The sequence below is a fragment of the Eleutherodactylus coqui genome, chromosome 2 (genome assembly GCF_035609145.1).
Source record: "Eleutherodactylus coqui strain aEleCoq1 chromosome 2, aEleCoq1.hap1, whole genome shotgun sequence".
Classification (NCBI taxonomy): domain Eukaryota; kingdom Metazoa; phylum Chordata; class Amphibia; order Anura; family Eleutherodactylidae; genus Eleutherodactylus; species Eleutherodactylus coqui.
The window spans coordinates 48,095,984-48,161,482 of NC_089838.1; the positions used below are offsets into that span (position 1 = coordinate 48,095,984).

Below are 65,499 nucleotides of genomic sequence, written 5' to 3' on the forward strand. Positions count from 1 at the left end.
CCACAGACCCCCTTCCCAAATCCAGTGACATAATCAACCCCCACAGACCCCCCTCCCCCATCCAGTCACATCATTGTCCCCAGAGCACCCCTCTCTCCCCCCCCCCCCCCCCCTCCCCCTATACTGCTACATGACATTTATCACATCTGTCCCGATTGATGCAAACATTTATCTTCAGCTGCGGCTTGAACATTGCTAGTAACATTTTTTACAAAATAAATCTGAGGACAAATTTCACAAATTACAAGTCTTTTTATTCCCTTTTATTTTAACCTCCTCATCACTGAAGGGATTAATCTCACTCACGTAGATGCTCCTCTGTATCATGATGTGCCGACACTTGGGATTACTTTCATTTCTAAAAACCTTAAAAAACAAGCAAAAATAAAATAAAATAAAAAATAAAAACCAGTGACGAGCTGGATGACCCTTCACCCTGCCGCTAAGGGGTTAAAACAGAAAGCCATACGAACGGTGATTATTACAGGTTTTTAGTCTTTCGCACAGTTGCGACTAATACTGGACTGACCTCGGGCGGACACACACAAAAGAGGGAGGGTCTGTTCGGCAACATGGGTGGGGGAGGGGTGACTGACCAACAACCGACCTAACGGGAAGGGGGGGGGGGGGGGGGGCAATGATGTTAGAGAAACGACGAGGACCAGACATGTTCAGCAGTTTGTAAGGCACTAGGAGCGGAGGACATAAAATGGCGGGAAGCGCGTACATACACGCACAACGTCACATGCCGGTAATTTTACGTTTAGTGTCTCGGACTACGGAAAAAAACCAAACAAACAAAAAAAAAAAGTTAAAAGTTCGAGTTCTATTGTGCAACCTGAAAGTAAAAACAAATTGTATATATATATATTCATAGATGTATCGGAGAGGGCGTAGAAAACCGAATGCGTCAGGCTGTGCTCCAACGCAGCGCAGGGGGAGGAGCTGTCCCATTCTGAAAGACATTAAAGTGACTTGGAATAGAAAGAGATTAGCAGCGGTGTCCTTTTCAAGTCCTTCTGATCATTTTCATGCGGTTTCCCATCATTCCTCTTGGTAGACATGGTCTTTACTTGCCGGCTTCTTGCTCTACGTAGCCACGGTCGTCCCTGCTCGCGCCCCTTCACGACATCCTGGAACCCTCTTCACAAAGTTAAACCTTTTTTTTGCCCCTTTAATAATTATTATCCTTGTCCAATTTTTTTTCCTTATTTTCTTTTTTTTAAATTTTTTTTTTGGTATTTTTAGAAATTGCAACCGCCGTCCTTCCGTAAAATGTTAAAAATGGCAACCTTTCTAAAATGGTATCACAAACACCACCTAAGGGGGAGGGGTTGTAAAACTAAAAAGCGGTGCAAAAATGTTGTATCAGAGGTATCCAGAGTGACCCCCTCCCCCTTTATTATAAAAACAGGGGGAGGAGTGTAGGGTGGGGGGGAGGAGAAATAAAAACAAAACTAAGTGGAGTCTCCCTTTGGTGCAGAGTGTGAATACACCTCAACCGCTCTGCCGATATTGAAAGTAAAACTGAAAATTAAAAACTAGAGAGTCACAGAACGTTCGAGAACCCTAACTCTATAGACTCTTTATAAGCTTCTAGGTCTCTACGGCAACCGGATCCTGGCAAGGATCTGATAAGTCTAAGATCAATAAATACAACTTCTCCAGGCGCGCCGCCGGCAACGTCTGCCCTCCCCAACAGTCCAGGGGAGAGAGAAAAGACCTCTCTGTTGTAGGCAAGGTCCAAACCCCATGGATGGTGGGAGAGTTCAGGGGTCCGAGGTGCCCAGAGGTGCAGTTCTCTGCCTGTATGGTGCCCCCTCTCCTCCTGTCGGGATGGCATCATCACGCCAGATGTCCACAAATGAAGAGGAAGAAATGTTAGTCGACTTTAACCTTAAAGTGTAAAATTTGCCAGCGGGTGCCTCCACCTTTCTAATAGTCTGTGCCTTCCTTCAGTCCCATCTCCTCCACCAAGATCTAGATGTAGGGGTACTGATTCACTTTTGGTGGACTCAGGGGGTATCCAGTGTAGACCGTAGAGGAGGGAGATGCCGGGATATAAGTCTGATGGGCGAACTGCGCTTGGTATTGACTGTGGTGAAGACTTGGAGATGGAAGTAACCGGGGTGCCAGGCTCACAGGGACAATGCTGGCAGGGTACGCGGTGTGGCGTGCAGATCCTTGAGATGCCACTAGGTGAGCCACAGTGCCGGTAGAGCCCAAAGCAGCTGGTGCGGTGTAGGTGTACAGATGTGGCTGGCTGGGGAGGTGGGCTGTAGCCGCCAAGTGAGGGTGGACCGCCCCGTGGCTGGGACTGTTGTGGGGGAAGGAGTATGGAGCTTGAGCTAGGGTGGGGGTTATATACGCCTGCTGCCTCCGGTGGCTTCCAGATCGTTCTGTGCTAATGTGGTGAGAGACCTGCGAAGGAAAATATGAGAGAGAGAGACATCCATTATCTGATGTGACCATCCACAGTGTGTAGACGAGACCCACAAGAAGTATGAAAGTCACAATTAAATGGACCAATAAGACCTAAATCAAAAACAATCGGCTGCAGGAACCGGGCTAACAAAAAGCAACCTATGAACAGGACAGCGGGGACCCGAGGCAACAAAAACGCAACCAGCGGACAGCAGGGACCCAAGGCGACAAAAACGCAACCAGCGGACAGCAGGGACCCAAGGCGACAAAAACGCAACCAGCGGACAGCAGGGACCCAAGGCGACAAAAATGCAACCAGCGGACAGCAGGGACCCAAGGCGACAAAAAAGCAACCAGCGGACAGCAGGGACCCAAGGCGACAAAAATGCAACCAGCGGACAGCAGGGACCCAAGGCGACAAAAAAGCAACCAGCGGACAGCAGGGACCCAAGGCGACAAAAAAGCAACCAGCGGACAGCAGGGACCCAAGGCGACAAAAACGCAACCAGCGGACAGCAGGGACCCAAGGCGACAAAAATGCAACCAGCGGACAGCAGGGACCCAAGGCGACAAAAACGCAACCAGCGGACAGCAGGGACCCAAGGCGACAAAAAAGCAACCAGCGGACAGCAGGGACCCAAGGCGACAAAAAAGCAACCAGCGGACAGCAGGGACCCAAGGCGACAAAAAAGCAACCAGCGGACAGCAGGGACCCAAGGCAACAAAAAAAGCAACCAGCGGACAGCAGGGACCCGAGGCAACATAAAACCAACCAGCAGACAGCAGAGACTCAGGCAACAAATAAATGAGCTGTGGACAACAAGACCCATGAAAAAAAAGCAAAATATGGACCTGAGGGGCCTAAACCCCAAAAGCAACCAGCGGACAGCAGGGACTTGAGGCAACAAAAAGCAACCTGTGGACAGCAAAATCCGTGGAGGAAAAAAAAATATATATATATGGACCACTGGGGCCTGGACCACAAAAAACAACCCTTTGCACTGCAGGGATCCGAGGTACAAAAAGCAACCAGCGGACAGCAGGAAACCAAACAGCAAAAATAAGCGCTGGACACTTGAACCTGAGCAACAGACTACTGGCCCCCAGGGCCCCGGACAGCACAAACCACCAGTGCCTGACAGCCATGCTTTTCACGACTAGTATGCAGCCCCTGGCCCACCCTTTACCTGGCTGAGGTTGAGCGGCTGCTGTTGGAAGGCATGACCCGCGGCTCTGGGCTGGCGATACGTGGCTGACGTGGTAGAGCTGCTGGAGGAATGCGTAGTGGAAGCTGCTGTGGAGGATGAGGATTTGGGTTTGTAGGAGTGGTGACTTGTTGTATCTGCAGGCAAAAGTTATACGCTTAGTACGGACTTGTACACGATGGTGAGCACCAGCAACATCCCCCTCAACCCCAGACTTACCCGGCTGCCTCCGCTCACATTCCAGGCGCCCCTCACTGGGTTGGGTCTTCAGCGGTGGTACAATGATGGTGCGAGCGTTTGTAGGGCAGGAGATCTCCGGCTGGCATTTGGTCTCGTGGGTGGTGGCGTTGGATACACGTCTTTGCCGAGTGGCAGCATAGGAGCTGGTTTTGCTTGAAGAATCGGAGATGGGAGAATCGTGCACCGTGACGCAGCTGATAACGTTTCGGCGTTGCTTGGGGAGGCTGCAGGGTAAGGAGTCAGCATTTGGGGTTAGTGAAATAAACACAAGACCTTTCAAAACCTCCAGGGGGCGCTGTGAGCAAACCTTCAGTCATTCATTCTGACACAAATTAAAGGAAACTTGCTCATTAAAAACAAAATCCCAAATAATTATATTTTTACCAGAGGAGCATGCATGACATAAGTTTCCTCACTCACCTCCTAGGTGTTTTCACACACCTTCTAGGTGCTCTCCTAAGGCCGCCTGCAGACGGCTGGGCGGATCCGGCTGCGAGAAGTCTCGCAGCGGAACCCGACCTGAGCGTCTGCAGAGAGCAGCGTGACACTCACCTGCTCCCGCGGCCCCGACTCTTTCATGTGCTGGCTGCCGGCGCATGCGCATAGCGGAGCCGGAGGCCGGTGAGTGAAGTTTCTGTGTGGGGTAGACCATGTCGCCATTTGTTTGCCGTGCGGCCAAATCGCGGCCGTCTGCATAGGTTTGTTAACGCAATCCTATGGCAGCTACCAGGGGCAGAAATTCCGCGGGAAATCCCGCCGCGGAATTTCTGCCCATCTGCAGGCGGCCTAAGGCCCCCTGTCCACGGCCGAGGTGGAATATAGTTAGCGATTTTCCGCCGCAGGGGAGGAGGGCGAAGCGCTGACAGGCTCACTGCAGAGAATTGCGGCAATCGCAGCATGCGGCGATTTAAATCCCGCTAGTGGAAAATCGCTATGATTCTCCGCTCGTGTACGCCGGCGCTGCGCTTTCCATAGCAACCTTAAGGAAAGCTTCACAAAGTGTGATCTGTGATCATCGCCCGTGGACAGGCAGCCTTAACCCCTTAACGACCGGGCCATAGTGTTTTTACGTCCTGCAGCTGCAGGACGTGTATGGAGGGAGGTAGCGCCGCTATCTCCCTCCATACAGCGCGGGCGTCAGCTGTTTATTACAGCTGACACCCGCGGGCAATAGCCGCGCTCGGCCGTTCGCGGCTATTAACCCTTTAAATGCCGCTGTCAGTTCTGACAGCGGCATTTAAATCCCCCGAACGCTGTTCGGGGGTCCCGCACGGCCCCCCCCCCCCGCGGTGAGATCGGGGGAGCCGTGCAGGTGTCATGGCAGCCGGGGGCCTAATGAATGGCCCCAGGGCTGCCTTAGCAGACTGCCTATCAAGCCATCCACACAGGGTGGTTTGAAAGACTGCCTGTAAAAAAGCAGTATGATGTAATGCTATAGCAGAAGTCCAGTGCGGAATGCCGCAGTGTGGAATAAACCACGGCATGTTCTAAATACAATGGGAATACTGAGAATTGCAGTCAATGGAAGCCGGCTGTCACACTATACTTCCGCTGTAGTACAGCGGAAGTATCGCGTGAATACGCGGCCGAGCCCACAGCGTCATGCGTTGTACGGGGGGGGGGGAAGGGGGCGCTGTGACAGACTCCGCTGCAATATTCTGCTTGCGGAGTCTGTCACGGCCATGGGCACGAGCCCTTAGTCTCAACTCTGGCCTGGCAAAACTTAACCATTGTCTCTCATGCAGGACCCGGGAAGGCAGAGCACAATAGGGAGACGCGCTCCTCAGTTCTTTGTCATTTGCTCTGCCCCTCCGGTCATGCATTGAGAACAGCATAAGTGCATATATTGACTGATGGTTTCCTCTTTAAACACAGACACATTAAGTTTGGAGACAATATGTTGGGGCTGACCTGGGGGCGACGTGTTTCTGCTCTTCTTCTTCATCAGTGTCACTGCTGATGGTGATGACGCTTACAGCCGGGCTGGGAGTGTCGGGGATGACGATTGTTTGCCGCTGATGGTCAACACAGGAAGTACCTACAGAACTTTCTCCCCAGCCGCAGGTAATGGAGGGGCCACAAGCAGCTGAGTTCTGGGGTGCGTTACAGCGAGGGGGAGTGTTCTCCTTCACCCGCTTGGAACGCTGGGGTGAGCTGTGTGATTGGCTTGACGACACCTCGTAGAAGGAGTTATTCCTGCAGGGATAGAGCCGGCGTTAGGAAAGAAAAAAAACAGACAATGTGTGAAAAAGTGAGAAGATGATTAGAAGATTTACAAATCTATAATATAAATAGCAGATTGTAAGTGAAGCAAGACGTTTAAACCCCCCCGAATAATAACAAGGAGCTGCATCTAGGGGTTTCCACTCCTCACTTCAGAGATAACAGTATGAAGGAAATCTATATGTATGTGTATTATACTCCAGAGCTGCGCTCATTGCTCTGCTGGTGTCACTGTGTGCATACATTACTGATCCTGAGTTACATCCAGTATTATACTCCAGAGCTGCACTCACTATTCTGCTGGTGAAGTCACTGTGTACCTACATTACTTATCCTGCACCAATCCAGAGTTACATCCTGTATTATACCCCTGAGCTGAACTCACTAATCTGCTGGTGGAGTCACTGTGTACATACATTACTTCTCCTGTACTGATCCTGAGTTACATCCTGTATTATACTCCAGAGCTGTACTCACTATTCTGCTGGTGGAGTCACTGTGTACATAACATTACTTCTCCTGTGCTGATCCTGAGTTACATCTTGTATTATACCCCTGAGCTGCACCGACTATTCTGCTGGTGGAGTCACTGTGTACATACATTACTTCTCCTGTACTGATCCTGAGTTACATCCTGTATTATACCCCAGAGCTGCGCTCACTGCTCTTACCTTACTGCAGAGTGATGCTGCTTTTTGCGTGAAGAGGAGCTGCTGGTTGGCTGCTGTCTCATGACGTGAGCCACACCCACATTCAGAGGTTGGGCAGAGGGTAAGGTCATGTGACCTGCGAGGAGCGCTGGTTGCTGCATGATTGGATTATAGTGGCCGCCGTGGGCGTGGGAGTTCCTGCAGGTGTTACAAACATCATACTCATACATACATAAACAATTGTATACTACGCAAAAGTCCACAGAATTCAAGTAATTTGGAGAAAATCTGTTGCACAAGCCATATACAAAGGAAGGCTCACCGCCAGTCTGCCAGCTGCTGGGTGCCCGTCATGCTCTCTGGGATGACTGCAGTGTGCTGGACTGATGTATGAGCCGCCACTCCTGCCAGTTGCTGCCAGGCCGGGGGTAGAAGTATCTGCTGGGTGCCGCTGGGCCATGCCTGCTGCAGAGATAAGACGTGATACTTTGCGATTCTTGTGCACATGTAGACGTAACAGCGCCCCTTGGAGGCCACAGCAGCAATGGCAACATGCATTTAAAGCTGCACAATGAGCCCTAGTGGTTTTTCTCCCCGTATACCTGAGTCAGCAGCCCGGGCTGGATCTGCAGAGCTTGAGCGCTGGCGGTTTGTGTTACCAGAGGCACCGTGTTATCCATTCGCACAGAGTAGCCGCCATGTTTGGAAGGAGAGGTCTGCAGCCCTGAAGGGTTAAAAGAAACAGCACATTAGAAAGGGAGCTTAAGACGGTCTGGGAATAAATGGGCCGCCATGTTGCCGGAGTGCGATGTGGCCTTCACAACTGCGTCCTAAAAGCCCGCTAGGAAGACAGCTACAGAGCAGCTCCATCTAACTGAATAAGTCCAGCTCCTATTCCCTGCACAGCCAGGAAAGCTGGGGGCGCTACTGTGCAAGAAACAACCTAGAAACCCATCACTTTGGCCCCTTACATTCTCAGGATTGTGTGGGGTCCTTAAAGCAACCCACCAGACCTGGAACAACAAAGATGGCTGCACCACTTCTTTTGACTACCTGATGCTACATGCTGCTGACTGGTTGGCACGGCTCACAGGGACAGCACTGGCCAATCACAGCAGGTGTAATGTCTTATGCTAATGATGTATATAGTGTTCATCAGGCACTCAGAGAAACGCTACCACCATCTTTGATTCTCTTGGCCCCGAAGGTTGCTTTAACTTCTTTTTCCTCCTTCCTTCCCATTCCCTCCGTATTTCATTACCAAAAACCCCTGTTTAAGCCTTTGGTGACGCTGCCTAAAGATGCAACAATTTTCATCTCCACTTTTCAAAATTCATAACTATTATTTTTCGTCGACATAGCCGTGCAAACGATGAGAATTGTGGTGATTGGGTGAAGGTCTTGTCACCGGAGGCCCCAAAAGTGCCCCCCCCCCCCCTCAGCCTATAAAAGGCTCTCGGAGGCTCCTTATGTGTAGTGACCTCTTCTTCTGCTTGTTGACCACTAGACTCCTCTCTGATGCAGAGGAGAGATTTCACCCCGTTACCAGAGTTTGAAAGGGGCTCATTATACGGGTGTTAGAAGCTGAATGGTCGTATCAATGAATTGTCCCCCACCGGGCCGTTCTGTCCAAACTATTAGGAGGTGTTGGGACTAGCGGATGTGTGAGGGCACACAAAGTGACCGGGCTCAGGATGCCCCCTGCAGACCACCAGTAGAGAGGAGCATCTGACCAGACTGTTGGGGGGTGTTGGGACCAGTGGATGGCGGCACACAAGGTGACTGGGCTCAGGACACCCCCTGCAGACCACCAATAGAGAGGAGCGCCTGACCAGACTGTTAGGAGGTGTTGGGACCAGTGGATGGGGACACACAAGGTGACTGGGCTCAGGACATCCCTACAGACCACCAGTAGAGAGGAGCGTCTGACCAGACTGTTAGGGGGTGTTGGGACCAGTGGATGGGGGCACACAAGGTGACTAGGCTCAGGCTGCGCCCTACAGACCACCAATAGAGAGCAGCGCCTGACCAGACTGTTAGGGGGTGTTGGGACCCGTGGATGGGGACACACAAGGTGACTGGGCTCAGGACACCCCTACAGACCACCAATAGAGAGGAGCGCCTGACCAGACTGTTAGGAGGTGTTGGGACCAGTGGATGTGTGAGGGCACACAAGCTATTGGGCTCAGGACATCCCCACAGACCATCAGTAGAGAGGAGCATCTGATCGTCCGACAAGCACCAGCAGCTCCAACTGTTCCATTGTCCGCCATCCAGAGACAGGGGGCGCCCTTGTTACACTCCTGTGTCTCTCCGAACCATTTGCAGGCACTTGGCTGAAGAACCTTTGGTCTCATGGCCCCCATTACATGTACAGGCTCTGGCCCCCACCGTCGTCTCCGTTTGCAGTGATGACTGAACGATGAAACTGGACACTATGGAGGGGAACCGGGTTGTCTTCAGTGATGAATCCAGGTTTAGTTAGGGCACTGACAACGGCCGTATTCATGTCTGGAGACCTCGGGGTGAGTGCCTCAATCCTGCTTTTGTTGTGGAGCAGCACACTGCCCCCTGCTGGTGTGATGGTCAGGGGGCCATCACATTCGACAGTCAGTCCCCCCTAGTAGTGGTACAAGGGACAATGATGTTCAGGACATCCTGCACACACGTGTGCCTCTTATGGCGGCTTTCAGCCCACACACACACAAGGGGGTCATAGGAGCCCCTACAACATTGTCACACTTCCGTGGCTGCACCGTCGCCAGATTTATCACTAATAGAACATATATCGGACACCAACTTCCACAGCCTACGAGATTACACGATCTAGAGGCTCAGTTACAGCAAATGTGGTCTGATATGCTGCAGGATACCATACAGAACCTGTATGCCTCCATGCCCACCTGTATCACATCTTTTATCCAAGCTAGAGGCGCCCAACAGGGTAGTAGAGCCTCCATGCCCGCTTGTATTACATCTTCTATACAATCTAGAGGCAGTGCAACAGGATACTAGAGCCTCCATGCCCACCCGTATCACATCTTGTATCCAGCTAAAGGCAGAACAACAGGATACTAGAGCCTCCATGCCTGTCCATATCAGATCTTGTATCCAAGCTAGAGGTAGTACAACAGGGTACTAGAGCCTCCATGCTCCCCGTATCACATCTTGTATCCGAGCTAGAGGCGGTACAACAGGGTACTAGAGCCTCCATGCCCGCCCTTATCACATCTTGTATCCAAGCTAGAGGTAGTACAACAGGGTACTAGAGCCTCGATGCTCCCCGTATCACATCTTGTATCCAAGCTAGAGGCGGTACAACAGGGTACTAGAGCCTTCATGCCCGACTATATTTAATGAGGTGTGAGCTGCAATACCAGATGCAACCTGTTAACAGGTGTGGTGCTGTTTTGGATGAAAGTAGACAAGTTGTTATAATCCTGGATAACCCCTTTAAGTCTCTCCATTGCTGTGATGTAAAGTGCTGCACAATGTACAAGTGCTACATAAATAAAATAGATTATCATTTCTCATACACTTTTTGGCAAAACCTGACTCTCAGGGCCCTGTGCGCCCTCAACCACGAGCTGCAGCACTCTTACCTTGGAAAGCTGGAGGACAGACGATCAGAGCCTGCTGGAAGGGGTCAGGCCGGGCACAGATCTGCGTCGCTCCTGTCTGGAGGGGCATGCTTCTTTGGGCGACGGCTGCCATAGAGGCCGCAGAGGGCTGAGACAAGCGAAGAGCTGATTAGAGAGGTATAGACAAAGATGGCCAGTGCAGAGGGCGGGGCAGGGGGCACTTACCTGGCTGTGCACAGTATTCAGCTGGTTGCTGAACGTCATGGTGAGGTTGGTGGAGGTGCTGGGGGCCACATGGGTGATAAAGGGGGTCTTGCTGTGGTTCACAGTGTCGTACATATTCACCCGTCTCTTGCAGATCTCCATATTCTGGAAGCAAGACTTTACGCTGCATAGAGAAAGAGCGGGGTGGAAGAAGCCGGAGGGGGCAAAAAGATGCAGTAAAGGGCGAATGGAGAAGACCAAAGGGCGAGGGGGGAGAGAGACGAAAAAGAGGCAGCATTACTGAATGAACTCAAAAATCACATGATGAAGAAGAGCATTAGGCCAGTTTCACATGGGCAAGCGCGATATCTCACCCATCAATGAGTGTTTTACCCGCAAATGCGAGGCGATTTTCTGCAAAAACACCTTGCATTGCTTCTGTGACATTCCATTCCTCTCGCATGTTTCACGCGTAATAGAGGATCGGAAGAGTTTCCCATTAATTTCAATGGAAAACCCCGCATTGCACGGCGTGCGACAACCATGCAATGTATTTAACGTCCCATAGAAATCAATGGGCGAAAAAAACAAGGATATGCTGCGTTTTGTTTCCTCGCAGCATCGCTCATGTGTATGACTTCATTTAAAAGGATGGAGTTCTTGTTCACGCGAGTTTTGTGTGTCTCGCAACTCACAAGATTTGCGTGAAAGTCTCGCCCGTGTGAAACCGACGCTGCCAGAGACGCTCACAGACGCTGCCCACCCTATGACATATTACATAAGGAAAACGTTCCATCCCCGATCATAGAGATGACGCTTCCCAACCCAACTTGCCTCATGGCATAAGAGTCTCAAGTACTCAGACTGGTGTTAACCCCCACCCCCCTCGCGGCCATCTGACAACCCACAGAGAAAGGCTTAGGAAGAACACCGAGAAACGAAAAATATATTCAATGCACCTCGTTTCCTGCAGGGGGCGATAGAACATTAGAGAATGGCTGGAAGTTCACATTTCTCAACTGAATCGTTTTACTTATGAACCCGTCCGTATTCTTGTGTGCCCATCAGCCCCCCCTTCCCCACCAAGGTACCAGGAAGACACCGTACTGTGAGCTATGCGGGAAATCCAGGAGATGCGTCATTGTGACGAACGGATGGTTCAGCGTCTCGATGGGGGTTATTCTCTTATCAGCGTCGATGGTCAGCATTTTCTTGAGAAGGTCGATGAATTCTCTTCTGTCCGCCTTCTCTACCAGCATGTCGCTGCCTTCCAAATCCGAGGTCATATTCACCTGCATTAAGGAAATACGGCAGCAAAAACCATCAGTAAGTCCGGTCCAGATCACAGAACTATTCCCAAGCCGCCCAACAACAGCGGAGTCCAAAATAACGGAGCAGGCGGTTATAACGTCATGTCAGCCCGAAGCGCAGAACTTGCGCTAAAGCGGGTCTCCAGTTCTATGTGAATTAGATGAAGGGGATCTGAAGTAGAAATCCCCTGCTAAACCTCATATAAGGGTACGTTCACACGCCATATTTTGTGCGCCAAACTACTTGAGTGTCTCATCGATTTAAAATGGGAAACAGTGTCAATGTCTTGACGACACATTTTTTTTCCAGCGACCTCTATTTAAAATGCGCATTGGGAAAAAACATATAGTCAAAACATGGACACAGTTTTCCATTACAAATCAATGGAAGGATACGTGGAGACGGTGAAATTCACTGCAGCGAATTCTGCATTAAAAATCATGTCAAAATCCATGGCATTCTGCTATGGTTTTTGGCACGAATCCACATGCGGCATTTGCCCCGTCAATGGGCTAAATCCGCGTACGGAATGCGGATACTGAAACAATGCGGAAAGTAAAGAAAACTGGCATGTCACTTTATAGTTTCAGCTTCGCAATTCCATTGACAGAGCAAATTCTGTGTGTAAATCCGTGCCAAAGCCTTCTGCCGTGGGATTGTACCCTACCAGTCAAATCCACATGCCGCGAAAAAAATCCAGCGTAAATTGTCCGGCGCTCGGAATCTGCGTCAAGAAGAGATGAGTCAACGTTTTTACTGCAATGCCATTTAAAATCTGTGCAATGTAAGCAATGGCGCAGACTCCCTTTAAAATTAAAGGGCGTTGTCGTTCCCATCTCGGTCATACATGGCGGAAACGGCAACACCATTGATCATAAAATGAGCAGGTGAGTGGGAGGATGGAAATAGCTGAGCTGCGCCGTTTCTGTAACACCTATAGAAGTCAATGAGAGTTACGCAAACAACATTGAATTGTAAAGCGGTTAGGGAAGCAATAGAGCACGTTGCGTGGCACGTTTTGCGTAACTATCATTGGCTTCAATGATAGATAGGGAAATGGCGCAGCGCAGGGTGCTCAGCTATTTATATCCTCGCAGCAGGATATAACTCCAGGTAGGTGCGGGGCTCGGAGGTGGCAGATTCTGTGGATGGGACCGCCAAAAATCTATTTTGTAAAAAGTAAATATTTTGACCAGACCTGTTTTTTTTTTACTTTTTCAAGATCTCCACTTGCTGTCAGTGAACAAAACACCCTTGCTATCATCCAGCGATAGCTCCAATACACTGTAACAGCTATACAGCTGTGTCAGGGGGTCAGGACAAGTCTTCAGCCTCCAAATGTAAATCACAAATGCTTCCATTCACTGACAGGAAGCAGAAAGTTACGGCACTTCATACTACATAATCTTATAGAAGACACACAGAACAGGAAGGGTTGTCATGGCCCTCATACAGCCCCCCCTCCGAGCGTTCTTGCACGTGGACGTACCTGCGCCATATCATCCAAGCAGTTGAAGATGTACTTTCTGGCTTCCTTGGACTTGATGCCGGTCTCAGACTCGTGATCATCGGGCGTCTGCAGGAGAAAAGCGAGAGCAAACCCGTTATGCGCCATTTCATTGCCCTGTGCAAGTGTACAAATAATGGCGAAAATTTATGAAGCTGTCTAAAAGGAAACCTGTCTGTTGCCATAGCAACCAATCGCGGCAAAGCTTTCATTATACCACAGTAGTTTGAGAAATGCAAGCTGCGCTCTGACTGGTTGCTAAGGGCAACAAAGGCAGTTTTCCTTTCAGGGATTAGAGGCGGCATTCATGTGCAATTTTTCCACGGCAAAAGTCCACAACAAAATCTGCGTCTTTAAACTGCGGCTTTTGGTGCAGATCCGCCTGGGAATCTGATGTGAAAAATTCGCTTTCCATGCATTTCTGCGTCAAGAAGTGATAGGCCACTTAGTGCGGAATTCGACACATTTTTTCACCGCAGGTTTCGCCCTTTCAGTTGAAGGAGTGTGTTCTACTGCGGATCCGCACCAAAGTCCGTGTTAATATCTGCACAAATGATGCGGATTCTGAGGCGCATTTTATGCAGATTTCCCGTTGCACCAAATCTGTTAACCCTTTCAATGTCACCATCAAATCTGACAGTGGCATTTCAATGCCCCATTGGAGTTTGGTGGTTCCGAACGTCCCCCCGGTAGAAGATGGTAGCCGCCTGAATGTATTGCATTATACAGGTGAGCGATTATACAACTGCAATTTGTAAAAATGTTAAAAAAAAATAAGGAAAAAATAAAGTAAAAGATTTATTATTAAAAAAAAATAAAAGGTAATCAAAGTTAAAAAATCCCTCCTGTTCCCATAGATGTAATTTAAAATATCAAAATAAAGAAATCCCCCAAACAAATTTGGTATTACCGTATCCGTAAAAGTCCGATCGATAAAGTAATGCATTATTTACCTGCACGGTGAACGTCGGCAGGAAAAATAAAAATAAAAACACAACTTGACAATTGCGCTTTTTTGGCTCCAATAAAAAAGGTTTACTAAAATGCAATCAAAAAGTCATATTTACTCCAAAATAGTACCAGAAGAAGCTACAGGTCATCCCGCGAGAAACGAGCCGCGCACAACTGTGCCGGCGGAAAAAAAAAAAAAAAAAGTTATGGTGGTCAGAAAACGTCATTGGGAAAAAAATGGATTTACTTTTGCAATAATACAGAAAAAAAACAAACTATAAATTTTGTATTGCGGTAAATGTACCAACCTTCAGAATAAAGTTATAGGGTCATTTTTGCCCCATCTATACGCCGTAAAAACAAGACCCCCTCAAAGAAGGCAGTATTTCGTTTTTTTTACCCATTTCACACCATTTTTGAAAAAAAAGTTTTTTAGTACATTAAGTATTCCCAGTGAAAAATACAAGTTGTCCCGCCTCGAGCAAGTAGTCCTCAGGCAGCGACAGAAAAGTAAATGCGCTTTCTGCCTGTGAGGCGTCAGGCTGGTCATGTAACCCTGGTGGTCTTGGTACTCATCATATAGTCAAAACTCCTCCCACCTTCAGTCTCCACAGCGGATACGGGGAGTCGCCATCACGATTAAAGAACCTGGTTGTCTTCGTCCCGGAGCTGAGGAGATATTCGGCAGGCAAACCCTGAGTCTGGGAGATGTACCGGATCTGTCAGGAGAGATGGAACATAATGATAGATCCTTAAAGGGCCACTGATCCTAACAGTGCAGGTGAAAGTCAAGTCAAGTAGTGACCAGGGAGGACTCTACACATCCTGTCATTTATCTCCCCCACCTGGACTGGCGGATAACAGGGAGCAACAGACTAATTAATTGCACAACACATATGCAGAACCTCAGTGTACACAGGACCTGCTAAAGACAACTCACCTGATCATATTCAGAGGCCCCAGGATACAGAGGCCACCCCAAAAACAGCTCAGCAATCACACATCCTAAAGACCACATGTCGATGGCTTCACAAAAGGGTAACCCCAGTATAATCTCCGGAGCCCTGCGGGAGAGAGAATGCAGTGATCAGACTGTAATCACCAATCGTTATAATGACAGAGAGGGACACACAAAGGGTTAATGCAACCCAAGTGGGCATGCTCCTTGGGGGGCATCAGATCTCTACAAAGGGTTAATCCCCCTTAACTAGTAAATGAGATTTCAATCTTGCAAATCTCAGCTCTGCATCATCTGGAGGTCAGGGTGAAGGAACATCAGATATGCCGAGTGAGAACATCCCAGTAATATCATACATGGCGCTGCTCTACAACATCACTAATATGTACCAGGCTGCTCCAGAACATCCTTATATAACTATATACTGGGCTGCTCTAGAACATCCCAATGTCATGATGTAGCAGGCCGGACCAGAACATCCCTATATCATCATGTAGCAGGCCGGACCAGAACATCCCTATATCATCATGTAGCAGGCTGAACCAGAACATCCCTATATCATCATGTAGTAGGCCGGACCAGAACATCCCTATATCATCATGTAGCAGGCCGGACCAGAACATCCCTATATCATCATGTAGCAGGCTGGACCAGAACATCCCTATATCATCATGTAGCAGGCTGGACCACAACATCCCTATATCATCATGTAGCAGGCTGGACCAGAACATCCCTATATCATCATGTAGCAGGCTGAACCAGAACATCCCTATATCATCATGTACCAGGCTGAACGAGAACATCCCTATATCATCATGTACCAGGCTGAGCCAGAACATCCCTATATTATTATATACCAGGCTGATCCAGAACATCCCTATATCACAATATACCAGGCTGAACCAGAAAATCCCTATATCATCATGTAGCAGGCTAAACTAGAACATGCCTAGATCATCATGTAGCAGGCTGAACCATAACATCCCTATATCATTATATACCAGGCTGCTCCAGAACGTCGCTATATCACAATGTACCAGGCTGAACCAGAAAATCCCTATATCATTATATACCAGGCTGCTCCAGAACAACCCTATACCATCATGTACCAGGCTGAACCAGAACATCCCTATATCATCATGTACCAGGCTGAACCAGAACATCCCTATATCATCATGTACCAGGCTGAACAAGAACATCCCTATAGCATCATGTACCAGGCTGCATCAAAACATCCCTATATCATTATATACCAGTCTGATCCAGATTATCCCTAATATCATAAACCAGGCTAAACCAGAACATCCCTATATCATCATGTACCAGGCTGAACGAGAATATCCCTATATCATTATATACGAGGCTGCTCTAAAAAACATCCCTATAGCATCATGTACTAGGCTGAACCAGAACATCCCTATATCATCATGTACCAGGCTAAACCAGAACATCCCTATATCATCATGTACCAGGCTGAACGAGAACATCCCTATATCATCATATACCAGGCTGCTCCAGAACAACCCTATATCATCATGTACCAGGCTGAACGAGAACATCCCTATATCATCATATACCAGGCTGCTCCAGAACAACCCTATATCATCATGTACCAGGCTGAACGAGAACATCCCTATATCATCATATACCAGGCTGCTCCAGAACATCCCTATATCACAATGTACCAGGCTGAACCAGAACATCCCTATATCATCATGTACCAGGCTGAACCAGAACATCCCTATATCATCATGTACTAGGCTGCTCTAAAACATCCCTATAGCATCATGTACTAGGCTAAACTAAAACATCCCTAAATGATCGTGTAGCAGGCTGAACTAGAACATCCCTAAGTCATCACGTAGCAGGCTGAACCAGAACATCCCTAAATCATCATGTAGCAGGCCGGACCAGAACATCCCTATATCATCATGTAGCAGGCTGAACCAGAACATCCCTATATCATCATATAGCAGGCTGAACCAGAACATCCCTATATCATGTAGCAGGCTGAACCAGAACATCGCTATATTATCATGTAGCAGGCTGAAGCAGAACATCCTTATAGCATCATATACCAGGCTGAACCAGAACATCCCTATATCACAATGTACCAGGCTGCTCCAGAACATTCCTATATCACAATGTACCAGGCTAAACCAGAACATCCCTATATCATCATGTACCAGGCTTAACCAGAACATCCCTATATCATCATGTACCAGGCTGAACCAGAACATCCCTATAGCATCGTGTACCAGGCTGCATCAAAACATCCCTATATCATTATATACCAGTCTGATCCAGATCATCCCTAATATCATAAACCAGACTGATCCAGTACATCCCTATATCATCATATACCAGGTTGATCTAGAACATCCCTATAATACATACTACCATTACCACTTCTCCTGGTGCTCCCTGGACGGGCCCTCCCATGACTTCTGGTACCACCAGGACTTTCGGGTTTATCCTCCAGCCTGACTGATGAAGGGGTCTACCCCAAATGCGTATCTGCCGGTTTTAATTAATAAAAGAGAAGTTGGATAATTTTATCCCAGGATCTGTCGAAATTCACCATCTGTTTCTGCACTCACTATAATACCTACCAGGCTGCTCCAGAACATCCCTGTACTAGCATACCTGGCGCTGATCCAGAACATCTCTGTACTATCACACGCTACTCTGGAACATCCCTAATAACATATACCGGGCTGCTCTAGAAAATCTCAGTATTATCATTTGCCAGGCCGATCCAGAAGATCCCTGCAACATAACAGTCTCTGCTCTAGAACATCCTTATATCATCATATACCAGGCTAACCCAGAATATTCCTGTAATATTATATAGCAGGCTGATTCAGAACATCCCTGTAATATCATATAGCAGGCTGATCCAGAACATCCCTGTAATATCATATAGCAGGCTGATCCAGAACATCCCTGTAATATCATATAGCAGGCTGATCCAGAACATCCCTGTAATATCATATAGCAGGCTGATCCAGAACATCCCTGTAATATCATACTTGGCACTGATTCAGAACATCCCTGTAATATCATACAAGGCTGTTCCAGAGCATCCCTGTAATATCATACAAGGCTGTTCCAGAGCATCCCTGTAATATCATACAAGGCTGTCACAGATGGCATGATCAAGAACATTCCTGTAACAGGAGTAACATTGATCTGGAATGCTTAAATATAAATAATGCTGATCCAGAATGGCCCTTTAATATAAATCATCCATATTTGGCTGTTTATTATTAAATTCTTGGCTGACAACCAGTACTGGTGGAACTACAGCTCCAATAATGGCAGACATTCCGCTTACAGTGAGGATTTGTACACCACAGAAGCATGTGAAGGGCCAGGCAGCACATGTGGTGGCAGCGGCAGACATGAAGACTTTCTACAGGTACAGAACGTAAATCTCAAAACTCTCGGAATAGTAGATGTCTCTGGAGGAATCGCACTGCAATGCAGGTGTATCCGAGCCGTGTCATCACCAGTGCGACCATCTAGACAGAATAGCAGAGCCGACTATGCGACTACTCACCGTAGGGAGAAAAAAAACGTATACCCAATAGTACATTTACAGCGAGTAATGAATCTGTATTGACTTTCTGTCATTAAAAATAGCGCATAATTTTCTGGATGAGCAATAAGTTCTGTAAAGATGGGGGGGCTGGAATGCCAAAAAAAAAAAAAAAAAGAAAACCCGCCTATTTTCCGAGGGGAGTGACTCAATTTTTGTTTTCATTTTTACTATTCACACATGCGATTTTCATGTAGGTGAAAAATGCACATAAATAATAGCCTGTGCACATATCGTGCATTATTTAAAAAAAAATAAAACGCCAACATGCTTCCACTGATTCCAACGGGCAAATAAGTTAATTTACTTTAAAATAGAACATGCTGTATATTTCTTTGCACGAATGAAATGCGCGTGAAAAATACGCTCACAGCAACAAACCCGCTGAAATCAATAGGTTCTATTCACAGCTAGCTACTTTTGCGTGCGCAATACGCTGTACAAATGTGTTCATGTGTATAAGCCCTTGGAGTGAGATATCGGTTTCAGACCAATCGTGCACCCATCCGTGAAAGTCGAGCCTTATGCCGTATTATTTACAAGGGCGAGTTTAAAAAAACATGCAAATTCCATCCGAGTGAAAATCGTACGTTTAGCAATACAATTTTCTCATAAATTGTTTCGTACTCGCATAGAAAAATCAAAATTTTACAAGAGTGATATTCGAGTTTCTCAGACCGATATCACACATTTGCCTGTTTAAATACAGCCATTCATACGAGCGTAATTAGCTGCATGCCGCTGAACGCCATGCATCATCTTGACATGTGTGTGCATGCCATAAGCGCCAAGATAGAACATACAGTGATTTTTATTGCGAACGTATGTGCAAGCGGCAACAATAATTGGTGCAGCATATCACGAGCGCAAAACCCACACTACACTGTAACCATACGTTCCTGTGAAGGAGACCTTATTTTGGCTGGTGGGCCTTACACCAATGTTTTGTACCGCAAAAAATGTTGCACGCTTAGAAGTTTGGTGTATTTTACGAGTCCTCTTAGTTACGTCCCTTTTTCTAGACACTTTTAAAAACCGCGAGGACGGAGCCCAAAGTGTGTAAAACATAAAACATATTTTTCTTCCGATGTGGAGAACGCCGTTTTGGTGAATTGTGCCAAATAGTCACTACGTATTTTATTTCAATGGGCTCTTATGGTTCGTAATACGAAGCAAAACAGGAAATGCAGCGTTTATTGTCATGCGGCCGAAGATCTGATGCAAAATTTACACATGTGAATAAACCTCTGAAATCAATGCGTTCTACTCACCCTGTGTTACGTGCGTAAAAAATCCGCACATGATGTGGCGCTAAAATACGCCTCATACACACGGGCGAATTTGTGCTCCGTATTATGCACATATTTCTTACACGCAGAAGACGGAGAGCTCGAGTCCCACTGATATGTATTGGGGTATTCAGACGTGGTTTTTTTACCTGTGTGAAAAACCCGCCCCAAAACAGCGTTTCCTATGTCGGTCCGTATTATTGACCAAAATTGCCCAAGCAGTCAAATGTGGCTGCACAAATACGCACAACATATGTGGATTAGTACATAAAAAATGTGACCTGTAGGAAAGCGTTGCTTTTTGGGTTTTTTTTTGCGCGAGTGAAAAACGCAGTTAACATGCGCACAAAAAACCTTTCCAGGGTCATATGTGCAGGGAATACGCCACATGTTCATGGACTGAAAACTGCATGCGCCCGTGAGAATAAGCCCTTAAAGTCAGTGGGATTGCATACAATCGCCGTGAATAAGCGCGGTACGCCTACTTGAAGGCTGAAATCAAAATCAATAGGACCTTCCTGCATTTTTTTTTGCGAACATAAAAAACACAATGAATGCATGTGCAAAAATAAATAAAACGCCATCAGGTCCCAATATGCGCTGAAAATGCGGCAGATTTCAGGGACGAATATTGCATCTGCGTGAATGATCTCTTACAGCGAGCAGCGGTAGGATGCAGAGCTGGGCACTAGCCGTACGTGGCAGGTCTGACTGTGGGAAGCAATCAGAGTGGTTGGGAGGACTCTCCGCTGTCACCTCCATCCTTCTTCTCCAGGCGCCACAGCAGCTGCCAGCAGGGGGGGAGCCGCCGCCATCCGCACTGTGCTGCAGAATCCCAGTATTAGGCGACAGTCGTGAGCGGCGTGCACAAACAGCGCCGGCAATGAGGGAGCCGGGAAAAAAGGCGCTGATTAACTTCATTAATCTCGAAGAGCACAACAGCACATGAAGGGTTACAGCATATATAATCTATATCAAGTCAGCTTCACAGTCTGCTGCAGTATCACTGTATCTAATCCTATCCCGTGTGATACTGTATGCAGGGCTGTGTATCTAAAACCATCCCGCGTGATACTGTCTGCAGGGCTGTGTATCTAATCCTATCCTGCATGAGACTGTCTACAGGGATGTGTATCTAATCCCATCACGTTACTATCCACTGAGCTACGTAGTCAAGCCTCTCATGTGTGATCCAGCCTCAGAGACCCCCAGAACACTAGATACTGAACCATGTAATGGTGAATTTCCTTAGAAGGACTCGGGGCCACCTGCGGACGGCTCTCGGGGCCACCTGCGGACGGCTCTCGGGGCATCTCCTGAAGATTGGCAGTGATAGCTCTCGTGTTGCCCGGGCAAAGCAGATGGCTACGTGGGCACACTACAGACGCGCTGTACGGTGGCATTATCTCGCGGTTTGCGTGCCTCTCACGATTACAGTCTATTTTTGCCAGCAGCGCACCTAGAAGGATTAGCGGTGACATTAATGCAAGTGGAGATCCAGCAGATTAGATCCCAGCAGGTGATCCTCTTAAAGGGGAACGCCGCCCTTCTTCCCCGCAAGTATTTACAGACTCTGGCAGAATCTGGACCTACTTCTCCGAGTCTTAGAAATCCTAATAGTTGCTTAGCAACTGATGACAACTTCCTGTCTGGGTGACCATCAATTCAGGAGACAGGAGTAGTCCCAGGAAGTTGTATCCGCTTCCTGCTACTCATGGACGCCTGCGGAGAAGCGTACACAAATTACTTGTAGGATCCCCTCTTAACCTCTTTATGACCACAATATGCCTTTTTACTGACCTCAGTAACAAGCTTTAAACCTGCACATACATTTTTTTTTAAGGCGTTGCTTGGCGGACTAGTGACAGCCCAGCTCCTGCTCTAACAGCCAGGAACAGAGAAATCTCAGATCCTGGCAGTTTAAACCTTTACATGCAACAATCAATAGAAACTGCAGCATGTACGCAAACAGGGGAAGGGGGCTTTTTTTGCCACCCATCAGCACCCCACAGTGTGATCACAAGGTACCAATGGGTTTCCACTGGTAGCCTGACAAAGTCCTCCAAGTCTGCCATGTAACTCAGCCTATAAGGCCCTTCCTCCGTCAAAGCCTAATAGGGCGATATCATAGGCATAGTAGAATGCACTAACATAAGTGATGCAGTGTACTATTTTAGCAATCAAAGTCATCTTGAGGGACTAAAAAAAAAATTGTCAAAAAAGTTCAATCAAGTTTAACTGACAGAAAAAAATCCAGTTAAAAAAAAACAAAACATTTTAAATAGATAAAATACCACTTTTTTTCTTTTTAAAAGGAGGTACATAACGAGTATTGCCACGTTTGTAACAAGCCAGACACAAAAATACTTTATAGCTCTCACTTGGTCAATGTGTTAAAAATAATTTTAAAAAAGAAATTCCAGAATTGCTGTTTTTCTTAGAATGCTGCGGTGTTTACAACTTTGTTTGTCTTTTAAAAAAATTATTTTTATTGTACAAACAGTAAAAAATAAAAATTATAGATAGATTTAGTATTACAATAATCGTACTGATAGATAAGAAAATCATCTTGATATTATTACCAAATGGTGAACGCTGTAAAAACAGAACTCCAAAACAATGGTGGAATCTCTGGGGGTATAATAAAAGTTCTCTAACACATTACATGGACCCCAGAGAGCGGCCATTAAAATATACAACCCCTCCCCCCCAAAAAAACCCCACAAGCCCTCATACAGTTATATCAACGAAAAAAAAAATCGCTTGGTCCTTAAGGAACAAAATAGGCAAGTCACTAAAGGGTTAAGTAAATTCCAATCACATGATCAGGTCTCACCTGTAATATCTGGACTGCAGGTAGGTGGAACACACAGCCTTAGACACATGACTTGCCGAGCCGAAATCGATAACTTTGACCCGATACGGCTGCCTGGAAGGATCAACCAGCATGATGTTCTCCGGCTTGAGGTCAGCATGGATGAGGCCGAGGCTCTTCAGCTTCATAAGCGCCGTGCCCACCTGTTGCAGGACCGGTCGGATGTACTTGAGTGGCAGCGGGCTGAACTTGTTCTGCTTGAGGAAGTCGTAGAGATTTTGCTCCAGCATCTCGAAGACGAGGCAAGTGTGGTTCTTGTGTTGGAAACACTCGTAGGCCCGGACAAAGTTGTAGTCGTCGGCGCTCTCCGTGCTCAGCCGTGCCAATATACTGACTTCGATCTGTCCTTGCCTGGCATAGGACGGGTGATTCTTCAAGATTTTGATAGCTACAATCTCATTGGTGCCTCTTTTCCAGCATTTGACCACTTGCCCGAAGGTGCCTCGCCCTAGGAACTCCAGCACTTCATAGGTATTGGTCATGGAGCAGAGAACCTCGTGTTGTACCAGCTGGTAGTCACCTTCGCTGTTAGAGCCACTGTTCTTGGAGGTGGCGGTGGAGGTGGTTGCAGCCGTGGCCCCGCTTGCATTGTTTTGGGTCATGGGAAGATGTTCGTCTACGATCTGCACGCTACCGTTGTCCAGCTCCTCGCACTTCCTCTTCAAGCCGCACTTCTGGTAGGTGTCCAGAAGGCTGACCGTGCTGCGACGCATCAGGTTGGTCTGAGGGCCGCTGAGCGTTTGACCGCCCGCTGGTGCCGCTGCTGAAGAACCGCTACTGGAAGACGAGGTCACCCCAATGTGACCAGCGCTGGTCGGGAAGATGACCGCCTGCTCGTAAGGTGCTTGAAGGAGGGAAGCGTGGGAGAGCACCGGCTGCCCGGACGTAGAGCTGCTCTTGCCTGGGTTGTAGACCTTGCTGTGGCAGCCGTATCCGGTCATATCCCAGGTGGAGCTCACTTCCAACTTTGGCTTCTTCACGCTACAGAAGGACGACAACGGGAGGACGTGGGAGGAGAACGTGTACAAGGAAGAGGCCATACCTGTAGAGGAAACAGCAAAACAACTGTAGCTGAAGGACAAGTCTTAAAAAAACCATCAATGTGATTTCATCATTACATTGAGTGCACATTACAAAGATACACCCCCGCCATCCGCTATCATCATTGGGGGAAGACGATGTAAGGCTAGGATGAATTAGGTTTGCCAGGGCGGGAATTCTCTCAGTATGTAGGGTTGCCACCTTCGTCTCAAAATAATACCAGTCAAGGTAAAAGGCGGCGTGTTTGGGGTGTGGCTCATCACAGCAGTAGCGACAGGGATTCCCCCGCAGTGGCCCCGGGTAGCGACAGGAATGCCCCCGCAGTGGCCCCGGGTAGCGACAGGGATGCCCCCGCAGTGGCCCCGGGTAGCGACAGGGATGCCCTCGCAGTAGCCCCAGTAGTAATCTTAGCCCCCACTGTGGCCATAATACTAATAGTGGCCTCCTATAGAGCCCTCAGTACTAATAGTGACCCCCATAGCAGGAGCTGCAGCCATGCAGCAGCCAGGCAGGCCAGTACATTCATTTAAAGGGGTTGTCCAGTTGTTAACTCTTAATGGTTTATCCTCAGGTTAAGTCTTCAGTAGTAGATCAGCAGGGGTTTGTAATCCAGGATCCCTGCTGACCAGCTTTTTGCAGGTTCGGTGGACTTATGCACGGAGCTAATTTTGGTAGGAAGCAGACAGCTCTGTTCTTACTGCAGTGGCCAGGTTTGGTATTACAGGTAAAATTTCTATTGCAGTGAATGGCAACTTGGCCCGCAATACCAAGCCTGGCCACTGCAGTAAGAATGGAGCTATCTGCAGGAATCAGCTCAGTGCACAAGTGTGCTGGCCCTTAGCGAACAGCTGTTTGGTAGGGGTCTTGCACAACTGACCCCTGCCAATCTACTACGGATAAACTGTAGACAACTGGACAACCCTTTTAACTAAAGCTCTGTTGAAGACTCTGCCACTGTACTCACACAGGGACTTGGACTCCCATCGGTTGTGTATATTGTATGCAGTACAGACACAAGGGGGAGCAGTCCAGAATTCTGTGCGAGTACATCTCGCGGTATCCGGATTGGAACCTCGATTAAGTGCATACGCTGTCAGGTTTGGCTGCCACCCGGCGGGGCTGCCCGGGGCAGGTAATTATTTTACTCCAGTCTTCAACAGGGTCGGTACAAAAAAAATACCTTCATGGGCCTTCTGGACAAATTACTGGCCGGGTCGATGGTTTACTAGCCGGGTGGCAACCCTATCAATATGGGATGATTGGGCAAGACTTTTATTATCTATTAGGTTTCATGATTTAATAAGGGACACATATCAAAACAATGTAGCAACTAGATTTCAGCTATGGATCCCCTTTAACACCCCCACTTCTCTATATAATAGATAATAGAAGTGAACTGGCTGATAACAAGGAGTAATAGATGGTATTCCTCTGCTCTATAGTCAACCTCTCTGAAATGGCTGATAACCGTGAGTAATAGATTGTGTAAACTTGAGCAGGAAGCATAGGACTGCAGGTTTACATCTATTCTTAATGATCTGTCCACTGGGGGCACTACAGATAAGTCTCCTATACGTCTCTTCTTGCACACCACAACACCTCTCGACTTTGGGGCCCTGCGCACCACCTGCCCCATGCTACCAGCTGCTCTGCCCAACACTACAGATATATGTGACCAGAGGAGTGAGTGCTTTACTTTTCCCCTCTATAGTTCTTCCATAAACATTTCCATGCTGACCAGACGTCTCATTATGTTCAAAGTGACAACCCAAAAAGTGGAGCAAGACGGTGGCCGGGTAGCAAGATGCCAGTCTGTGCTGGAGTCACTTTGGTGAGGCGATGTTTACTGGGTGGATTCCTGCCCTCTGCAGCGCTTCTTTGTGTGAGAACAAAGGCTCACATCTCCCGGCTCGCTGGATCCCGAGCTACAAAGCTGCCTCTCACAGCGATATTTATATCAGAGCGCGGCGCACATGACAACGGTGGCCTCGCTGTCTCCCCGGGAACTGAGAAAACTCAACCACCTCATAATAATACTGCACCCGGGGACAAAGGAAGATAGGAAACAGCAGGGTTATGAAACTCTTATTATAGAACAAAAGAGAGAAAGAAGGGGGGGGGGCACACGGAAAGAGCGAGAGAAGGGTGGGCCACACGGAAAGAGCGAGAGAAGGGTGGGCCACACGGAAAGAGCGAGAGAAGGGTGGGCCACACGGAAAAAGCGAGAGAAGGGGGAGGCGCCACACGGAAAAAGCGAGAGAAGGGGGAGGCGCCACACGGAAAGAGCGAGAGAAGGGGGGGAGGCCACACGCAAAGAGCGAGAGAAGGGGGGGGGGGGCACACGGAAAGAGCGAGAGAAGGGGGGGGGGGAGGCCACACGGAAAGAGCGAGAGAAGGGGGGGAGGCCACACGGAAAGAGCGAGAGAAGGGGGGGAGGAGGCCACACGGAAAGAGCGAGAGAAGGGGGGGGAGGCCACACGGAAAGAGCGAGAGAAGGGGGGGGAGGCCACACGGAAAGAGCGAGAGAAGGGGGGGGGGGGAGGCTACACGGAAAGAGCGAGAGAAGGGGGGGGAGGCCACACGGAAAGAGCGAGAGAAGGGGGGGGAGGCCACACGGAAAGAGCGAGAGAAGGGGGGGGGAGGCCACACGGAAAGAGAGAGAGAAGGGGGGGACACACGGAAAGAGAGAGAAAAGGGGGGGACACACGGAAAGAGAGAGAGAAGGGGGGGACACACGGAAAGAGAGAGAGAAGGGGGGGACACACGGAAAGAGAGAGAGAAGGGGGGGACACACGGAAAGAGAGAGAGAAGGGGGGGACACGGAAAGAGAGAGAGAAGGGGGGGGACACACGGAAAGAGAGAGAGAAGGGGGGGGACACACGGAAAGAGAGAGAGAAGGGGGGACACACGGAAAGAGAGAGAGAAGGGGGGGACACACGGAAAGAGAGAGAGAACGGGGGACACACGGAAAGAGAGAGAGAACGGGGGACACACGGAAAGAGAGAGAGAACGGGGGACACACGGAAAGAGAGAGAGAACGGGGGACACACGGAAAGAGAGAGAGAACGGGGGACACACGGAAAGAGAGAGAGAACGGGGGACACACGGAAAGAGAGAGAGAACGGGGGACACACGGAAAGAGAGAGAGAAGGGGGGGACACACACGGAAAGAGAGAGAGAAGGGGGGGACACACACGGAAAGAGAGAGAGAAGGGGGGGACACACACGGAAAGAGAGAGAGAAGGGGGGGACACACACGGAAAGAGAGAGAGAAGGGGGGGACACACACGGAAAGAGAGAGAAGGGGGGGACACACGGAAAGAGAGAGAAGGGGGGGACACACGGAAAGAGAGAGAGAAGGGGGGACACACGGAAAGAGAGAGAGAAGGGGGGACACACGGAAAGAGAGAGAGAAGGGGGGACACACGGAAAGAGAGAGAGAAGGGGGGGACACACGGAAAGAGAGAGAGAGAAGGGGGGGACACACGGAAAGAGAGAGAGGGAAGGGGGGGACACACGGAAAGAGAGAGAGGGAAGGGGGGGACACACGGAAAGAGAGAGGGAAGGGGGGGACACACGGAAAGAGAGAGAGGGAAGGGGGGGACACACGGAAAGAGAGAGAGGGAAGGGGGGGACACACGGAAAGAGAGAGAGAGAAGGGGGGGACACACGGAAAGAGAGAGAGAGAAGGGGGGGACACACGGAAAGAGAGAGAGAGAAGGGGGGGACACACGGAAAGAGAGAGAGAGAAGGGGGGGACACACGGAAAGAGAGAGAGAGAAGGGGGGGACACACGGAAAGAGAGAGAGAGAAGGGGGGGACACACGGAAAGAGAGAGAGAAGGGGGGGACACACGGAAAGAGAGAGAGAGAAGGGGGGGACACACGGAAAGAGAGAGAGAACGGGGGACACACGGAAAGAGAGAGAGAACGGGGGACACACGGAAAGAGAGAGAGAACGGGGGACACACGGAAAGAGAGAGAGAACGGGGGACACACGGAAAGAGAGAGAGAACGGGGGACACACGGAAAGAGAGAGAGAACGGGGGACACACGGAAAGAGAGAGAGAACGGGGGACACACGGAAAGAGAGAGAGAACGGGGGACACAGGGAAAGAGAGAGAGAACGGGGGACACAGGGAAAGAGAGAGAGAACGGGGGACACACGGAAAGAGAGAGAGAACGGGGGACACACGGAAAGAGAGAGAACGGGGGACACACGGAAAGAGAGAGAACGGGGGACACACGGAAAGAGAGAGAGAACGGGGGACACACGGAAAGAGAGAGAGAACGGGGGACACACGGAAAGAGAGAGAGAACGGGGGACACACGGAAAGAGAGAGAGAACGGGGGACACACGGAAAGAGAGAGAGAACGGGGGACACACGGAAAGAGAGAGAGAACGGGGGACACACGGAAAGAGAGAGAGAACGGGGGACACACGGAAAGAGAGAGAGAACGGGGGACACACGGAAAGAGAGAGAACGGGGGACACACGGAAAGAGAGAGAACGGGGGACACACGGAAAGAGAGAGAGAACGGGGGACACACGGAAAGAGAGAGAGAACGGGGGACACACGGAAAGAGAAAGAAGGGGAGACACACGGAAAGAGAGAAAGAAGGGGAGACACACGGAAAGAGAGAAAGAAGGGGAGACACACGGAAAGAGAGAGAGAAGGGGGGACACACGGAAAGAGAGAGAGAAGGGGGGACACGGAAAGAGAAAGAGAAGGGGGGACACGGAAAGAGAAAGAGAAGGGGGGACACACGGAAAGAGAGAGAGAAGGGGGGACACACGGAAAGAGAGAGAGAAGGGGGGACACACGGAAAGAGGCTCTCTACCCTGATAGAAGCCGGATTTCAGGATGTGATAATAGTGACAGCTACGCAAACAATAATTTTACATTTTCTTCCTGCTGAATCATGTCTACCACGCTCAGCAGGTGGGAGATGAGTTCTATTTAGCATGACTGAGAGCAATTATCCAGCACATGAAGTCTGGTGATGTCACAGTGATGTCATATGAGTCAGTCGGTGACTCACGGAGACATCAGGACCTTGCTGTCCATTAACCCTTCATGTTTCATCCACAGAACCACACACCTCCTTGTAGGATAGAAAGAAGACCTCAACCGGAGGCGCATCTGGAATCTTCAACATTATCAACTTCTACAAATTATTGCTCCTGTTTACACATAGTATCATAGTATGTACCCTATCACCCCCAATGTTGATCCAGAGGAAGGCAAGAAAAAAACCCTAATAAAAAGGTAGTAGCCAATTTTCCCATTTAAGGGGAAAAAAAATCCTGACTCCAATCCAGCAATCGAGAATCAATGACCCTCCTGAAGTTAATAATGATAACATAAAATATTGTATCGCTCAAGAAAGGCGTTCAGGTCCCTCTTGAACTATTTTATCGAATCTGTCATCACCATGTCCTGAGACAGAGTTCCCTAGTCTCACTGCTCTTACAGTAAAGAACCCTCTTCTAGGTCATGTAGAACCTTCTTTCCTCTAGAGGTACAGAGCGCCCCCTTGTTACAATCCTGGGTATAATAGATGATGGGGGAGATCTCTGTACCAATCCTTGATATATCTACTCAGTTATTAGAGCGCCCCCTTGTTATAGTCCTGAGTATAATAGAGGATGGAAGATATCTCTGTGTTGACCCCTGATATATTATACATAGTCGTTAGTCATAGTCTTTTTGTAAACTTAAAGGAGATGTCTCGAGGAAGCAGTTAATTTTTTTTTTTGCCCAGTCCCCCCCATTAAACACACATTACTAAGCCCCCCTGTAAATGACATTTCTAGCTGGTTCGTACTTACCGTTCCAGCAACTTATAAAAGTTTCCTCAAGATGGCCGCCGGCTCTTTCCCCGTCGCTCGCTGCAGCCCGACGTGCGCGCTCCCGAGACGCCGCCAGCTGTGTCTCCATGGCAACACGACGCCCCGCAGCCGCCGACCAGACGCCCACCGCCAGGCAGCAGGTAAGCGGCGCTAGCCCCCGGCTCCCCAGCGCTAGACCCTCAGCCCAGGTGAAGGCCCCGGAGCCCAGCGCTAGTTCCCCCCGGCCTAGCGGCAGCCCCCCCCGGCGCAGCGACAGCCCCCCCCCCCCCGGCCTAGCGACAGCCCCCCCCATCGCAGCGACAGCCCCCCCCATCGCAGCGACAGCCCCCCCCATCGCAGCGACAGCCCCCCCGGCGCAGCGGCAGCCCCCCCCGGCCTAGCGACAGCCCCTCCGGCGCAGCCCGGCGCAGCGGCAGCCCCCCCCGGCCTAGCGACAGCCCCCCCCGGCGCAGCGGCAGCCCCCCCCGGCGCAGCGGCAGCCCCCCCCGGCCTAGCCACAGCCCCCCCGGCGCAGCGGCAGCCCCCCCCGGCCTAGCGACAGCTCCCCCGGCCTAGCGACAGCCCCCCCGGCGCAGCGGCAGCCCCCCCCGGCCTAGCGACAGCCCCCCCGGCGCAGCGGCAGCCCCCCCCGGCCTAGCGACAGCCCCCCCGGCCTAGCGACAGCCCCCCCGGCCTAGCGACAGCCCCCCCGGCGCAGCGGCAGCCCCCCCCCGGCCTAGCGACAGCCCCCCCGGCCTAGCGACAGCCCCCCCGGCGCAGCCCGGCGCAGCGGCAGCCCCCCCCGGCCTAGCGACAGCCCCCCCGGCCTAGCGACAGCCCCCCCGGCGCAGCGGCAGCCCCCCCCGGCCTAGCGACAGCCCCCCCGGCCTAGCGACAGCCCCCCCGGCGCAGCCCGGCGCAGCGGCAGCCCCCCCCGGCGCAGCGGCAGCCCCCCGACCCCCGACCCATCACTTACCTGGGAGGCTTCTCGGGGCGGCTGGGCTGGGCTTCTCCGCTGGGCAGCTCCAGTTTCTGCACCTTCCTCTAACAGAGGATGGTGCAGAATGGCCGCTTCAGCGCGCTCCCGATCAGTGACAGCTCGTCTGCGCATGCGCAGAAGAGCTGTAGCGGGGAGCACACTGAAGCGGCTCGTGCTGAATGGAGAAGACCGGACTGCGCAAGCGCGTCTAAAAAAGCAAGCTGCCAGCGAATTTAGACGGAACCATGGAGACGAGGACGCTAGCAACGGAGCAGGTAAGTGGAATAACTTCTGTATGGCTCATATTTAATGCACAATGTACATTACAAAGTGCATTAATATGGCCATACGGAAGTGTATAACCCCACTTGGTTTCGCGAGACCACCCCTTTAATAACCCCAGTTTTGATAACCTCTAGGTATTGTAAGCCACGCATTCCATTTATTATTTTAGTTGCTTGACTTTATACCCGCTCAAGCTATGATATGTCCTTCTTGAGTACCAGTGCCCAAAATTGTCCACAATATTCCATGTGTGGTCTGACCAGTGACTTGTAAAAGAAGAAGAACAATGTGCTCATCATGTGCCCCTAGACCTCTTTTGATGCACCCCATGATCCTATTTGCCTTGGCAGCAGCTGCCTGACACTGGTTGATCCAGTTAAGCTTACAGTAATAAAACTCCCAAGTCCTTTTCCATGTCAGTGTTTCCCATTTAGTGTATAATGGTGACATGTATTTCCTCTGCCCATGTGCAGAACCTTACATTTACTATTGTTAAATCTTATTTGGCACTTCCCTTCCCTGATCCTCTTACAATCTCCTTGTGTCCTCTCTTGTGTGATTTTCCTTACATATTTTGTATCAGCAAATATTGATATTTTACTGCACAAACCTTCTACCAGGTCATTAATAAATATATTAAAAAGAATAGGACCCAAAACCGGCCCCTGTAGTACCCCACTAGTAACCCCTACAATACTGCCCCTGTGGTACCCCACTAGTAACGGTGAGCCAATCAGAGTATCATTTATAATAACCCTCCGCTTTCTACCACTTCGGCAGTTACTTGCCCGCTTACACATATTCTTGCCCAGACCAAGCATTCTCATTTTATATACCAACAGAGTGTCGGACATCATTTGCCCAAAACTCGTTCCGTGTAAAAGGACCTTAAGAAACCCTTCAAACATTTTACCCACAATAGAAGTAAGACTTACCAGCCTGTAGTTTCCAGGTTCACTTTTTGACCACCGTTTTAAATATCAGCACCACACTGGCTATGCGCCAATCTAGTGGAACAGACCCCATCACTATAGCGTCCTTAAAGTATAAGAAACAAGGCTCTATAACATTACTTAATTCCCTTAGAACCCGGGAGTTTACGCCAGTGGGACCTGGGGATCTCTATATTATTCTTTTTAAGACGTCTCTGCACTTCTTCCTTGGTTAGACTGGTGACATTTAGGCCCAATGTCCACTGGTAGATCTGATTTGCGGAATCCGCACGGAAGATCAGAAAATCAAGCCGCTCATAGGGATACATTGACGTCCACAAGTGAAATAAAGCATGCAGATTTGATTTGTGGACCTTTTGTTCCGGAAAAGAAATCGCAGCCTGCTCCATTTCACTACGGATACCGCATGGACGGCTTCTGTTAAAGTCGATGGAAGCCATCCGATCCACGGCCCGTCTGTAATTGAATTGCTGACGGGCCGCAGATTCCATGGGAAAGCAGGAATTTAAAAAAGAAAGACAACAAACTTCACTGCACATGTGCGGCAGGCAGTGCGCCGGCCGATTCTTCCGCACACATCCTCAGTGAAGAAGAGAGAAGACCTGCAGAAGACCCGGATGGGTAAGTAGAAGCCCCGCAGTGTCCTCTGCCATGGGCAGGGTTGAATTCCGCTGTGGGCTCCACCATGCGGGATCCGATACGCCCGTGGACATGAGGCCTTAGTGGAGAGTTAACTTTAGCACTGGGAAAAAAAGCTATTTCATAGATTTGTTTTCTCCTCATCACCCACTATAATTTCTTCTACATTATTTATAAAAGGACCAATACTTTCAGTATCAATCTTTTTACTATATCTATAGTTGAAGAACAGTTTACGGTTAGTTTTCCCATCGTTGGCAATAAGTGTCTCTGAATCTTTGCTGCTTTTATCTGATTTTTACATAATTTATTTTTTTCAGTGCTTCTTCGCTGCCTTCTTGTTTTAGTAGTTTAACACTTTTTTTTTGCTGTTTGTCTCCTTTACATCTTTATTATGCCATAATGGTTTTCCCCTATTACTAACCCTTTCATTCCTGTAAGGTATAAACCTCTCCCAGTAAGTATTTAGAATATTTTTAAACGTTTCCCATTCTTTATTTGTACTCTTATTTTTGAGGATATTAACCCAGTCAATAAGGTTAAGAGCAGTTTAGTATTTTTGTAGCTCCCCTACAAAACGCTCTCTCTTGAAAGACAAGTTGAAATGTAATATATTATGGTCACTATTTTCCAGGTGTCCCACAGCCTGCACCCCTGTTCTTCCGTCAGGTCTATTGGTTAGTATTAAAGGGGTTGTCCCGCGCCGAAACGTTTTTTGTTTTTTTTCAGTAGCCCCCCGTTTGGCGCGAGACAAACCCGATGCAGGAATAAAAAAATAAAAAAAACGGCCAGTACTTACCCGAATCCCCGCCCTCCGGCGACTTCTTACTTACCTAAGTAAGATGGCCGCCGGGATCTTCACCCACAGTGTACCATGCGGTGCACCGTGCGGTCCATTGCCGATTCCAGCCTCCTGATTGGCTGGAATCGGCACACGTGACGGGGCAGAGCTACGAGGAGCCGCTCTCCGGCACGAGCGGCCCCATTCAGAAAGGAAGAAGACCGGACTGCGCAAGCGCGTCTAATCGGGCGATTAGACGCTGAAAATTAGACGGCACCATGGAGACGAGGACGCTAGCAACGGAACAGGTAAGTGAATAACTTCTGTATGGCTCATAATTAATGCACAATGTACATTACAAAGTGCATTAATATGGCCATACAGAAGTGTATACCCCCACTTTGTTTCGCGGGACAACCCCTTTAAGTTCACAATGGCCGTCCCTCTAGTTGGGTCCTCTTCAAGTTGGATAAGGTAATTATCTTTAGTAATTGACAGAAAATGGTTACTATTCTATTCATGAACCAGAAAACCCAGGGTAAACAGAGCTAAAAGGTCCTTACTGGATAGAGTAGTATGAATAAAGGCTATATTTACACATCCGATAACATTGCATACATTCTGTGCAACGCACAGAATTTGTGTGATGTAATAACCCATTGTTTGCAATGGGTTAATTTACACTGGCGTTTTTCCTCTCATACTGACAGTACGAGAAACATTGGAGCAGTCCCCATTTTCATGCGATTTACGTGCAAGAATAAGACTTGCAATGCTTTGCACATTTCAGAGCAGACGGATGGGGTGTCCGCGTGCTAAGTGATGCTAGTTGCACCTAATAACCTCAGGCACAACTTGCTATTGGCCATGTAAATGTGGCTGAAGTAGCAAAGGTGTAATGTGCAGTTCCAGGGCAAAAAGAGTTTGTGCTTCGAGGGGGGTGGGCGGAGAGGGAGAGCGCTTGCGCTCCGAGGGGGGCGGGCAGAGAGGGAGAGCGCCTGCGCTCCGAGGGGGGCGGGCAGAGAGGGAGAGCGCCTGCGCTCCGAGGGGGGCGGGAGGAGAGGGAGAGCGCCTGGAGGGTGGGAGGAGAGGGAGAGCGCCTGGAGGGTGTAGGAAGAGAAAGAGTACGCTCAGAGCAAATAGGAAGAGAGAAGCTAAGTATCTGTGAAGCGAAACATTCAAGAGAACGGGCCCCATTACGGTTGTAAACAAAAAAGTTAACCCTTTGGAATGCCCTGGCTCTCTGCACTAACACAATGGGGTCTGATTGTATCTAAGTCACAATTATAGACAAACACAATGCAGCTAATAACACAGACAGTTGTAGCATTCATCATCCACAACTTAGGGAGGAAAAGTAAGTGACTTTTTTAAGAGCTAATTGGCAAAAGGTTAAGGAGAGGCGATAGCAGTCTAGGGGTCACAGGGGCTTTGCTCATTAAATAAATGCACACAGGGTTTGGTTACTGTCACATCTGTTCCTCTCAGCGATTGGTCAGTGTGAGCCACTCCTTGATGTAAGTGACTTTCAGAAGACACGTTATAGAGACACTTGAAGCTGAAAATCTGAAGACCCAGGTGTCCATCAAGCCCTGGTTATATCTACAGATAGAGGACAGTCAGGACTGTTCTATTCCCCCCCAGGAGCATCCTATTATATCATTCCAAGAGCACAACGGGCGTTCTGAAAGAGAAGAAATGCAAAAGGAACATCAGAGAACGTACAAAAGACCCTACAGACTGCGAAAAGGTCTGTTCATGTGTCCTCTATTAGAAAAGCACTGACCAAGAACGGTGATCGTCAAAGGACACCATGAAGGAAGCCACTGCTGGTTAAAAATAAAAGCATGGCCCATCTGATGTCTGCCAGAGACCACATGGATGTTCCACAACACTTCTGGGAAATGTTCTCTGGATGGAGGAGATAAAAGTGGAACACTGCAGAACAACACTTTAAAGAAATGTGAAGATGGTGGAGGGGCAACATGTTTTGGGGCAGCGCATGGTGAAGATGATGAACCATCATGATTTTGGAGCTGTGGCAGAGGGGGCATCATGGTTTGGGGCAGCTTTGCTTCCTCAGGGTCCAGATGCCTTGTAATCATTGAGGGAACAGTGAATTCTAAGGCTGATCAGGACATATTACAGGAGGATGTAAGGGCAGCTAACCAAGACCTCAAGACGAAGAGATGTTGGGTGATGGAACAAGACTAAGACTCAAAGCACAAACGTAATCAACTAAAGAATGGTAGAAAAGCAAAGTTGTCTTAGAATGGTCAAGTCAGAGGCCTGACCTTCACCCTATGAAGATGCTGTACCATAACCTGAGGAGGACTGTTGTCACGTTCAATGCAGGACTTATCTAGGTACGCCTACATAGATGTGCATATGGCGTCCAAAATGCCACCTATTTGGGCCACGCAAAAAATCTGCATTGAAGCAACCCATAATGTTCAAACAGGATGGTAAGTGTCTGGACATAAATAGAGAAAACCCAGATATACAAAACCACGATCATTTTATTAGACAAGACAAGAATTCAATCTACCAATACATCGTCATACAAATATCAAGGAGACCTTGGACGCTGGTCTTACCTGCCTATAAGCGGCGTAATCGCCCCAAAAAGGACAGCTCCACATCAGGAACTGATGGCCAGACTGACGCTCCCTAAAAGGCAGCAGGAAGCAGCAATACAGATGACACATGAGGTAAACTCCAGCTAAGGTCAGCTTCACACAAACAGATTTTTGCTGTGGAATCTGCACGGAGGATCTGCAGCAAACACCGTTCAAAGCGTGCCATGTAAAATCGCTTTTTCCTTCACACATGCAGCATGCATGCTCTATTTTTGTGTGGACAGCTTCCATTGAAGTCAATGGAAGCCATCCGACCTCTAGCCCATCCGCAATTGACATTGCGGATAGCCCGTGGGTACCCTCCTCATCACCCAGCAAAGGTGCGGGAAAAAGAAACATTAAAAAACAAATTCTGCACTGCACATGATTAACGGTGAACATCCGCGGTCATCCGCAATACAAAGAAACAGGTACGAGGGGTTGCCGGCCGCAGTCAGAGTCGGAATCTACTTTGGGAACCCGCATGCGGAATCCGGCTCTGCCATGTGCAGCCGGCCTAACAGTTCAACATGAACTAGAAACAGACAAAACCCCAAGACCAGGGAACAGATCAGACAGGACACAGTTCAGACAAGACAGATACAAACGGTACTGAAATCTGTGCAGATTGGACATAATTCAAACAGGACTAATACCTCAGATACGGACAAGACTGAAACCTCCACAATCTGGCCACCAACAGACAGAGGACACAGATGAAACCAGACTCTGGCATCCACCCACCAATGGACAGGTGGATATGGAAGGGGAGCCGTGCGAATACATGAACTTGTGCAGAGTGAGAGTTTTGGCACCACATTGAGACTCTCCCTACGGAACCGGCATGAGTTCCCACGGGCGAGAGAGGATAGCGGTGTGAGGGAGAGACTCTCCGAGTGGAGTGCGGCTGAGTGACTGAGCGGGCTGTAGACTGTTATCCCCGTGTCAGGAAGGACTACTGAGAGAGAGTTCTGCAACAATGGAGAAGGACATGACATTTAATAAGAACCCGAATCATCAATCACCGAGGGACATCTGTCTGTACTGTAGATGATAAGGCTACAGCTGTCTGTGTGTTACTAGTCACATGGTGTCTGTCTAGAATGGTTACTTAGACACAAATACATTGTATTAGTAATCCCAACTGTATATTCATTATATTTTACAGGTACCCGAATATGGCCCTCTAAAGGTTTCACTTCTACCTCTAGGGGGGCCATGTGGCATTTTGATGTGCAATAGCATCTTAGTCTCCCCTCCTCGGATCACGGTCATCAGTGGCTTATGACACAATTCACTATTACACAGTCACAACATTCAACTTCCCCTCGAAGTAATACTCCGTACGCAAAAACATGTCCGGATAATACGTTTACACAGCAGCTACCCTTCCCCCAACACAATCCAAGTACCGGGACTACTCCAAGTTTCAACGCCCTTAAAAAGGTACATATAGTATGACAAGATCAAGAAAGCATCAGACGTAAGTCACAGATAGATACAGGAAAATAAGTATTAAACTATTATTTTCAATGCAATTTGGCCACAAGGGAGCGCAGCGCATCTTGGCCCAATTTTGTCTTCTTTCTACCTTCTCATAAATGCATACAATACGATTCTCTGCTAAAGCCAAATTATCCTGGATCTTCAATGATAATTCAACCACTAGGTGGCGCTCTAGTAGCTTTCTGCATTTTAAAGGAGAAGCTTCAATGATAAACCGTTTAATTTCTTTTACCATTGGGAAATTCTCCAAGGGCCTGTCCTGTTGTAAACTGTAGTGGTCCTATCCATAGATTAGGCCATCAATAGTAGATTGGAGGGGTCCACCCTCTGAGCAGCTGTTCGCTGGGTCAGTGTGCATGTGAACTGAGCTGATTTCTGCAGGAAGAGACAGCGCTTTATCACTGCAGTGGGCTTGGTATTGCAGGCTCAGCTTGCATTGATGCGAATGAGGAACTTGGCCTGCAATACCAAGCCTGGCCACTCTGCTTCTTGCAGAAATCAGCTCAGTTCACATGCACACTGACCCAGCGAACTGCTGATTGGCGAAGGTCTTGGGTGGCCAATCTATTATTGATGGCCTACTCTGCGGATTGTCCAATTGTAAACTACTCATGACCTGTCATAGACCATAGTTATGTAGATGCAGCAAGGGGCGCCTGTAATTCTGCAACAGCACTAACCCAATCAGCGGAACACATTGCAAAGAGTGAAAAAACGAAAGAAAAAAAAAACTTTGGTGCCTGCTGATAAAGACACAAAATCTGCATTTCACCTCCTCGCTGTTGCTCCCTGTTATCAGCCATTGCAGTTTGGGGAGTAGCTGCCTATAGCATTCATCAATAAAGCTAGTGCCCGAGAGCTTATTCACGCGTCCGTATATCGGCCGGGTTTTCATGCCTGGCCGATATACGGTGTCCCTTACTGCTGGGGGAGGAGACGGGCTGGGCCCAGAGCAGTGCACTGAGCTTCCGCCCCTCACCACCATTTGCAATGGGAGGGGATGTAATTTAGCTCCGCCTCTGTCCCACCCCTCCCATTGTAAACCGTGTCCAGGAGTGGAGAGGGGGCGGGAGCTCAGTGCACTACTCCCGGCCCGCCTTCTCCCCCTGCAGAAAGGGACACCGCATAACGGCCGGGCGTGAAAACCCGGCTGATATACGGATATGTACATAAGCCCTAAAAGTGTAGAAACCTCCCTGCCCCGATGAGGACTACTTTATGTCTCACATCTGCCACTCCTATTATAATACCCTAACACTGTCATTTGCTCAACACAGTGGGGCTACTGGCCCTTTAAGGGACTAGATCTTAATCAGTGTGGATGGACTAGTCATCTCAGCATCCTATAGGCTGAGTGCATTGGTGAGGCAATATGGAGCTCTGTATACATGTATATAATGACCCAGATTATAGGACTAGAAGGAGCAGCTTCCAGATCATTCTATACATGTAGAATGAAACGCAGCTCACAATACTTCAGTCACGTAAAGGGAAATGTACTTGTCAGAGGTTTCCATGTAACAATCTATATAACCACCAAACCTAATCATGGCAGACACTTCCTGTGTTGTAGAGGTCACCTCATTATTATAGGAGGGCGGGATCAGAAGCTGTCTCATTATCATAAGAGTTATGGAACTTTGAAGGTGGCAATGCACAGAAAAAAAAAAAAAAAAATTGTCAAAAATTAGATGTCGTTTTTTTATAATATTGACCTACTGGCCCACAGAAAAAAATTATCATATAGCAAAAATGACATGATAAACACTGTAAAAAGAAGAAAAAAATAGAATGCCAGGACTGAGTTTTTTTTAAATTGCCCTACAAAAAAAACTTAAAGGGGTTGTCTCGCGGCAGCAAGTGGGGTTATACACTTCTGTATGGCCATATTAATGCACTTTGTAATATACATCGTGCATTAAATATGAGCCATACAGAAGTTATTCACTTACCTGCTCCGTTGCTGGCGTCCCCGTCTCCATGGCTCCGTCTAATTTCGCTGGCTTCTTGCTTTTTTAGACGCGCTTGCGCTGTGCGGTCTTCTGCCTGGTGAATGGGGCCGCTCGTGCCGGAGAGCTGGTCACTGCGTCGTCATCGTAGCTCCGCCCCGTCACGTGTGCCGATTCCAGCCAGTCAGGAGGCTGGAATCGGCAATGGAACGCACAGAGCCCATGGTGCACCATGGGAGAAAACCGCAGTGCATCCCTGGGAAAGGACCGGCGGCCATCTTAGGCAGAAGATTTTTAAAACTTCATATTTCGTCGGATCGGTGAGTAGCAAGCGGTTTAAAAACCGCTTTAACCCTTTCCAATCCACTGTCTGACGTCTAAAGACATTCTGATTGAAGGCTGTACAGCTCCGATGTCAAAAGACGTCTGGCAGGGTATCCTTACTGTATATTACTGGCCGCTCTGTTGTCGGGGGCCTCTCAAGCATGTCCCATACCGCAGTACTGGCTCTAGCCAGCAGATGGCGCCATTGTATAATGGCAGAAAGAGAAAGTCCCCTAGGAAACCCTGAATCCAAAATTGGATTGCAAAGGGTTAAATAGCTATTTTACGCCAGGGGGGGTGACAGGGGGAATGGGGTAAAGTAAAATTTTGATGTTTGCCGCGAGACAACCCCTTTAAATGAACGCTGTACAATGTATTATTTGTACCCAAAAATGGTACCAATATATACACCGCAGCTCACCAGACAAATAAAAACCTCAAATGGAAAATAAAGTTATGGCCTTTGAAAAGTAGAGATGAAAATCCCTAGAAAACTGGCTTGACCTTAGGGACAATATAGGCCACATCACTAAGGGTTAATAAATCTGGCCCATTAGGTTTATGTCATACGTGTTATACACTATATTAAATTCTAGAATTGTATGTTATACTGCTTACATTACATACTACTCCATGCTGATAAGTCTTTGGCTTTGTGTTCTTTTTTTGTTTCTATGGTAACGAATGTTACATCACATGAAAGCCTTATGTGTCTAATATGTGTTTTCAAAATTTTGTGTTTGCAGCTTATGGCAACAGTGATCCAGGCACGCAGGAAAACAAAATGGCGGAGTCTAAGGCGATATTCACCGCAAATGAGAGCAGAGGAGTGATAAAATTCTTGTTTCTGCAAGGAAAGTCCGCGAAAGATATTCATGGTGATATGTGGCAGACATTGGGGGGGGGGGGGGGGGGTATCAATGCCCTTCATATTCTACAGTTAAAAAAATAGGCTGCCAAATTTAAAACGGGCCACTTCAGCACCAATGATGAGGAACGTCCTGGACGACCGAGAGAGAGGTTGTTGTTCTGGAGATCGTCAATGCTGTGCACAACCTCATATTGGAGAATCGGCCAATTTTAGCTAAAGGAATAGCAGACATCATGGGGATTTCTGGTGAAGAAGCTATCTGCAAAGTGGGTCCCCAAATGTTTGACAACAGATCAGAAAAGCATGCGAGTGAAAACTTCCTGGTCCATTCGTCAGCGTTTCCAGACTGATAAGAACTTCCTGGATCGATGGGTCACTATGGATGAGACCTGGATTTATTTGTATGACCCTGAAACCAAGGAGCAGTCAAAAGAGTGGAGGCACAGTGGTTCTCCTCGCCCAAAGAAGTTCAGCCACTAAGGTGATTGGGTCTGTGTTCTGGGATAAGGAGGGCGTGCTGCTAGTGGACTACCTTCAAAATGGTTCCACCATCAATGCAAGGTATTACATTGAACTTTTGGACCAACTGAAGGCAGCTCTGAAGGCCAAAAGGCGCAGCAAGCTGTCCAAAGGAATCTTGTTCCTGCAAGCCTCCGCTCACACTGCACAAGCGACCACGGCAAAACTGGTGGAGCTAGGCTTCCAGCTGGTTGACCACCCACCTTATTCACCAGATCTAGCTCCCTACGACTATCCTCTGTTTCCAAACCTGAAGAAGAAACACCTCAAGGGTACCAAATTTCACACCATTTCTGATCCCATGGCTGCTAAGGATAACTGGTTTGAGACACAACCGAAATCCTTCTTTTTGCAAGGATTACAGAACTTGGAATACCAATGTAAGAAGTGTGCTGACATCAGTGGAGAGTATGTGGAATAAATGTAAAGTTTCATCTTTCTATCTCGTTTCTTTCTGAGTAAAGCCAAAGACTTATCAGCAGCCCCTTGTATAACACACCATTCTTTTACACTATATTATTCCGCACACACCTTCCCCTCTAACATACCAGTCTATTATACTATACCGCACACTACTCCACTATACCATACCAGTCTATTATACCGCACACTACTCCACTAGAACATACCATTCTATTACACTATATTATACTGCACACTACTCCAACATGCCAGTCTATCACACTATACTATACCTCAAACCACTCCACTATAACGTAGCATTCTATTAACTATATTATACCGCACACTACTCCGCTATAACATAGCATTCTATTACATCGTATAGTACCGCACACTACTCCACTATAACATACCAGTCTATCACACTATATTATACCGCACACTACTCCACTATAATATACTAGTCTATCACACTATATTATACCACACACACCACTCCACTATAACATACCAGTCTATTACACTATATTAGTGATGGCGAACCTTTTAGAGACCGAGTGCCCAAACTGCAACCCACAACCCACTTATTTATCTCAAAGTGCCAACACGTCAGGCGGCGGGACTTATCACAACGCATGATTTTACCCCCATCGTTCTAAAAAGGACAGGGCCACTTCAAAATAAATAGGGTACAGATTTTGACTGCTTTTTGGATGTGGAAATACTGCAGAATGTCCTCAGCGGAACTTTCTGTGGAAAATTTTGCAGCATTTCCACATCCAAAAAACAGTCATAATCTGCACCCGGTCTATTTTGAAACAGCCCCCAGTAGTAATAGCGACATCCCACAGGGGCCCCCAGTAGTAATAGCGACATCCCACAGGGGCCCCCAGTAATAATAGTGACATCCCACAGGGGCCCCAGTAGTAACAGTGACCTCCCATAGCGGCCCCTAGTAGTAATAGTGACATCCCATAGCGGCTCCAGCAGTAATAGTAGGGAGGGCTCTGCGTGCTGCTTCTGGCACGCATGCCATAGGTTCGCCACCACTGCCCTATAACATACCAGTCTATTACACTATATTATACCGCAAACTACTCTGCTCTAACATACCATTCTATTACACTGTATTGTACCGCACACTACTCTGCTAAAACATACCAGTCTATTACACTATATTATACCGCACACTGCTCCACTGTAACATGCCAGTCTATTACACTATATTATACCGCAAACTACTCTGCTTTAACATACGATTTTATTACATTGTATAGTACCGCACACTACTCTGCTAAAACATACTAGTCTATTACCGGTACACTATAATATTCCGCACACAACTCCACTGTAACATACCATTCTATTAAACTATATTATACTGCACACTACTCAGCTCTAACATACCATTCTATTACACTATATTATACCGCACACTGCTCCACTGTAACATATTCTATTACACTATATTATACCGCACACCACTCCACTACAACATACCATTTTATTACACTATATTATACCGCACACTACTCCGCTCTAACATACCATTCTATTACACTATATTATACCACACACTATTCCACTGTAACATACCCGTCTATTACACTATATAATAACGCACACTGCTCCACTATAACATACCAGTGTATTACACTATTATATCGCACACGACTTCGCTCTAACATACCAATCTATTACAATAATCTACTACTCTACACCGACGTGCCAGAAGTCACAGGACAGGAACTAATATTGTGTAGAACCCCTCTCACGCAGTGAAGTGTAGCATCTCGCGTTGGCATCTATTCCACAAGTGGACGGAAGACGTCTGGAGGGAGATTGAGCGTCTGGAGCTCCGGGGTATTTGTAGGCGCAGGATCTTGGGGGTGAACGGACCCCTCTACCATGTCCCCTAAATGCTCAATTGCCCTCATATCAGGTGATCGTGCGGTCTGTGCCATTCATAGAACTCTCCAGAATGCTCCTACAACCAATACTGGAGAACTTGAAACCAATGGCACGGAGCATTATCCTGTTGGAATATCCAATCATTGTGGGGGATATGAAGGGCTGAAAATAGTCACCATACAGTGAAACATAGCGAACAGCGGTCACAGAAGTGGCGGACTACTTGAGCCAATCTATGATACGAGAACCCACCCCACACCAGTATGGAGCCCCCACCAGCCTGCTCCGTGCCTTCTTGACCAGTTGGGTCTGTGGCTTCATGGGGTCTGCGCCACACATGAAACGTAGCACCAGGCAGATACAATTGGTACCGCAACTCATCAGAGCGAGCCAAATGTCTCTAGTCCTCTATAGGCTACGTGAGGTGCTGCACCCCCTATTGTGATAACACAGGCGTCCCGGTGGGTTTTCTCCTCCCAAATCCCATGGAAAGAATGCTGCACCAATGCTGGAACAGGGCGCGTGGGGGCACAACCTTCGGGGGCCATAGCATGTGGGGATTCCTACACTGAATGAGATTGCTGCCAGAGTTGCTTGCCTATTTGCACGGAGAGTTCTAGCTGATCACGTTAATAAAGCACCCGCGGGCGACTGCTGCGCTGTCCACAGGAAAGGGGGGGGGGGCATATTAAATGCCCGCACAACCTCAGAAACGGATTGTCCCGTCCGTCGGGCACCCACTATCAGGCCTTGTTCCAACTCTGGTAATTCACATTGCCTCACCGTGAGCGCGCTGTCCAGTGTTCAGATTATACAGGTGAGGGCGCTTCTGAGCCTTCCCTGAGGGAACGCTAATTCATCATCAATTTACATACTGCTATCCCAAGACTTCTGGCACGTCGGAGTATTAGAGAGTTTGGACTGCAAAAAAATGTAGTCCGCCTGCGATCATGATCTGTTGCCCATAGCAACCAATTGCAGCACAGCTTTTATCGTACCTCAGCAGTGTGTGAAATTCAAGCTTTCATTTCTTATACTGCGGAGATAAAATGAAGGCTGCGCTGTGGTTGGTTGCTACGAGCAACAAGGACATATTAGACGGCTGCCATAAGAGTGCAATGTTGGGATCGCAGACGGCCTACTTCTTTGTGGCCCACCCCATATGACTATGTACCAGTATTACACAATAGTCCTGCTATTCTGTTATATTGGTGGGCTATGTGCTTCTAGTTATAATACTCTTATTTTCTATTACACTACATATATTACATGATGGAGCAGACATATAATAAGTACATTATAGCGCTCATTATACCAGTATGTGATCGTGTAAGATAACATTATATGGCTGCTCTCAGTAGAAGACGTCTGCATACAACAGCCAAGCTCTGCCGGCGCTGGGCGAGTCTCTAGGAAGCGCTCAGGCATGTAACCGCTGAATAGGGGGTCACCAGCTCTTTTTTGTGAAGATTTAGGTCACCAGCTTTTTTTTTTGTTTATTTATTTTTTTGATGGTGGTGTAAAAACGAGTCCATTAGCCCTCCCAGAATGCACAGAGGCGCTGTCTGCATCGTGCGATCCTGTCCAGACGGCGGGAAAAGAAAACCTTCTAGAAAAATTTCACAGTCTAATTGGTTTGACAAAAACCAGGATGATGAGTTTTGATAATGGAGGCAGCGGCGGTAAAGGGTGCGTTCACACGGGCGAGTTTCACGCGTACATTCTGTCTGATTAGGACATAGACAGAACTGGCGCGTGAAAAGAATGATTGATTTCTACCTGGTTAATCACACCGGTGATTTTTCTCCACGACCGACGGAGCACTGCAGCGGCTATTTTTTTGCATAATTCTGACTTAAGAATCGCTCATTAGTTCCAAATAGAACAAAGTCACACTTCACTCACGTACAGATGCAATTTGCACGTGTAACTATTTTTACCATTGGAAGCATTAGTGATTTTTTCACATACGTACACAGATGTGTCCGACACCAGGAGGCGCTCTGTCCACATCAGCACCATGGGCGCGGTAGCGTAATAGATTACTGAATAGCCCACTGCACTATTTCATCAATGCCTGGCAGATCCCCATTCTAGTCAGTCGGTTCCACTGACCTCCTGTCAGGTCACAGTTCGGGGGTGCCGGGTCGGACGCTTCTGCTGTTACTTGTTGATATGAAAATGCAAATGTGAAAGAGACAACATGGCGACGGCCGCCACGCCCAGCAGTCAGTAAAGGGACAATCCGGGGACGAGCCATGGCTGACAAACTGGTTACTAGCAAGCGTATCCTTAGCAACTAGTATTTTCTAGGCAGTTGTCAGAGAGCTTGACGATAGCAACCAGTCTGCCTGACATTCTACAGCGTTGAACATCGAGAGAGCATAGCAGGAAGCCAGACACTTTCTGCTCGTCACGTGACGTCTGAACACTGCGCTTTTATTTTTGCATAGATACGAATCCTCCGATTTGCTTCCAAATTCTGTTTAAGTTATCCAATAAATTCCTGACATATTTGACTGTACAAATCCGAGTGGCGATTCACCGCGTGACCTCCCTCACCAAGAACACGGAGAACCAGACGGGAGGACAGAATGTCCAGATAGCAGGGACAGAACTACATGAAGAGGCGCATTGTGTGAGGAGGTTCATCGGAGGAGTTAGAAGGTTTTCGAGAAACCAGTCAAACTCTTGCTTTTCAGTTGCTAAGCTGGAACGGGATTGGCTGCTCATTTTTCCTTTCACCCAGTACTGGAGGCGTGTCCTATAGCAACCAATGAAAAAGTACTTGTGCCTTTCCAGTCCAATTTAGAAAATGTAGACTAAAATCTGATTGGTTTGCACCTCCATCATGAGAACTACACGCAGTAGCACGTGTTCTCATATTCATAATTATTATATTATATATAAAAAAAAACACATACACACACACACACACACACACACACACACACACACACACACACACAGTATTGTACATATGTTTTAGGCAGGTGTGAAAATCCTTCAAATTAAGAATTTCAGAAATGAAACTATGTTAATAGTTTATTTCTGTCAAACAATTTAATGCAAAAGTAACTGAACAAAAGAGAAGTGTAAATCCCATCACTTCTCCGTATACTTGCACACAGTTTTTGGAGGAGTTCGGCAGGGAGGTTCCAGACATCTTGGAGGACTAAGCTCAGATCTTCTGTGGATGTCGGCTTGCTCCAATCTTTCCGTCTCTTCATGTAATCCCAGAAGACTGGATGATGTGAGCTCAGGACTCCGTGGGACCACATCATCACTTCCAGGACTCCTTGTTCTTCCTTACGCTGAATAGAATTTTTAAGGCCCATTTAAACGGGACGAGTGTCAAGCAAACGATGCCCGCCACTCATCCCCGCACATACTCGCGCTCCTGCTGTTGCACGGGAGCTAGTATTGCTGGATCACAGCGGGGAGGCTGCAGGAGATTTCTCTCCTCCATTCACGTAACATAGCAGGCCATTCAATACTGAATGGCTGCCATTTACACTGAGCGATCAGCTCATTGTCCATCGTTTATGCAGCATAACATCCTGCACGATAAGCTGATCATTCAGTGTAAATAGCAGCCGTTCAGTATTGAATGCCGCTATGTTAAGTCAATGGAGAGGGGCGTGGGGAGGCAGGAGAGAAATCTCCTGCAGCCTCCCCACTGTGAGCCAGCCATACAAGCTCCCGTGCAGCAGCAGGAGTGCTAGTATGTGCAGGGACAAGTGTCAGGCATAGTTTGCCTGACACTCATCCAGTCTAAATGGGCCTTTAGGCTACATGCACATTAGCATAAATCTCTCGAGAATATGAACTCCATTCTTTTGAATGGAGTCATACACATGAGCAAATCTGTGAGGGGAGGGAAGAAAATAAAAAATTTTTAAATCCTGATTTTTCGCAATCCTCAGAATGCATCACTCATTGGTTTTCAATGGGACCTTAAGCTCTTAAAGGGGTTGTCTTGCGACGAAACGTTTTTTTTTTCCCATAGGCCCCCCGTTCGGCGCAGGACAACCCCAAAGGATGTGTTAAAAAAAAAAAAAATTTATTACTTACCCGAATCCCCGCTCTGCGACGTCTTCCTTCACCAAGATGGCCACCGGGATCTTCACCCACGATGCACCGCGGGTCTTCTCCCATGGTGCACCGTGGGCTCTGTGCGGTCCATTGCCGATTCCAGCCTCCTCATTGGCTGGAATCGGCACACGTGACGGGGCAAAGCTACGAGGACCAGCTCTCCGGCACGAGCGGCCCCATTCACCAGGCAGAAGACCGCACAGCGCAAGCACGTCTAAAAAAGCAAGAAGACATCAGAATTAGACGGAGCCATGGAGACGAGGACGCTAGCAACGGAGCAGGTAAGTGAATTACTTCTGTATGGCTCATATTTAATGCACGATGTATATTACAAAGTGCATTAATATGGCCATACAGAAGTGTATAACCCCACTTGCTGCCGCGAGACAACCCCTTTAAGGACATTGCTTTCTTTAAAATCATTTTCAGTTTTTCCTCCCTTTTTTTTTATTAAAAAAAAATCATAACTTATTTATCTATCGCTGTTGCTGCCTGAGGGCTTGCCTTTTCTAGTCAAGTTGGTTTTTTTTAATGCTATTTAATGTACCTTATAATGTACTGAAAAACATTTTAAAAAATTCTAAGTGGAGTAAAATGGAGACTGTGTGGCCAAAAAAAAAAAGAAAAAGGAGATTTCTAACGTTTAGGCTTTTTTTTCTGACGGCGCTCACCGTGCGGGTGAAGTAATGTGTTACTTTTATAGATCAGACTTCTATGGACGCAGCGATACCAAATGTGTTTTTTTTATTATATGGCAATTTTTTTTATTTATTTTTTTATAAATAGTAAAACCTTTAGTAGTACCAACTTATTTTTACTTTTTATTTTAGTCCCCAGAGGTGACAAGAACTTGCGATGCTTTGATTGCTCCTGCAGTTTGATGTAATGCCATAGCATTACATTATACCACGATCTGACAGGCATTCTACCATGCGGCTTTTGGGAGCCGTTGTGGCCGGCTGTAAGAAACAGCTGGCAGTCACAATGTATGGAGCGAGTACGCCCCTTGGTCTCCCTCCATACATACCCTGCAGCTGCAGGAAGTAACTGTACGTTCTGTAGCGTTAAGGGGTTAGATACCTTGCATGCCGTGTAATGTGCAAGCGAGTGCAATGTGATGTTTCCCACTGAAATCAATGGGAAACACTCGTGAATATCTATCACATGTGAGCATCGGAACTTCACAGAAACTATGCAAGGCATTTTGCATTAATAAAACGCCTCGCGACCACGGATAAACTGCACGCTGATAAGCGCGATATTACACTCGCCCATGTGATTGCAGCCTTAATGAGATTGGCTGCATGTTTGGGGTTCTCCAAAGTGCTCTGCACCAGGCTTCACTGCTGCCTGCAGACACGCATTGTAGTGCTCTGCACCAGGCTTCACTGCTGCCTGCAGACACGCATTGTAGTGCTCTGCACCAGGCTTCACTGCTGCCTGCAGACACGCATTGTAGTGCTCTGCACCAGGCTTCACTGCTGCCTGCAGACACGCATTGTAGTGCTCTGCACCAGGCTTCACTGCTGCCTGCAGACACGCATTGTAGTGCTTTCCACCAGGTTTTCTTGCTGCCTGCAGACACGCATTGTAGTGCTTTCCACCAGGTTTTCTTGCTGCCTGCAGACACGCATTGTAGTGCTCTGCACCAGGCTTCACTGCTGCCTGCAGACACGCATTGTAGTGCTCTGCACCAGGCTTCACTGCTGCCTGCAGACACGCATTGTAGTGCTCTGCACCAGGCTTCACTGCTGCCTGCAGACACGCATTGTAGTGCTCTGCACCAGGCTTCACTGCTGCCTGCAGACACGCATTGTAGTGCTTTCCACCAGGTTTTCTTGCTGCCTGCAGACACGCATTGTAGTGCTCTCCCCCAGGCTTCCTTGCTGCCTGCAGACACGCATTGAAGTGCTCTCCACTAGGCTTCACTGCTGCCTGCAGACACGCATTGTAGTGCTTTCCACCAGGCTTCATTGCTGCCTGCAGACACGCATTGTAGTGCTTTCCACCAGGTTTTCTTGCTGCCTGCAGGCACGCATTGTAGTGCTCTTCACCAGGCTTCACTGCTGCCTGAAGACACGCATTGTAGTGCTTTCCACCAGGCTTCATTGCTGCCTGCAGACACGCATTGTAGTGCTCTTCACCAGGCTTCACTGCTGCCTGAAGACACACATTGTAGTGCTCTCCAGCCCTTCACCAAGCAAACTGTCTTCTGTTACAGCCAAATATTTAACCTTATGACTCCTCAGTCCAGAGCACCTGCTGCCATTTTTTCTGCACCTCAAGTCCTATGTTTTTGTCTAAAGTTGGGGCTCTTGGCCTTGTTTCAAGTCGGTCTTTTGGCCACAATTTTTCCATGAAGACTACTTCTGGCCAGGCTTCTCTGCTTTTTGCCAGTTTTAATCTGATAGCACTGCTGGACATGTGATTGTGAAAGGCAGCAAGCATGAAGTGTCTGTCATATATTGCAGTTTTCTTGGCCGACCACTGCGTCTACAATTCTCAACATTGCCAGTTTTTTTGTGGTTCTTCAGAAGAGCTTGAAAAGCACATCTTGAACCCCCAGTCTGCTGTGAAATCTTTGCCTTGGAGAGACCTTACTGATGCAGGATAACTACCTTCTTTTTTGTTCAAGTGCTCAGTTTTGCCATGTTATATGACCTGTGAAATTAAACTGTCTTCCACAACCACACCTTTGTAGCAGAGTTTGGCTGTTCTTTGCACATGTTTCAGCATCCTACACAGCTGTTTCTGTTTCAGTTAATAACTGTTTCAACCTACATATAAAAAGCATGATAATCATCACCTGTCTGGTATAATTGGTTAATCATACACCTGACTATAATCCTACAAAACCCTGGTGTGCAAGCGTACCGCGAAGAACTGAGGCTGGTGTGAAGGTAAGGGCCAGTCACACCAAATACTGATGCAATTTGCATTGAAGTTGGTCCTTCAGCAAAGTGCCTGGAAATGGTTCCGACAGACACTGGGGTGTAACGAGTGTAAACTACTTTTAGAGCTTAAGGGGAAAAGACTGCTCATCTAATCACACCACAACTCTCATCATTTGTATATCTGCCTGAAGCTGGGCTCACATGGCCATAAGTGTAAAACTCTCTATAGGTTATGCAGTGTTTTACCGCTGTACAGTCGCCGTTGACGGAGCCCATTGTTGCATACTGCAGCGAAACTGTAGTGTGCATGACAGCGTATCTCACGCACTGTCACGTGCAGACCACCTTTATTTTGTTTAGACTTCCTGTGCCATTGCAATCGCTCACATGCGCGTATACACGCAGCAATATAGAACAAGCTATTGTGTGCAGACTACATAAAGCAATGTAATTGATTGCCTGTGACTTCCCACGTATTTGACGGGCGCACATAATATGCAACAATCATACGCTCGTGTGAGCCTGGTCACTAGCAAGCACTATTACTATGAAAGGATACAAAGGGTGAGGCTTAGCAAGAATGGGCGTTGCCTAAAAATGCGTTATGGTGCACTGCAAGATTATTGTGCTAGCAGCGATTACCATGGGGGACAGGGGCATTATAATTGGCTGACATGTCCTGTGGGCAACCTTAATCTGGCTCTGATCTTAGCACCTTGGTACTTGGTGGTCTCAATGGCGAGAACCTCACCAATTTGTCTCATCACCTATTTTACAAATAGCTGACACCTTTAACTTCACATGACAACCCCTTTTAGTCTGGCACTGTTAATGTGAGGTGTTCTCAATCACTGGCACTGTATACACAGGGGTGCTCTCCAGATGCCACTGTGTTTGTGGGTGTACTCTGCAGCTGGCACTCTGCCTGCTACTGTATCTATGGAGGGGGTGGGGGTTCTAAAGCTGCCACCGCCTATAAGGGGGCAGTCTCCATCTGCCCCCAAACCTAAATGGATGCACCACGAGATAAGTGGCATCCTGGCCCACAGAGCTGGCACTTTTTTTTTAAATCACAGGTTCAATTACTTTCCAAGGTGACCCCACCCACATGGAATAATCAGCCGCGATATATGGAGTGTCGCTGTGGTGAAATTATGCTAACAAGGATTAATCCATAATCTCAGATCACAGCGGCTTATTGGAGGAGAATGGCACAAGGACAGAGGAGTTTAAACAGAACTATATGAAAGGAGCGGCCCTTAACCTGCGTGCTGACCGCGTGAGGGTCAGCAGCTGTAGCGCCGTGCAGGGGGCGCACGAAGACTACAGTATATATAGAATTTACCGACAGGATCCATCAGGCCTTGAAACAACAAATTGTGTGACCATTACAGAAGGCAAAGTTTACAAATGTTGTGCTTGTTAGCAGTCTGTGTGTTACAACTAGGAAAAACCCAGGAACAGACCAAATCCAGCAGTATTTAGTGGACTATAGCTGTATTATTTGGAAGAGGAGCTGCAGGATTATATGGGTACTTTATGGCAGCATTCTCATGACTCCTTAAGGTAGTATTATCTTGGCACTATGTGGCAGTATTATATGAGCTGCATATAGCAGTATCATCTTTGCACTATACTGTATAGTAGTATCTTAGGTTTTTATGGTGGTACTATGTGAGCTATATATAGGAGCATTATCTTGGCACTATATGACTGTACTATATAAGCGCTATATAGCAGTATTATCTTAGCATTATATAGTGGTACTTTGCGAGCTATATATATAGCAGTATCGTCTTGCCACTATACAGTGGTATTATGTGAGCTGTATATAGCACTATTATCTTGGCATTATAGAGTAGTATTATCTTAGCACTATATGGGCTGAAATTATGTGAAAATTGTAACAGGTCACCACAGTAGCGGGGAGTTCTCCTTCAATGGAAGTGTTCAAACAAAGGCTGGACAAATATCTGTCTGGGATGCTTTAGTGATCCTGCACTGAGCAGGGGGTTGGACCCGATGACCCTGGAGGTCCCTTCCAACTCTACCATTCTATGAAAATCTAAAAGTGACAGCAAGTACTCTGCTTGTTGCACCGAGTCCCATTCTCTACATCATCAGCCCTTGTAACAGACATGGTGGCATGGCGCTTAGGCACGATCACTGCCGAGGAAGGGTTGACGTACGTTATATTCACTTTCTCACCAGAACCAGCATATAATACACAGTCTGCCAATTATTCTATAGGTGGCCATGCAAAGAGGCACCTATGGTCAGTGACATCTACAACACTTAGCCCAGGCCCTCCCGTGCCCATCACAGGCCTTGACTGTCAGATGCCCTTAACAACTCACGAGTTTTACTTGCACTTCATCAGCATTACAACCTACAATAAGAAAAACACAAGATTCCGGCATGAAGTATATAAGTCCTAGTTTGCTCAATTTTCTATCTTACCAATTTTAACCCCAACCCGTTCCTGAAAAAGCAGGGTGACAACCAATAGGAGCAGGACCATAGTTTTCGTGGAAGTCGTCACCCAGCTTTCCTAGATGTCAGAACAGGAAGGCTAAATTCACATGAGCACAAAACTCTCACGAATATGAACTCCATTCTGTTGAAAGGAGTCTTACACAATAGTGAAGCTGCAAGGTAAAAAGAATTCCTGCACGTTCTATTTTTTTGCATCCCTCAGAACGCGTCGTCCCTTGTTTTTAATGGGACAATCAAACACATTGCATGCCATGCGATGTTTCCCATTGAAATCTATGGGAAACACCTGCGATCCAAGTGAAACTAGCGCCGAAGGATCGGAATTTCAAAGAAGTGATGCATAAAAAACACCTTGTATTCGACAAGCTCAATATCTGACCAGGTTTCTCGGTCCAACATCACGCTCGCCTGCATGAAGGTAGCCTAAGTGGGGCTAATGATACAGGAAGCATCACATCATAAGTGGGTAGATTTACCCTTCCAGACCCGTGGAGAAGATGTAACGGTTGCCTTCCAGCTTTCTCAGGATCACACAAACATCAACAATTGCAAAGTAAGGTGTTCAAAACTGAAGTCGACTCAAAACGTATGAGTTCTCAGGATTTCCCTTGTTTTAGTGCTCATTCACACTGGTGTAAATACACCGTTTTATGCGCATATTGATTTGCAATGGGGATTTCACACCTGCATTTTTTTGCAAGGGTGAAAAAAAAACAAAACCCAAAAAAACAGCATGTCGTATTTTGTTTTATATGACATACCAAAATAGTCCATTGCAGTCAGTGGAATTGCGCAAATAGGCAGTAAATACGCTTCATATTTGTGGATATAATCAATATGACTTGCTTGCGTTTCTTTTGCTTTCATGAAAAACGCAGTTGACATTTGTGCAAAAAAAAAAAATACTTCTGGGTTCAGATGTACAGGAAATACGCAGGGCTTCGGTCCGCAAATACGCTGTGTATTCACGAACAGCAATCTGCAGAAGCATGTGTGAAGGACTCTTTGGGCTCATTCACATGGGAATAAATACGCTACGTATTGCGTGCATTGATTTGAAGTATTCACACACTCATAGATGTCCATGAAAAAAAAACAAAAAAAAACTACCATGTCCTACAAGGGACCGAAATAGGGCATTAAAGAGACTACACAAATACGCAGTGAATATGTGTGATATGTGCGTATTTGTGTGTAAAGTCAATGGCCTTTTTGTGGGGTTTTCTGTACACGTAAAAAAAAAAAGTTAAAATGTTTAAATACGCAAGTAATACGCTACAGTATTGGTCCGTTAATATGTTGCTTAGTCACAGACTGAAACTAAGTACGCCCGTGTAAATGATCCCTTGTGAATAAAGACACAAGAGGGGTCACATCATAAGAGGGCAAATTTACTCTCCAGGTCCTGTGGAGGAGGCGTAACGGTTGTCATCCAGCTTTCCAAGGGTCAGACGAACCTAAATAGTTTTAAGATAGAGTATTAAAAACGGAAGACGATGACTCGAGCGTGGACAAGCTCAAGATTTCCCATGTTTTAGGCATGCTTTATAAACACCGATCCTGCAGGAAAATCATCTACTTAGGTTATACACTGTCATACCTATCTACACATGGACTATTCCCAGGCTTCTACCATACAATCGCTCTAATCAACATTTTCCACCCCAAAAATAGCCCTGAATCTTCTATATAAATAGAAGGGTGTAATGCTGCGGGCGGCTGCCAGGGGGCGCTGCTCCTGTCTATTCACCCAGTTCACCCTCTGCCTCTCAGACACAGAGGAAGGGCCCTGGCAAAGCAAAAAAAAATAATCTTGGTGCAGTTTTAACAATAAAACAACCTTTGTCTGTGTTTTCCTTGCTGCAGTCACCAAACAGCCACAAATCAGGGAACCCCCCCCCCCCCCTCCAAGATTAGCACACCCCTCCCCCACCTACAACCTCTGCCATAGAAAGGGGGTGGGGATGGTTTGCATGGAGATTGTCTAATGTAAAGGGGTTAATAAACTTCATTCTCATGGAAGGTTGTCGCCTGACAACTCCATATAGGAGACTATACATACTGGATGAGCCTCTGCAACCTGAGCTCTGCAGGCCCCATCCCCCTCTTTAGACTACTCAAGGGTTAAAATATTCTCTCTGCCTAGAAAAAAAATTAGGAAAGGAGGGATCAAGGGGCAAGTTTTGTATACTATGTCTTGCAGATAATATATACACAATAGCAGCCACTCTCCACCCCATCCTTCCTCTATAGGGCAGGGGAAAAGTCATGTACAGTTCAGGTTAACCCTCTCAGCCTGGAGGAGGAGGCCCAGCAGAATGCAGTATGGATGACATGTATAGATCTAGATCCTGTATACAGCAGCCCCTTACATAACAGAGCAGGCAGAAAGTACAGATACAATGTATCACTCTCATCTAAACACAATGTAACAATCTAATCTAAACAACACAATGTAATCTAAACAAGACATGGAGAACACCTCTGCCAGGGGATCTTACCTCCACAAACAGGGGGTGCAGGATTTCTGGAGCTTCATGGCAGTGACCCCCGGGATTGACAGGCTGAGAAGGGTTTTGCAGTCTTCGGGTTCAGGGCCCCCACCTCCTGGCTCCTGTCATACCTGGGTACAGCAGTCCGGGAGAGTTGTCACAGAGAGATTAGGGGGTGCAGCTGTCAGCCTTGTCCATCAGTCAGACAGTAACATCCCCATGTCTTGCGCATCCCCCCAGTGCACCCTAAAACTGGGGAGCTGGATCCTGGGGAGCAAGGCCTAGTTTGTGTATGGGGGAGGTGAGGGATGCAGGAGATTGTTGCTTTTTAGGGTGACCCACAGCCCTTGCTGCAGATCCAGGAGGACAGATCCCCCAGGGCAGTAGTGCAGCCCCCTGTGAGGTCCCCCATGCAGGGAGCCCTGCACCCAACCTTCCTGCAAGCTGCAAAAAGTTGAATTTAGAAAAGAGAGAGAAAAGGCAGCAGCAGAGGGAGGGAGGGAGGAGGAGGAGGAGGAGGCAGCAACAGCAGAGGGAGGAGGAGGCAGCCCTGGGTCTTTCTTTCTCCTGCTCTTGCAAAGCAATCAAACGCCCATCTCATAGATGACATGCAGGAGGGGGAGCTCAGTCCTGGTGCACAGCCCCCTCCTCTGCTGGAGATTGTGGGGGATTTCTGTTTAACCAACACATTTCAATCAGCACTGAAAAGGAGGGGAGGAGGAGGGGGGTTATTTTGTTAACACTGTAATCCCTGCATATAGATTGTCAGCTTTCTAGATCAGGTGGATGCAGTGGATACATACAGATCGTGTCACATGTTTACTGCATATATGTCACCCACAGGCACAACCTGGATTTATGTCACCTGCTACAACATATGTAGATTGCCAGTCACCCTCAGAGGCATAACTAAAAGCTCAGGTGCCCCAATGCAGAATCTGTACCAGGGCCCCCTGTCTGTCATGTGCTATTTATAATGCAGGTGCCTTCTAATGTGATAGAGGGGCTTTTGGACTCCCTAAGGCTCCAGGGCCCGGTAGCAACTGTTACCTCTGCATCCCCTATAGCTTCATCGCAGCCTCTCAGCACGGTTATTGGGAGTGCAGAAATAGCAGTTGCGTGCGTGAATGGGCCCAACAGCCCCTCTACCAGGTGAGAAGACCCCAGTATTATAAATTTTATAAGGTGGGGGGAGCTATTGAAAATTTTGCAGTATCATGCAACATAAATGACATGATACATTTTTTTCTGTTGGTCGGTTCAATTACAACAATACCAAAATTATGAGTTCCTTTAGGTTTTTGCACGATTGCACAATAAAACCTTGTTTCTCTTTTTAAGTCCTTTTTTTTTTTCTTGCATCGCTGCATTCAGAGTCCCAGAACTTTTTTTTATTTTTCTATGGACGGAGCTCTGTGTGGGCTTGTTTTTTTGCATGACAAGCTGCAGTTTTTATTGGTACCATTTTGGAGTACATATGACATCTTTGATCACTTTTAGGGCTTATTTAGACGACCGTATATCGGCTCGGTTTTCACGCCGAGCCGATATACGGTGTCCTTGTCTGCAGGGGAGGGGGGAGGATGGAAGAGCCAGGAGCAGGAACTGAGCTCTCGCCCCTTCCCTGCCCCTCGCCACTATTTACAATGGGAGGGGCGGAGCTAAGCAGCGGTATTTAGCTTCACCCCTGTCTCCTCCCCTCCTTTTGCAAATAGTGCAGAGGGAGCTCTGTTCCTGTTCCTGCCTCTTCCATCCTCCTCCCCCTGCAGACAAGGACACCGTATATCGGCTCGGCGTGAAAACCGAGCCGATATACGGTCGTCTGAAATAGCCCTTATTTAGTTTTTTGGGAGGCATTTTAACTGTTTTTCTATTTTGTTTTTATTGCATTAGCCGTACAGGATTTAACAAATAGGGAAAGTTTGCAAAAACATTCTTTTTAAAACTATTTTTTTTTTACATTTTATATGTTCCTGTAAGGGATTGAACCTGTGAGGCTATGATCACACTGATATACTGCATTACTTCTATACTGCAATGCATTATCACTTCTCACAGTGATCACAGGTCATGGCAGACCAGTACACCATTTTTTTGCTGTCTGTTTAACATGGCAACACATCGTCCCTTTGCAATTTCACAGCTGTGGGCTGATGACGTCACAGAAGGAGCGCTCGCCTTCTGTGTAGCTGTTACATGCAGCGATCATTTCAGTCTGTCAGTCATGGCCAGCACCCACTGTGGATAGCGCAGGATCAGCTTCTGAGGCTGCGCCACCCATAGGACGTAAATTTACCTTTATACGCAGGAACCCCTTACTAGTCAGGACGTAGATTAACGCCCTGGGGCGGAAAGGGGTCAAAGGGCACCTGTCACATCCTATGAAGTTTATGGGCTTCTAGTGGTGCTGAGTCCGAGGATTTGAATTTCATATTTGCGTTCCTGGCCATTTCCTCGTGGTTCATCCACAAACCGCCACTTGGTCCATTGCATGGATTGCGTGTACGCTGCATGCGCTGTTCTCTCAATATGGAAAGTAGTAGTCCGCTCAATGGACCGAGCGCTGGTTTCTAGGCGGACAATGAGGGAACGAGGAGGCAGGTGAGTATGGCAGTCAGATATCTGTCCTGTGGGCCCACATGTTTAATTTATTGGGCTCAAAGATATGCCAGGTTCCCATTAAAGAGGTTGCAGCTCCCATAGGTCACCACTGTTGTTGCACTTATAGACTGGAACACAAAATGAATCCTGTTGTAATGAAAAGTTCTACAGCTTTCTTATTTACTTTGTTTTTAATTTCTCACCATTTCCAAGCTCTCTGCTTGCTTTCAGTGAATGGCGCTCATAATCCTTCCTGCTCACACAACAGTTACATTGTTTGAGTGTAGCTAGGAGTCCAGAGAGATTTGTGCCAAGTTGTTGACAACATATAGGAGTCACACTGCAGTGATACATTGTAACAAACCATTAGGGGTGCAGGACTTATTCTCCCCCTTTGGATGCCAATATGAATGTTTCCATTCACTGACAGCAAGCACATATCTTTAAATACGAGGGCTAGGGTTATCAATCTGCTTTCCTCAGTTTTTTTTTTCATATGCGGGTAAATTTATTATGCCTAGTATTCCCAATGCCAGGCTTAGTATAATTCCCCCAGCCGACGCCTCTTCATGAATTAGGCGCATTCTCAAAAATGTAGAGCAGGTCTGACCTGGCGCACATTTCTGGCATCATTTATGCCAGTTTTAGGATTTAAATTATACATAAATATGTTGATCTGAGATCGGCCACTCCCCCTACCGACAAGTCCGCCCACTTACTTCATGTGTCCTGCCCTTGGCTGAAGCACATACATGTAGGACTTCCCTATTGTAGATTGCAAGCTCTTCTCTCCAGACATGAGCAACAGACTCTCACATTCCTCCACATACTATATAGGGTGCATTTACAGGAGGAACTCGGACGGATATTGCACTTGCAAACCTGCAAAATTTTATGCAAGTGCGACGCATTTTGCAAGAAAAATGCATTGCATCTCATCGCGGTACATGTGATTATCAAGCGCTGAGAGAGAAAAATCGCACATGTAAATAGACGCATTGCAACTAGCGGGTTCTACTTCCGTGCAGGTTTTGTGCGCCACACAACATTCACGAGGTAAACATTGCCGATGTATACAACCTTAGTTTCCCATACGAGTTTTGTGCGTTGCGAGATGCACAAAGCTCACACGGAAATAGAAGCCATTAGTCAATTTACATGTGCGATTTTTCTTTCGCAGAATGTTCAATTTTCCTGTGATTTGGCAAAAAACGTGCCCATTATTTGCTATGAATGAGTTACACATCACTTTGCATTTGTCCATACATGCAAGTTTCATGCAAGTGCGCTGTGATTTTCACGCACATGAAAATCACATGCAATCGCATCAGACTCACGATGAAAATCACAATCTTCCAAGTGTGATATCAGTTCAAGTTTCTCGCACCAACATCGAGCTTCTCTGAGTAAATACAGTCTTGGGGCTCGTTCACACGAGTGCATTTGCACAGCGTATTATGCGTGCAAATGTTGCGCACATAATACACAGTGAATAAAATCTATTCATTTCACATGTGCGATTGCGTGAAAAAATACACGGCGTGACCTATCATGTGCACCGCAAAAGCCCAGTGAAATGAATGGGCTTGCGTAAATGCGTATGACGTAAGCAGAAAACCTGTCATTTGCTGCACATTTGTGCGCAACTCTTTATGTGCCCAAGCATGCGTTGCCTTTGCACACACAAATACAGGTGGGAGAAAGCGCATTTCAGTCACACAAACACGTGGCGTATGTGGGCGTCTAAAATGCTCTTACACTCGTGTGAGCCCGGCCTTAGGACTCGTGTCAACGGCATAAATCGACTTTCAGAATCTGCGCGGGTCTCCCGCGCATGCGATCTGTGCCCATAGGGAATCATTGGGTACCCGCAGGTAATTAAATACCTATGGATGTCATTTTCCCCTGGCATGCGGAATGCATGCGCGGCAAAACAACCGCAGCATGCTCCATTTTTGTGCGGGACGGCTCCCGCGGCGTCCATTGAAGCCAATGGAAGCTGTCCGGATCCGCGGCAGAAATGCAGCTGTTAATGCATGCGTGCTGCAGGCCGCAGGAAAGCAGGAGTTTAAAAAAAAAGAAACGTGCATCCGCCGTGCAGAAGAAAGAAGATCCGTACACCACAGAGTAGAGGCTCACAGCGTCCGGACAGGTAAGTATAATGTATTTTCTGGTCTCATGTCTGCGGGCCAGGTGGAATCCGCTGCAGGATTCTGCACGGGGAAACCGTGTGGGCCTGTGGACATTTATACGTGCTATTGTGATAGACATGATGATTGCTATTATAAAATGTCTATCGATTAATATAACCCAAATGTATTTTGCTGTTGTAATGACTTTTTAGCTCAGGAGTTTAAAGGACACACACACAATCTAATCATAGTATTTGCTAGACAATGGATGTCTGATGTAATGTTAATTAAGTACATAGAAGTTACACAAGTTGCACAACCAGCCTCTAAGAGTTAAAGGGCCATAGTGTCGTGTATATCCTGTGTTTAACACTGAGTGTTTACCTAGCCCCCTTCCACTCCTTCACACAAGCTATTTAAACAATGATTCATCACTACACGGAGCTGACTTCAGCTAGGACAAAAGTCCATACTACCTCACCACTTGGAAGGGGGTGGGCAGAGAGGTGGGGGATTCTATATGATCCGACAAATGAGAATCTTATATGTTACTGATGTAATCTGTTGCACGCCCATTGAAGGGCGGTTGTCATGTGTTATAATAAAAAGCCTGAGCCTCTACACATTGTAGAGACTCTCCCAGTTTTAGACCAGCACTTGTGTCTGATCTGGTTCGACGATGTGTGCACACGATATAATTCGGAAGCGACAAAATACCCCAAAGCCTGCTGGAGAAAATCATAATCCAGATCAGTGGAGTCCCTGGGTGAGCGAGTGGATCTGTGAGGTCACAGCCTGGAACGTACAGAGATCGGCAGATGGCACGCAGAACTCAGGGGCCCGAAAATCTACAGAACACGGTAAGATTGCTTTATGTAAATCTACCGATGTGAGCTGGGTTCTGACTGCTTTTCTGCCTGTTCCTGATCCAGACTGGACCTTCACTGAAAGACAGGTAATAACTCTAGTTCTGTCCACTCGGAAAAATCACCATGTTACCTGTCTAGGGGTATTTTGTACGCTGTGTATGCTGTTGTGTCTGAGACGGTTAAAAATTGTGTATACAAGACCAAGAGATAAATTCTGTGAGGGTTAATGTGTCGGGAGGGCGGACTCGGCTGTTTACGTCTGAGGGAACACGCCAGTGACACTTTCTCCTAGGTAAAACTAGTGTGAGGTTAGAAAGATTTATGATACGTATACTTACCTTTATGATTGAGCGTGTTATGTTCTCATATGTGGAAAGGTATAGCCGTGCTTTGTGACGGCTGATTTCTCCAGAATATTATTGAGGTTTTGGTAATTGAAAATAATCGTCAGTCTCTGTGTATAGCTAAATGTCCTGTCTAGATCGTGTACAAGGAGTGCTCTTGGGGATTACTAGTATACGGTGGGCTGTTATAAAGGTAGATGAGATATATATATACCCTGAGCCGTTGTGGGTATTCTCCAGTAATCCCGTCTGTCTGGTACTATAGAAAGAATGTGCAGTGTTTATTGTTGGGGGGAGGGCTGCTGATAAGAGTGAACTGAAAGCTTTTTCCAATTAACCCTTTCTGTTTACTTTGTCGTTCCCTGTGTTTTGTAGAATTAATGTGCATTATAATTCTGAGTGGGAAAGAGAGGTTATATTGGAAGGATTTGGAGAAAGCAGATTTTACAAGAGAAACACTACTGTGTCTTCGAATAGAATGAATAGAAACTTCGAATAGCATAGAGTTGAGCAAAGTGAGCAAGGACAAAGGTCATAGAGCTTGTGATTTGGTTGCTGATGGGAAAGGATCAGGAAAAGTTGCAGAAAGAAATGTCAGGTCATGGACAGGTAAGATAGACTGTAGAAAGTTTTCAGAAGATGAGCAGGAAGCCCAGCAGAAAGAAATGTGTTTTTAGATTGCTAGGAGGAGGTATAATGTAGTTAAGAGATTCAAGAGGGGAATCTCTTAACTACATTATACCCCCCCCCCCCGTGTGCTCACTTTCAGGGTGTGTGATGTTACTTCCGGTCCCTCCCCATCCGGGACCGGACCTGGCCCCGCCCCTTCCTCCTCCAGTGGCCATCTTGCCTCACCTGGGAGTGCTGCTACTCCTGGGCCCGCCCATTCCTCCAGCGGCCATTTTAGCCTCACCTGGGAGATCTGTAGCCCCGCCCCTTTCTGCCTCTGGCAGCCATTTTGCTGCATTTGGGAGGCCTATATTTCCCAATGCCACTGTATCCAGTGCTAACCTCATGATTGTCTGAAGTAAGGTTTTGTTTGACCAGACTTTGTTGCGCTCCAAGATGTGGCCACTTTGGATGTGTGATAAGTTCAGGGAAACAAACCTTTGTGAAGATGCAGCTTGGGACATAGTAGATGACTAAGCTGGTTTATAGTGCATGGAAGATTGGAGTTGATGCATGGGGGGCAGAGACCAGGAATACATGACAGGGGACGCTCTCTCATGTTCCCAGGGGCTCTGTTTTCCACTGCCCGCTTCTCCAATGGATACTCAGACCGATGATGTTATGGAAGGCTCCTACAGATGGAATAATTTCCCTATAGTCACCCAGCAGACTTTTTCACGCAATTTGGTGAAGTAATTTTACTTTTTATGTGAAGAAAGAGGGACTGAATTGCCCAGAGTAGGATGTTAAGTCATCCGTATTCTTTAGTTTTTCTTTAAGTCTTTTGTATATTCTAGTGTCAGTCTACACTGAAGCTATAATTATATTCCGACAGGAGAGTAAAAGCTAAACGCTGGCCATACCCTGAAATACTATTACACTGGGTGACGTAAAATTTGAATTGTGTGGCGCCCCCTTGTGTTAAAAAATACTAACTGCGACCTGAAAGGAAAAAAAAAAAAAATTTTTTTTTTTGTAAGGAGATTTTCGCTCAGACTTCGCTGCATACAATGTCACCTTGACCTACAAAGTGCTTGTTTTTGTGCCTCTTGGTTTACTAGTTTGAACGCAATGACTCTTTTTCCATTGAGTATTCCGGTTCAAAAGGGGGGAGGCATAGGTGATCTGGGCCATAGATGATCTAGGTGTTGTAGATCAGCGATTGGGTTTGAAAAAAATAAATAAATAAATGGAATAAGATAACAAGATTCCAAGCCATGTGAAATAGAACATCAGCACGATTATTTAGTACTAATTCAGTAAGAAACTGCAGGTATGCAAACAGTTATCAGAACCTCTGTTAATAATGCATATGTTGAGCTTTTTGCAGATGGTACCAGGGTGAGGATTGATGACTCCACATCGGATATGCAGTGGTCACACAACAAGATGTCCTAGAAGCAGGAGCTCTGCCTCCGCATGTCTCAGTACAAGAAGCGGAATTGAAGGCCCTCACTGAGGCGAGTAGAGTGGCGAGAGGTAAGACCGGCAATCCTTTACACTGACTCCTGGTATGCATTTGGCACAGCTCATGGTTACGGCCCAATATGGAAGGCCAGACAGTTTTTTTACCTCAGCAGGACAACCAATTGAGAATGGTGCAGCGGTACAGAGTCGCATGGAGGCCCTGCTTCTACCTGACAAAGTTGAGAGTTCGCACCGATTCCTACACTGGAGAGGCGAGAGACGACACCCTCGCTGACAGCGCAGCAAAGGTAGCGGCCCTCAAGCCGTGGAAGAAAGAAGAAAGATACTGACAGCATGAGTCAGTGGTAAAAAACTTTGGACATTGACAAAAATTTGGACTTTGATATGCTAAAGACTTTTACAGTTACAAGCCAGGAAGGAAGAAAAGAATAAATGGACTAATATGGGAGCAGCAGAAACAGGACAGCGTGTGGTGAACGGTCAACAGCACTTGCCCACCACAGTTCCTGTATCCCATGATGGCCCAGCTGATGGACGCAAAGACCCACCTAGTAAAGCAGCACTGACGACGACGCTTGAAAGAGGTTGGGCGACTTCTGGGTTCTCTGTAGCTGCTGCATCATTTGTCCGGTTTAGCATGATCTATGCCATAGGTGAGTCAGGGCAGAAGTAAATTTGCCACATCACACTTGCCGGGACCACTCTACCCATTTCAGGGATTGCAAATTGACTACGTTCAGCTCCCACTTGTTGGGAAGTATGAATACGTGCTTGTTGTTGTTGATGTCTTTGCAGGTTGGAGGCTGACCCTGTTACCAAGGCAAACAAGTAGGTAACCACAAAGAAGCTCATGAACGAGGTAAACTGTGAATATGGGGTACCAGAAGTGATTCAGAGTCAGACAGAGGTATAAACTTCGCAGGTGAATGTAACATGTCATGTCTGCTCTGGGTGTATCCCAGGCCTTTTACATACTGTACCACCTTTAGAGTAGTGGCAAGGTGGAGAGACGTAGTGGCATGCTAAAAAGTAAGATACTTAAAAATGACGCCACTTTGGAAAGACTGTCATCCAATAGCCTTATACAGTGTTAGATATGAACCCAGGGGGGATTATACATTATCTCCCTATGAGATTGTTTGGGCTAGCCCCAAGGCTAGGTTGTTACTATCCTCAGTAGTTACAATTACAATCTGATGTGTTGACTAAGTATGTGATTTCCGTTGTTAAAGAACTAACCAAAGCCTATGCACAGGTGTTCTCTTCCAGACTCAGAGGCAGACACTGGGACACATATCTTGCAGCCTGGGGATTGGGTGTGCATCAAGAAGTTCCCCAGGAAGCACCCTCCTGAGCCCCGATTTGATGGCCCCTACCAGGTGCTTCTGACTACTGCCACAGCTGTGAAACTAGCCGAAAGACTTACATGGATCCATGCTTCATACTGTAAGAAAGCTTCAGATCTGGGAGACCAGTCTTAGGTGTGCCAAAGACGTTACTCTGGTTAGGGCTAGTGAGAGAGGAGGGTGGCAACTGGAATCCTTAGTCGGAAGAATATGGGGGTATGGTTACCTTCTAGTATAACTCGTCCAATGCTCAAGTAGCCGCATATTCCTTCGACTATTGTACTGTGGTCCCGTGTCTAGGCGCAAGATCCCACCGCAGGCCAGATTTAGCTCAGTCCAGCTGGTTATATGACTTATATACCCGGGGAATACAATATGTTCGCGCCACTGATAACGTCTGGGGAGAAGACTGCCGTTATTGGGGATTAGTGGGATGGAACGCAGGAACAGACTAGTCCTATAAACCGCGAAGTGCCTTAAATAAGAAAGATAAGAGCGGGAAAT

At 47.4% G+C, this 65,499-nt stretch overlaps 1 protein-coding gene across 2 annotated transcripts; it reads right to left on the minus strand.

Annotated features, from left to right (window-relative positions):
• Window positions 1-232: 232 nt before the first annotated feature.
• On the minus strand, window positions 233-56,083 carry HIPK2 (homeodomain interacting protein kinase 2). Of its 2 annotated transcripts, none has more exons than XM_066590806.1 (15): window positions 55,616-56,083; window positions 22,981-24,061; window positions 15,237-15,360; window positions 14,896-15,015; window positions 13,328-13,414; window positions 11,635-11,819; window positions 10,549-10,711; window positions 10,345-10,471; window positions 7,345-7,466; window positions 7,065-7,204; window positions 6,764-6,940; window positions 5,781-6,065; window positions 3,849-4,093; window positions 3,612-3,766; window positions 233-2,421 (listed from the first exon to the last, which is right to left on the minus strand). In XM_066590806.1, the coding sequence occupies exons 2-15, from the start codon at window positions 24,057-24,059 to the stop codon at window positions 1,981-1,983; spliced, it is 3,450 nt and encodes a 1,149-aa protein (XP_066446903.1). In that variant the 5' UTR covers window positions 24,060-24,061; window positions 55,616-56,083; the 3' UTR covers window positions 233-1,980. The 2 variants fall into 2 exon arrangements, with proteins under 2 accessions (XP_066446903.1, XP_066446902.1); XM_066590805.1 differs by having other exon boundaries at window positions 7,065-7,207.
• Between the last annotated feature and the right edge of the window lie 9,416 nt (window positions 56,084-65,499).

Bases quoted from the DNA above. Each gene is read 5' to 3' on its own strand.
- HIPK2 (XM_066590805.1), bottom strand. From the start codon at position 24,059: ATGGCCTCTTCCTTGTACACGTTCTCCTCCCACGTCCTCCCGTTGTCG. The intron at 6,941-7,064 runs GTGAGCCTTCCT...TAACACCTGCAG, and splicing joins CAGCAGCTGGCAGACTGGCG to GAACTCCCACGCCCACGGCG. The intron at 6,066-6,763 runs GTAAGAGCAGTG...CTATCCCTGCAG, and splicing joins CAGCATCACTCTGCAGTAAG to GAATAACTCCTTCTACGAGG.